The sequence below is a fragment of the Zea mays genome, chromosome 7 (genome assembly GCF_902167145.1).
Source record: "Zea mays cultivar B73 chromosome 7, Zm-B73-REFERENCE-NAM-5.0, whole genome shotgun sequence".
Classification (NCBI taxonomy): domain Eukaryota; kingdom Viridiplantae; phylum Streptophyta; class Magnoliopsida; order Poales; family Poaceae; genus Zea; species Zea mays.
In genome coordinates this window covers 175,788,877-175,858,878 of record NC_050102.1, presented here as the reverse complement: position 1 = coordinate 175,858,878, position 70,002 = coordinate 175,788,877, and the positions used below count along the sequence as shown (strand labels likewise).

The following is a 70,002-nucleotide window of genomic DNA, read 5'->3' as shown; positions in this document are numbered from 1 at the left end:
TTAAGAGGTCGATGGGTTTAGTCAACACTAATGCTCGACCACAAACCCTAATCTACATTCTAAGAGGTCCCCATCACCTAGGTGTGCATAGTGACCAAAAGAGTTGAAATCTTTGGCTTCGATCCCCATGATCTCCCCAATGGGAAGTCAGGAACGAGATCAGAGTCACCTGTAGGTTCTATTGGAGGAGACGATCCACCGCCGACCAGCGACGAGAACCAACCTTCGCGCCTGAACGCGCAGAGAGGCAGAGGAGGAGGCGGGTCTACGGTGCAATACGCCAACACCATCGCTGCCTCCATGAACAACAACGAAGGTATGTTACCTTACACCACTCGGTAGATTAGATCTACTTATCATCGAGGTTTTCCCAGTCATGGATTGGTATTCTAGAGGCTTAAGAATTGATCCTAGACACCACAGAATCTAATAATGGCATCGGAGCCAACCTAAGAACCCATAGATCTCCTAATCCGCACATGACATTGAGATCACAGAAAAGTCTCATGACCAAGTGCTTAACCTCAGTTTTACAACATTGATTAAACACCCTGAGAACAAATAAAAAGTGAAGTAAGACGGAAAAGAATAGGCTCAGGTTAGGGTTTACCTAACCCTAAACAGGTATAAAGAGACACAGTGTCTCAGTCATGTCCCATGAACTCAAAAGTGAACCCACAGTCTAGGGTTAGGGTTTTATTACCTAACCCTAATCTGAAAATCGAGTCAACAGAAAACGCAAGGGCTCGGGATCCTTAGATCCACGACCAAGAACACATTAATAAAGAAGGTAAAGAGCACACATAATGATTTAGGGTTAGGAACCCTAATTCTTCTCATACCCGAGCGGTTAAGTGCTCCATGGGCACTGTACAAAGCACACAGGTACATTTTTGGAACGAAACCATCACAGAAATGCTCTACAGGGACCTAGGATCTACGTCTAGCAACCTCCAAACTCGATCACAAATTTACATCATATACATCTCATACAAGCATTCATCGTGAGTGGGATTCGAGTTATAGAGGCTGGATCGAGGCGTAGAAGAGCACAGAGATGGCCAAGAGGGTATTGGCCCTTAACTTACCTCTCCGACCGGACGCAACGGACCACCGACAGACGCCTGTCGACGGCGGACACTCGTCCACAGTGATGCGCTCGTCGGCAAAATTTATAGAAATGTTTATGGACTATTTTATTTTGCTGCATACTTTTTGATTAATTTTATGTAATTTTCAGTTAATTATGAAACCAACATGGATTAATTACCGTCTAAATTGCATAGAATTCATAGTTTTGTGGTAATCGAATATTGTAACCAACGGTGGATATTGTTACCATATTTTATACAGGTTTTATGTTTTCTAGATCATCCATCGATGGTTTAGAATTTTAGAACCAGAAATTTTATTTATCAAGCATGATTATTATTTGACCAATGTTAAATATTTAATTAATGCAAGTTTTATGCTTCAGTATTTTATTCCAGTTGTTCTAAATGTTTTTTCTGTTTTGATTTTGCAAAGTTGCAAATAATACCATATTGATTGGCCAGACCACAGATTAAACCGCTAGATGGTAGTAATATCTAGGAACGTTGTGCTGCGTTGGCTTCATGTCACGTTGGCCTTGGTTATTTTCTCGCGTGGGCATCTAGGAGGTAACCGTCAATTAGATTAGAAGGAAGTATAAGAGCATTTTTTGTTAAGGGGCGACAACAGAAATCAAATATACTAGTGATTTGTAGGAGTGGAGACCAAAACAATTATATTATATAGGGAAAACTGCATAAACCCACTTGCAAGTTTGGGGTGTTTTCAAATACCCACTTACAACTTTTATTATGCCAAACTCCCCCCTCCAAATTAGGTGGTCTAAATCTATAGCAGACATGCGGCTCCATCTTTGGCTCATCTAAAACTCATTAAGGTTGGCTCCTGGCGGCGCTGGCACCCACGCCCCTCGACGCCGCCACCGTGCAACATCACTGGCGCTCTTTGATAGTCGCCTAGAGGGGGGGTGAATAGGGCGAAACTGAAATTTACAAATATAAACACAACTACAAGACGGGTTAGCGTTAGAAATATAAACGAGTCCGCGAGAGAGGGCGCAAAACAAATCGCGAGCAAATAATGAAGTGTGACACACGGATTTGTTTCACCGAGGTTCGGTTCTCTCAAACCTACTCCCCGTTGAGGAGGCCACAAAGGCCGGGTCTCTTTCAACCCTTCCCTCTCTCAAACGGTCCCTCGGACCGAGTGAGCTTCTCTTCTCAAATCAAAGCCGGGAACAAAACTTCCCCGCAAGGGCCACCACACAATTGGTGCCTCTTGCCTTGATTACAATGGAGTTTTGATCACAAGAACAAGTGAGAAAGAAAAGAAGCAATCCAAGCACAAGAGCTCAAATGAACACGGCAAATCACTCTCACTAGTCGCTAGGGCTTTGTGTGGAATTGGAGAGGATTTGATCTCTTTGGTGTGTCTAGAATTGAATGCTAGAGCTCTTGTAATAGTTGGGAAGTGGAAAACTTGGATGCAATGAATGGTGGGGTGGTTGGGGTATTTATAGCCCCAACCACCAAATGTGGCCGTTGGGAACCTGTCTGTTCGATGGCGCACCGGACAGTCCGGTGCACACCGGACAGTCCGGTGCCCCCTGCCACGTCATCACTGCCGTTGGATTCTGACCGTTGGAGCTTCTGACTTGTGGGCCCGCCTGGGTGTCCGGTGCACACCGGACAGGTACTGTTTGATGTCTGGTGCACCGGTATGGGCGTGCCTGACGTCTGCGCGCGCTGCGCGCGCATTAAATCCACCGCAGGGAGCCGTTGGCGCCGCAGGGAGCCGTTGCTCCGCTGGCACACCGGACAGTCCGGTGCACACCGGACAGTCCGGTGAATTTTAGCGGAGCGGCTGCCGCGCGAACCCGAGGCTGGCGAGTTCCGGAGACCGCGCTTCCTAGGAGCACCGGACATGTCCGGTGCACACCGGACAGTCCGGTGAATTATAGCGCGCCGGCTTCCGAGAATTCCCGAGGGCGAAGAGTTTGAGTTGGTGTCCTCTGGGCGCACCGGACACTGTCCGGTGCACACCGGACAGTCCGGTGCCTCCAGCCAGAGGTGCCCTCGGTTGCCTCATTGCTCCTTTGTTGAATCCAACACTTGGTCTTTTTATTGACTGAATGTGAACCTTTACACCTGTATACTCTATACACTGGGGCAAACTAGTTAGTCCGATTATTTGTGTTGGGCAATTCAACCACCAAAATTATTTGGGAACTAGGTGTAAGCCTAATTCCCTTTCAATCTCCCCCTTTTTGGTGATTGATGCCAACACAAACCAAAGCAAATATAGAAGTGCATAATTGAACTAATTTGCATAATGTAAGTGTAAAGGTTGCTTGGAATTGAGCCAATAAAACTACTTACAAGATATGCATGGAATGTTTCTTTCTTATTTAGCATTTTGGACCACGTTTGCACCACATGTTTTGTTTTTGCAAATCCTTTTGTAAATCCATTTCAAAGATCTTTTGCAAATAGTCAAAGGTAAATGAATAAGAGTTTGCAAAGCATTTTCAAGATTTGAAATTTTCTCCCCTCGTTTTAAATGCTTTTCCTTTGACTTAACAAAACTCCCCCTAAATGAGATACTCCTCTTAGTGTTCAAGAGGGTTTTGATATACCATTTTTGAAATACTGCTTTCTCCCCCTTTTGATATACCAATTGAAAAATACTTTTGGAAAGTACTAAGTTTTTGAAATTTGTGGTGGTGCGGTCCTTTTGCTTTGGGCTCATTTCTCCCCCCTTTTGGCATGAATCGCCAAAAACGGAATCATTAGAGCCCTCGAAGTAATTTCTTCCCCTTTGGTCATAAGTAAATGAGTTAAGATTATACCAAAGACGAAGTCCTTTTCTTGGAGCGATGGCGAAGGATGAGTTACGGAGTGGAAGCCTTTGTCTTCGCCAAAGACTCCAATTTCCTTTCAATACACCTATGACTTGGTTTGAAATACACTTGAAAAACACATTAGTCATAGCATATGAAAGAGATGTGATCAAAGGTATATAAATGAGCTATGTGTGCAAGTTAGCAAAAGAAATTTCTAGAATCAAGAATATTGAGCTCATGCCTAAGTTTGGTAAAAGTTTGTTCATCAAGAGGCTTGGTAAAGATATCGGCTAATTGATCTTTAGTGTTAATATAAGAAATCTCGATATCTCCCTTTTGTTGGTGATCCCTAAGAAAATGATACCGAATGGCTATGTGCTTAGTGCGGCTATGCTCGACGGGATTGTCGGCCATTTTGATTGCACTCTCATTATCACATAGCAAAGGAACTTTGGTTAATTTGTAACCGTAGTCCCGCAGGGTTTGTCTCATCCAAAGCAATTGCGCGCAACAATGACCTGCGGCAATATACTCGGCTTCGGCGGTGGAAAGAGCGACCGAATTTTGCTTCTTTGAAGCCCATGACACCAAGGATCTTCCCAAGAACTGGCAAGTCCCCGATGTGCTCTTCCTATTAATCTTACACCCCGCCCAATCGGCATCCGAATAACCAATCAAATCAAAAGTGGATCCCCGAGGGTACCAAAGCCCAAACTTAGGTGTATAAGCCAAATATCTCAAGATTCGTTTTACGGCCGTAAGGTGGGATTCCTTAGGGTCGGATTGGAATCTTGCACACATGCAAACGGAAAGCATAATGTCCGGTCGAGATGCACATAAATAGAGTAATGATCCTATCATCGACCGGTATACCTTTTGATCCACGGACTTACCTCCCGTGTCGAGGTCGAGATGCCCATTTGTTCCCATGGGTGTTTTGATGGGCTTGGCATCCTTCATTCCAAACTTGCTTAGGATGTCTTGAGTGTACTTCGTTTGGCTGATGAAGGTGCCCTCTTGGAGTTGCTTCACTTGAAATCCTAGAAAATACTTCAACTCCCCCATCATAGACATCTCGAATTTCTTTGTCATGATCCTACTAAATTCTTCACATGTAGATTCGTTAGTAGACCCAAATATAATATCATCAACATAAATTTGGCATACAAACAAATCATTGTCAAGAGTTTTAGTGAATAAAGTAGGATCGGCCTTGCCGACTTTGAAGCCATTAGTAATAAGGAAATCTCTTAGGCATTCATACCATGCTCTTGGGGCTTGCTTGAGCCCATAAAGCGCCTTAGAGAGCCTATAGACATGGTTAGGGTACTCACTGTCTTCAAAGCCGGGAGGTTGCTCAACATAGACCTCTTCCTTGATTGGTCCATTGAGGAAGGCACTTTTCACGTCCATTTGATAAAGCTTAAAGCCATGGTAAGTAGCATAGGCCAATAATATGCGAATTGACTCAAGCCTAGCTACGGGTGCATAGGTTTCACCGAAATCCAAACCTTCGACTTGGGAGTATCCCTTGGCCACAAGTCGTGCTTTGTTCCTTGTCACCACACCATGCTCATCTTGCTTGTTGCGGAAGACCCATTTGGTTCCTACAACATTTTGATTAGGACGTGGAACTAAATGCCATACCTCATTTCTAGTGAAGTTGTTGAGCTCCTCTTGCATCGCCATCACCCAATCCGAATCTTGAAGTGCTTCCTCCACCCTGTGTGGCTCAATAGAGGAAACAAAAGAGTAATGCTCACAAAAATGTGCAACCCGAGATCGAGTAGTTACCCCCTTATGAATGTCGCCGAGGATGGTGTCGACGGGGTGATCTCGTTGGATTGCTTGGTGGACTCTTGGGTGTGGCGGCCTTGGTTCTTCCTCATCCTCCTTATCTTGATCATTTGTATCTCCCCCTTGATCATTGCCATTATCTTGAGGTGGCTCATCTTCTTGATTTTGTCCTTCATCAACTTGAGCTTTATCCTCATTTTGAGTTGGTGGAGATGCTTGCGTGGAGGAGGACGGTTGATCTTGTGCATGTGGAGGCTCTTCGGATTCCTTAGGACACACGTCCCCAATGGACATGTTCCTTAGTGCTATGCATGGAGCCTGTTCTTCACCTATCTCATCAAGATCAACTTGCTCTACTTGAGAGCCGTTAGTTTCATCAAACACAACGTCACATGAGACTTCAACTAGTCCAGTGGACTTGTTAAAGACCCTATATGCCCTTGTGTTTGAGTCATAACCAAGTAAAAAGCCTTCTACAGTTTTAGGAGCAAATTTAGATTTTCTACCTCTTTTAACAAGAATAAAGCATTTGCTACCAAAAACTCTAAAGTATGAAATGTTGGGCTTTTTACCGGTTAGGAGTTCGTAGGATGTCTTCTTGAGGATTCGGTGAAGATATAACCGGTTGATGGCGTAGCAGGCGGTGTTGACCGCTTCGGCCCAAAACCGGTCCGGTGTCTTGTACTCATCAAGCATGGTTCTTGCCATGTCCAATAGAGTTCGATTCTTCCTCTCCACTACACCATTTTGTTGAGGTGTGTAGGGAGAAGAGAACTCATGCTTGATGCCCTCCTCCTCAAGGAAGCCTTCAATTTGAGAGTTCTTGAACTCCGTCCCGTTGTCGCTTCTTATTTTCTTGATCCTTAATCCGAACTCATTTTGAGCCCGTCTCAAGAATCCCTTTAAGGTCTCTTGGGTTTGAGATTTTTCCTGTAAAAAGAATACCCAAGTGAAGCGAGTATAATCATCCACTATTACAAGACAATACTTACTCCCGCCGATGCTTATGTAAGCAATCGGGCCGAATAGATCCATGTGGAGTAGCTCAAGCGGCCTGTCGGTCGTCATGATGTTCTTGTGTGGATGATGGACTCCAACTTGCTTCCCTGCCTGGCATGCGCTACAAATCCTGTCTTTCTCAAAATGAACATTTGTTAATCCTAAAATGTGTTCTCCCTTTAGAAGCTTATGAAGATTCTTCATCCCAACATGGGCTAGTCGGCGGTGCCAGAGCCAACCCAAGTTAGTCTTAGCAATTAAGCATGTGTCGAGTTCAGCTCTATCAAAATCTACCAAGTATAGCTGACCCTCTAACACACCCTTAAATACTATTGAATCATCACTTCTTCTAAAGACAGTGACACCTACGTCAGTAAAAAGACAGTTGTAGCCCATTTGACATAATTGGGAAACAGAAAGCAGGTTGTAATCTAAAGAATCTACAAGAAAAACATTGGAAATAGAATGGTCAGGAGATATAGCAATTTTACCAAGTCCTTTGACCAAACCTTGATTTCCATCCCCGAATGTGATAGCTCGTTGGGGATCTTTGTTTTTCTCATATGAGGAGAACATCCTTTTCTCCCCGGTCATGTGGTTTGTGCACCCGCTGTCGAGTATCCAACTTGAGCCCCCGGATGCATAAACCTACAAAACAAATTTAGTTCTTGACTTTAGGTACCCAAACTGTTTTGGGTCCTTTGGCATTAGAGACAAGAACTTTGGGTACCCAAACACAAGTCTTGGAGCCCTTGTGTTTGCCCCCAACAAACTTGGCAACGACCTTGCCGGATTTGTTAGTAAGCACATAAGAAGCATCAAAAGTTTTAAATGAAACAGCATGATCATTTGATGCATTAGACGTTTTCTTTCTAGGCAACTTGGCACGGGTTGGTTGCTTAGAGCTAGATGTCTCACCCTTATACATAAAAGCATGATTAGGGCCAGAGTGAGACTTCCTAGAATGAATTTTCCTAATTTTGTCCTCGGGATAACCGGCAGGGTACAAAATGTAGCCCTCGTTATCCTGAGGCATGGGAGCCTTGCCCTTAACAAAGTTAGACAAGTTCTTAGGAGGGGCATTAAGTTTGACATTGTCTCCCCTTTGGAAGCCAATGCCATCCTTGATGCCAGGGCGTCTCCCATTATAAAGCATGCTACGAGCAAATTTAAATTTCTCATTTTCTAAGTTGTGCTCGGCAATTTTAGCATCTAGTTTAGCTATATGATCATTTTGTTGCCTAATTAAAATCATGTGATCATGAATAGCATCAATATCAACATTTCTACACCTAGTACAAATAGTGACATGTTCAATGGTAGATGTAGATGGTTTGCAAGAATTAAGTTCAACAATCTTAGCACGAAGTATATCATTCTTATCTCTAAGATCGGCAATTGTAACTTTGCAAACATCAAAATCTTTGGCCTTAGCAATCAAATTTTCATTCTCTAATCTAAGGCTAGCAAGAGAAATGTTCAATTCTTCAATCCTAGCAAGCAAATCATCATTATTGTCTCTAGGAGTGGGAATTGAAACATTACAAACATGAGAATCAACCTTAGCATTTAAACTAGCATTTTCATGTCTAAGGTTATCAATCATCTCACGACAAGTGCTTAGCTCACTAGATAATTTTTCACATTTCTCAATCTCAAGAGCATAAGCCTTTTTAACCTTAACATGTTTCTTGTTTTCTTTAATTAGACAATCCTCTTGAGAATCCAAAAGATCATCCTTTTCATGAATGGCACTGACTAATTCATTTAATTTTTCCTTTTGAGCTATGTTAAGGTTGGCAAAAAGGGAACGCAAACTATCTTCCTCATCACTATTATTATCACTAGAAGATTCATATTTAGTGGAGGAGTTAGATTTAACCTTTTTCTTTTTGCCGTCCTTTGCCATGAGGCACTTGTGGCCGACGTTGGGGAAGAGGAGTCCCTTGGTGACGGCGATGTTGGCGGCGTCCTCGTCATCGGAGGAGTCGCTTGAGCTATCGTCGGAATCCCATTCCCGACAAACATGGGCATCGCCACCCTTCTTCTTGTAGTACTTCTTCTTCTCCTTTCGCCTTCCCTTCTTGTCGTCACCTCGGTCACTGTCACTAGATATAGGACATTTAGCAATAAAATGACCGGGCTTACCACACTTGTAGCAAACCTTCTTGGAGCGGGACTTGTAGTCCTTCCCCCTCCTTTGCTTGAGGATTTGGCGGAAGCTTTTGATGACGAGCGCCATTTCCTCGTTGTCGAGCTTGGAGGCGTCTATTGGTTGTCGACTTGGTGTAGCCTTCTCCTTCTTCTCCTCCGTTGCCTTGAATGCAACGGGTTGAGCTTCAGATGTGGTGGCATCATCAAGCTCGTTGATCTTCCTCGAGCCTTCGATCATGCACTCAAAACTTACAAAATTCCCGATAACTTCCTCGGGGGTCATTTTAGTATATATAGGATTACCACGGATTAATTGAACTTGAGTAGGGTTAAGGAAAATAAGAGATCTTAGAATAACCTTAACCATCTCGTGGTCATCCCATTTTACGCTCCCGAGGTTGCGCACTTGATTCACCAAGGTCTTGAGCCGGTTGTACATGTGTTGTGGCTCCTCCCCTTTGCGAAGCCGGAACCGACCGAGCTCCACCTCGATCGTTTCCCGCTTGGTGATCTTGGTGAGCTCGTCTCCTTCGTGCGCGGTTTTGAGCACATCCCAAATCTCCTTGGCGCTCTTCAACCCTTGTACTTTGTTGTACTCCTCTCTACTTAGAGAGGCGAGGAGTATTGTTGTTGCTTGAGAGTTGAAGTGCTCGATTTGGGCCACCTCATCCTCATCATAGTTTTCATCCCCTACGGATGGTACCTGCGCGCCAAACTCAACAACATCCCATATGCTTTTGTGGAGCGAGGTTAGATGAAATCGCATTAAATCGCTCCACCTAGCGTAATCTTCACCATCAAAAGTTGGTGGTTTGCCTAATGGGACGGAAAGTAAAGGAGTATGTTTGGAAATGCGAGGGTAGCGTAGGGGGATCTTACTATACTTCTTGCGCTCTTGGCGCTTAGAAGTGACGGAGGGCGCGTCGGAGTCGGAGGTTGATGTTGATGAAGTGTCGGTCTCGTAGTAGACCACCTTCCTCATCCTTTTGTGCATGTCCCCTCTCCGATGCGGCTTGTGAGAAGAAGATTTTTCCTTCTTCTCTTTGTGGTGAGAAGAGGAAGACTTTTTCTCCTTCCGTTTGGAGGAGTCCTTCTTCTTCTCCTTTCTCTTGGTGCGGGACTCTTCCGATGAAGTGCTCCCGTGGCTTGTAGTGGGCTTTTCGCCGGTCTCCATCTCCTTCTTGGCGTGATCTCCCGACATCACTTCGAGCGGTTAGGCTCTAATGAAGAACCGGGCTTTGATACCAATTGATAGTCGCCTAGAGGGGGGGTGAATAGGGCGAAACTGAAATTTACAAATATAAACACAACTACAAGACGGGTTAGCGTTAGAAATATAAACGAGTCCGCGAGAGAGGGCGCAAAACAAATCGCGAGCAAATAATGAAGTGTGACACACGGATTTGTTTCACCGAGGTTCGGTTCTCTCAAACCTACTCCCCGTTGAGGAGGCCACAAAGGCCGGGTCTCTTTCAACCCTTCCCTCTCTCAAACGGTCCCTCGGACCGAGTGAGCTTCTCTTCTCAAATCAAAGCCGGGAACAAAACTTCCCCGCAAGGGCCACCACACAATTGGTGCCTCTTGCCTTGATTACAATGGAGTTTTGATCACAAGAACAAGTGAGAAAGAAAAGAAGCAATCCAAGCACAAGAGCTCAAATGAACACGGCAAATCACTCTCACTAGTCGCTAGGGCTTTGTGTGGAATTGGAGAGGATTTGATCTCTTTGGTGTGTCTAGAATTGAATGCTAGAGCTCTTGTAATAGTTGGGAAGTGGAAAACTTGGATGCAATGAATGGTGGGGTGGTTGGGGTATTTATAGCCCCAACCACCAAATGTGGCCGTTGGGAACCTGTCTGTTCGATGGCGCACCGGACAGTCCGGTGCACACCGGACAGTCCGGTGCCCCCTGCCACGTCATCACTGCCGTTGGATTCTGACCGTTGGAGCTTCTGACTTGTGGGCCCGCCTGGGTGTCCGGTGCACACCGGACAGGTACTGTTTGATGTCCGGTGCACCGGTATGGGCGTGCCTGACGTCTGCGCGCGCTGCGCGCGCATTAAATCCACCGCAGGGAGCCGTTGGCGCCGCAGGGAGCCGTTGCTCCGCTGGCACACCGGACAGTCCGGTGCACACCGGACAGTCCGGTGAATTTTAGCGGAGCGGCTGCCGCGCGAACCCGAGGCTGGCGAGTTCCGGAGACCGCGCTTCCTAGGAGCACCGGACATGTCCGGTGCACACCGGACAGTCCGGTGAATTATAGCGCGCCGGCTTCCGAGAATTCCCGAGGGCGAAGAGTTTGAGTTGGTGTCCTCTGGGCGCACCGGACACTGTCCGGTGCACACCGGACAGTCCGGTGCCTCCAGCCAGAGGTGCCCTCGGTTGCCTCATTGCTCCTTTGTTGAATCCAACACTTGGTCTTTTTATTGACTGAATGTGAACCTTTACACCTGTATACTCTATACACTGGGGCAAACTAGTTAGTCCGATTATTTGTGTTGGGCAATTCAACCACCAAAATTATTTGGGAACTAGGTGTAAGCCTAATTCCCTTTCACTCTTGCTAATGGCCCTCGAGGCGGGTTAACGATGATCCCAGCGCGTAGGCGGTCTGCCTGGGCGCGAGCCCCCAACGCCGCGACCCATCAGCGAGGATGATTCCTAGAGCCGGCGAAGCTCCCCCGCGTGGAGGTGTGATCCCGGCGCGAAGGCTTGGTCCCTGTGCTAGCGGATGGCTGCGAGAGCGAGGGCGTGAGCTCCCTGCAATGGAGCTGCGATGCATCAGTGAGGGCACGAGGTCCCTGGAGCCACGACCCATCGGCTCGAACTGGCTCCCTGGAGTCATATTCCTCACCTTGAGCCTGTGTCGATGCATTTTCTTCTACTTTATCCTCTTTAACTCGTTCTCCCCTAACCGTTCACAATGGCGGCTGCTGGATCTGAGGACGACGACAATCTGTCATCACCTAGACCACAGGTATTCCCTTCGTATGGAGCTTCAGTGCTACTGCCCATTCAATTTCGGTACCATCTCGGAACAGAAAACTGAATATTGTTTCCTGCATATTTTTGGGACTACGCAGATCCTTTGTATGGAGTTTCAAGTGCATGTTGGAGTGAAATTTGATGGTAGTGTAGATGGTTATTCTGGTGGAAGGGTTGGTTACATGAGATTTATGGAGCCACAAGGGGTCGATTGGTTTACAATGCAGGAAAATCTTGTGTATCATGGCTACGAAGGAAATGCCACCTTGTACTATTTAAAACCTAGCCATACGGCACCACAAGATCTTGTTTTGATGGATAGTGCAGAACATGTACAACAGTTGATGAAGGACCATGAGGGCCTTAAGGTGTGCAAATTGTTCATTTTGGGAACTGAAGAAGGAGATGGTGATGTATGGGAAGGTGAAGAAAGGGATGTATGGGAAGATGATGAAGAATATGTCGCATGGGAAACTGAAGAAGATGATGGAGATTTATATGTTATCAAGAATAGCAGTGATTTGAAACAAATTCAAAAGGATCATACAGGACAATTGATAAATGAAATTGATAAAAGGGTTTATTTGTCGGATGAGGTTAATGAAGGTGTTCACAGTCCCGTAAATTTTGATGGTGAGGGTATATATGTACATCGATCTCTCGGGGTAGATTATGTGAGGTTTGACAATTCAACCATGAGACACCCAATTATGGATGTTGGAACAGTTTTTACCGATGTGAAGCAATTTAGAGCAGCACTAAAGAATTTGATCATTTGTGAGGGTAGAGAAGTTATGAGACCTAAGAATGATCCTATGCAAGTTTCAGCAAAGTGCAAAATTGTAGACTGTGCTTGGTATATATATGCCTCTAGACTTCCAGATGGTCGTTCCTTCAAGATCAAGAAGTATGTAAAGGAACACACTTGTGGGAAAAGTCACACGGTGAAGCAAATGGATGCTAAATGGATTGGCACAGAGTATGAGCATTTTTTCAGAAGTGAGAAAGATTGGCGAGTTAAGTCCCTTAGGGACACCGTCCTTAGGGACACACAAGTGGGGATATCACTTACCAAAGCCTATAGAGCGAAGAGATACGCAGTGCAGAAGATTGGTGGTGAGTACCATGAACAATACAGGAGGATACAAGATTATGCTCACACAGTGTTATCTGCTAATCCTGGAAGTTGCATAGTGATAAAATGTTTTGTGGATCCAACACAAGCAATAAATCCTAGATTCGAGAGGATGTATGTGTCCTTTGATGCTCAAGTAAAAGGATTCCTAGCTGGTTGTAGACCTTTCTTTGGGTTAGATGGCACCCATGTCAAACTACCAAATGGAGGACAAATTCTAACAGCACAAGGAAGAGATGCAAACAACAATCTTTTTCCTATAGCATTCGCTTTGGTAGGGTCTGAAAATGCTAATTCGTGGACATGGTTTTTGGAGTTGCTGGTGCAGTCCATTGGGCAAGGAGAGCATTGTGGTGGCTGGACTATTATGAGTGATAGACAAAAGGTATTGTTGTTGTGTACTTCACTCTACTTTTTCATTTGGTTTGCTTTATGTGTGATTCTTGCTTTGCTTTATGCAGGGTCTAAAAGATGGTGTTAGGGCCATTTTCCCACATGCAGAGCATAGATATTGTTTGAGGCACTTGTATGCTAACTTTTCAAAGGCTGGGTTCAAGGGTCCCCGACTAAAAGAGCTAATGGATAGGGCTGCCTATGCGTACAAGGAGTTTGATTTCAAACAAGCTATGGATGATATTAAGAAAGAAAACACTAGAGCATGGAAATGGTTGTTTGACATTGATAGTAAGCATTGGTCAAGGCATAGGTTCAGCCCCCATGCTAAAACTGACTTGGTCGTTAATAACATTAGCGAGTCATACAATTCTTGGATTTTGGAGGCAAGAGAAGAACCTGTGTGCACGATGGTGGAGCACATTAGGACTAAGTTGATGGAGTCTATTAATATTAAAAGAGATGGTGCAAAGAAGGACACATGGTTCATAGCTCCAAATTATCAGAAAAAGCTTGAGTTTGAGAAGAAAAATGCTTCATATTGCAGGGCCATCTGTGCTGGGCATGGGATATGGCAAGTCACAAGTGGAGACAGTCAATATGTTGTTGATCTCAACAATCACAAATGTGGATGCTACAAGTGGGATGTTACTGGAGTGCCATGCTCACATGCAGTGGTTGCTATTCATGAGTTCAAACACAAGCCAGAAAACTATATGTCATTATTCTTCACTAGGGAGAAATATGTAGCCACATATGAGGGTATGATTATGCCTGTGCCAGACAAGAGACAATGGTTAAGCACAGACTTGCCTGATGTGGATCCTCCATTTTATCATGCCCAGCCTGGAAGACCAAAGAAGAAGCGAGTGAGAGCGCAAGGAGAACCTCGTGTTGAGTCCAGAGCCTCAAAAAGGGCTGCAGTGAAATGCTCCAATTGCCACACTTATGGTCACAATGTTAAGGGATGTGGGGTGCCACTTAGGGCTGATTGGGAGCCTAGGAAGGGAGCTAAGTACACGAGGGTATGTGACTCACTATTTATTTTGCATTTTCCATGGAAAAGGTATCAACTCACATAGCTATATTTCTACATTTTAGGCCTCAATTGGTGTTCCTACTTCATCTCAACCAAACCCGTCAACATTTGAAGGTTCAAGCCAATACAATTTGGCTCCATTTGAAGGCCAAAACTACATGAACAATGATGAAGGCAATGGAGTCTGTCAGAACATCGAAGGAGGACCTAGAATTAGGCCACAAAAGTTGTTCTCAATAAGGAAAATGAATGATTAACTGTGATATGTGCCTTGTTAATGTAAACTGTGACTATTGTGCCTTGTTACTGCAAAATATGATTCTGAAACGATTTTTATTGGGTCACTACATTATGTGTTGGATGTGTTGGATGGAGCGCTTGGTTTTTTATTTGGTAATTGCATTCTGCAACGATTTTTATTAGCCCTGCTGTATGAGCTGGATAGGGCGCTTGGTTCCCGTGAGCTCATGCGGGTTGTTGGAGCGCCTACTTACAAGTTACAATGAGTTCTGCAGCATAGCTGGTTGCGTATGCACAAGCAGACTAGCCGCGTGCAGCATGCCCTTCACTCCTGTTCCATTTCCACCTGTTGTTGCGCCGTCTTGGCTTTTCAGCAGCCCTGGCATTTGACTGCTAGTGCTAGCTACTAGTTTCTTCACTCGCCTTACAAAGTTACAAGTGATCTCGGCAAAGTGTTACTGGTAGTTTAGTTTATGGAAAAGCTTGTTCTCTTGTTGTTGGATGATTGATGACAATTTGATAAGGCCGTACCTTCTGGCTTCAGATTTTCTTCATGGCATATTGTATGAGCTGGATGGAGCGCTCGGTTTTGGCTAAGCTAACCAAGCCAAGGAGCCAAGCCGATTAGTGTTTTAAGGATGGAGCCAAACGTGTTTGCTATAAGATTAGACCACCTAATTTGGAGGGAGGAGTTTGACAGAATAAAAGTTGTAAGTGGGTATTTGAAAACACCCCAAACTTGCAAGTGGGTTTATGCAGTTTTCCCTATTATATATATAGAGTAAATTATTAGAAAAAAATTAATAGCTCCGTTAAACATTTATGCTTTGTTCGTTAAACATTTATGCTTTGTTCGTTAAATTTTGATTAGCTGAAACGATTTCGGGTACAATACGACACAAACGAACAAGATCTTAATTTTTTTTTTCAAAAAAAACTTTGTAAATTCCTCTTTCTCGTGTGCCAAGTGGCAACCCCTCACCATTTGTGCAATGTTTATCGACGGTTCATCGGTCAACCCCCATAGCGTTTAGGCAGGGGCGTAGACAATGGGTGGTCCGGGTGGGCCACGGCATATCCTAAGCCGGCCCACCGGACCACCAGCACACCAAGATCCATATAAAAAATACTGATATATATTATATTTGCATTCTAATATATACATTTATAGACTTAAATGTTAAATCTACAGTGTTATATTTTGAACTATATACTAAATTGTTATATATTAAATTAAATTATTTATAAAAAAATTTAATGGCATACCTCACGGAAAAATTCTAGCTACGCCACTGCGTTTAGGAGCTTTCTTTGTGTCGAGATCAGCCCGATCGACGTGTCAACAGTTCATTTATGTAGCCACGTAAACACTATTTTATACTGTAGATTACAATATTCGACGTGAATGTATAAGCTGTTGGAAATAGCCTTGTATGTCCCAGATGTGACCACGATGCTCTGCCTGTTTTTGATCGGAGTTAGGAGACGACGAAGCGCTGTGTCGTATGGGTGGCTTCGAGTTGCATGGGATATGGCACTGGGGTTGGAGCTTGGAGTGGCTCACGCTGACCTACAGACACCAGTGATCTAACGAAGATTTGGTGCCTTTGTAGTGGACGAGATGCTCTCCATGGTAAAGAGACAGGGAGAGAGAACAAGAAGCTACGTCCTCCGACTCCCTCAGCGATCAGAATAAAGTTTCGTCCTGCCGGCACTTTCAAAACGTACGATGTTTTTAGACAAACCAAATCAGTCCAAATTGGAACAATGCACCTGTCCTAAACGGTCGAACGTTTTAAAACGGGAGAAATTATAATCGACCGTAGCACGTACCATTCCGTACTTGCATGGCGCGCACAAGAATACAAGGCCTAGAACATTCTTGACTTGTTGTCTGCGCGGAGCCTGGTCCTGCCGCGTGTCCCGTGGCTGACAAAACGAACAGGAGAGGAGGGAGGAGACAGAAACGGCGACCGTTACGGTCCCGCCCGTTCCGTGCGATCCGCCCGGAAGCGTTTCAAGATTTCAAATACTGACACGGCCGCAGCGGGCGTACGGCGTCGCGAACGCGATCGTTACGGCATGTCCCGTCCCGTCCCGTCAGGACGTCACGCGCGGTCAACCCCTCCGCCGCTGGTCCCGCCTGGCAGCGCCTCACGGAGGCCGTCCCGCCGACGCCCGGGCCCGCGTGTCATGGGCCGCGGAGGGTGGGTGGCGTCGCGGCCGGTGGGCCTTCAAAAGAGGGTGGGCCCCGTGAGCACCACACAGCGACCCCTCACCTTCCTTCCGTTCGACTCCACACACCACACTCCATTCCCATCCTCGCCTCGCCTTTTTAGAGAGAGAGAAACCACGGCTGCGCACAGCGAGTTAGATAGAGAGAGAGAGAGAGAGAGACCAAGACCAAGGCCAAGGAGCACCGCTCCCCGTACATCCCCAGCAGGAGAGGGAGAGAGACAGAGAAGGCTGTGCGAAGGGAAGAAGACCCGGCGGGAGAGAAGGGCGACATGGAGAGGCCGGCGCCCGTGAGGAAGTCCCACACGTCGACGGCGGACCTGCTGGTCTGGCCGGAAGGTGCGCCGCAGGAGTTGCCCGCCGGGTCCACGCCGCCATCCAACCGCCGGCCGCACCAGGTGAGCGGGCCTCCCGGTTCCCCACGGGGCGCCCCAGCTCTCCTCTGTCACTGTTAAGGGAGGGAGGAGGGAGGGGGTTCGTCTTGCCTCAAACTTTTCTGTTCTATGTTCGGTGCAGCCGTCGGAGGCGCTCAGGAAGGTGGTGTTCGGCGGGCAGGTGACGGAGGCGGAGGCCGAGAGCCTCAACAAGAGGTGAGCTTCCGGGCGTTTTGCCCCTGCCATGTTCTCTTGCCGGAGTGGTGGGATTTTTTGCTCTGTTTCTTGTTGTGTCGCCTGGCGACGAGCTTCTGGCCTTGGCCACTAGATCTCCAGAGATTTACGGCCCCAACACTGCGGAGGTGTTCTTTTTCTTTTTTTTTTTGCGCGCCGTTGTTGATCTATGCAGCTGCGGGTTGAGAACTTCGTTGGATTTGTTTGAGGTTTGCTGCGATATGCGCCCTAGAGTCTTTTAACTCGGTTCTTGAAGAGTTTCTTTTTTCAGTTCTGGTCTATAGGCTCCGGAAAAGGAATGGCTAGTAGTGTTACCGTAATGTGACTATGGTTTAGCCCTTCATGGAATTGCCATCTCACCAACTATGTTGGAGTACTGCAAACTGACCGTAGCCATCAAAATGCTCCCCGTAAGGTATGCTGACTAACGATGAGCTGTGAAACCAATAGTTCCATTTGAGATCACTTGCACTCTTTAAACGACAACGACTAATCTGGCTTTCGTGCACTATCGATGAACGTCGATCACAGCGCTCCTGGTCTGTGTATGTTTCGGCAAGTTCTGCGTATGTCGTAGTTTCATTGGTTATTTAGATTCCAGAGTACCACCCGAGTGGAAGGAGATGACAAGCTGTTCTTTTCCCCCTTCAGGAAACCATGCTCTGCTCCCAAGTGGAAGGAGATGACAGGAAGCGGTATATTTGCAGCTGGGGGCGAGGGTGAAGAAGATGAATCCGCCAATGTCTCTGCAACTTCCGTCCGGACGGCTCCAAAGAATTATCAGGTACTGCTTTGTGATATTTTAAAGGACCATGTATGTTGATTTCTACTCTGTTTTGTTTAGGTTGCACACTTGGCAACCTTTCTGTGTTGATATTAGGACTTAGGAGTACAGTTTTAATTTCAGATGCTGAATTAATTTGTTGCCACAAGATGGAGTACCTGATCTATTGATTTATGTTCTTGCTCTGCTATAAATTTTAAATGTTGTTGATATAAGCTGCTGGTTGCTGTGATTAAACTTGTTAGACCTAGCCCTATCTCTCCCTAAGGGTCAGAGGTTGTTGGCGTGAACCTTGTGGGAAGGGTTTGGGCAAGCATCATTGGTTTGTCTACACATTGGTTGGTGACCTTTCCTTGTGATAGAATTGGACATTTTGATTGGTAAGTTGAACTAAACTAGAAATATTCTAGAACTTTGATTAATAGACAAATGACACTTAGATACTCATTTAGTCTAGACAGATTCTGTTTCTTGATATGTCAAAAAAAAACAACAAACCTTCAAGAAAGTTTCATATTTTTTCCCCTGTATGAGTAGGTACTGGCACTTGATTTTTCTACAGACTGCTTAGCAACTCTAGTATTTTTGCAGCATACTCACTGTAGCATCAAGTTTCTATTCCATAATCAGCTTGATGTTTGGCTTCAAGAAAGAAAGCATTTTCTTGATGCTGGCTTGCGTAGCTGGAACACTACTGTTACACGGACTAATCCTGCTGCATTTTCACAAACACAGGCAATCAGTACTATAAGCCACATCTCATTTGCCGAGGAAGAAAGCATCTCTCCAAAGAAGCCAACTTCGATATCAGAGGTCGCAAAGCAGCGCGAGCTAAGCGGCACGCTTCTGAGCGAGGACGACAGCAAGATGAAGAGGCAGATATCGGACCTGAAATCCAAGGAGCTCAGCGGCCACGACATCTTTGCCCCTCCGGAGGATCCCAGGCCACGCAACTCGGAGAACGGCTCGACCTCGCAGACTCCGGGCAAAAATGCACACGTCCTGACCTCTGACTCTGAACTCACCCTCATCATAATTACATGAACCAAACCAACCCAGTTACAAAAAAGCTGCAGTGTTGCTTACTGTTGGTTGTCGTGCTCGCAACAGGTAAGCAACTTCAAGTTCGGCGAGGCCGACGAGGACAGCGCGGTGAAGACCGCGAAGAAGATCCCCACCAAGAAGTTCACCGACCTCGCGGGCAATATCTTCAAGGGCGACGACGAGGCACCCGGGACGGCGGAGAAGCACCACCTGAGCACGGCGAAGCTGAAGGAGATGACCGGCAGCGACATCTTCGCGGACGGGGAGGCCCCCTCCCGGGACTACCTGGGCGGAATCCGCAAGCCGCCCGGCGGGGAGAGCAGCATCGCGCTGGTTTAACAGCAGGGACAAACAACCAGATGGACATAGCAGCCCCTCCCCTACATCATTCGTTTCTTCCTCATCGCCGTCGCCGTCGCCATCTTAGGAGTGATCTTTTATTAGGGAGTTTTTTTTTTCGTTCATTGGAGGACTGATCGATTGGAACCCCTGGCTTGCTTTCCTGTTTCCCGTGACTTTCGTCAGGTTTTCGTTGGTAATCCCCTCCGATGGTGGTGTTGTGTGGGTATGACAACAACGATGGTTATCTCTAATTTAACATTGATTTGGCTTGGGCTTACCTGATGCAACAACAACCGCCAGTGGTGCGTTGTCTGATTTCCGTGACTGGATGTCTCAGCTGCTGCAGAGTGCAGAGGGCCGGGGGCGTGACGACGACCACGATGACGATCATCACCTCGCTAGCGCAAATGCTGCCTTTTTCCTAGTCCCTGATCTCTTTCAGTTGCATGAAGCGTCTCTGTTGATACTGGTAGGTCAGGAAAGATATGGTGATGGTCCCTTGATTGCTGCCGGTGGTCAGTGCCACCTAATCCCCATCATCGCCGCTGCGCCATTGGTGGGCGCAAGCCTCAAGGGTTTCTGTTGCATTGCACCCCTCCATGCAGCGTGCTGTTGTAGCAGTCTCGCTCGCAGCCATAGGATTCCCCTGCCTCGCTTCTGAGCTCTGACTTCTGAGCATGGCAACTGCCGGCTGCCCTGGCCGTCCCCGGCACGTTGGTGAGTGACCACTGACCACCGGGAATTATCGCAGCCATGGCAAGCGACTGGATCTCGTACCATGTGTCGTCGAGTCATTCGGCACGAAATGCTGTAGAGTCTTGTACCTGCATGCATCATGCACTGTTGCTCACATTGTGGGAGTAGCAATTCGTAGGCGTTACATGTGCAAGGTCTGCAGTCTCAAGCTGTTATGATAAGAACAGTTGGGGCATAGAGCCAGGACCGTTTGACGTGCCGTGCGTCTCCCGCACCATCTCCCAGGCCATGGGCCACAACAAGCCGGCTGCCGGCGAACAACACTTCCCGCAGCGCCCCCGCTTAGTCCGTTAGGGCGTGTTTGCCGCCGTGCCCCAGCAGCCTGCGTGCCCTCCCCATTTACAGCTCCTGTATTTGTGTTACCTGGCTTGCTCGGAAGCCTAGCTATGCGCGTACAAATTTAGCCCCTTAGCCTGGCTTCACATAAACAAGATCAAAGTTCGTTTTCTGGAAGCCTGGCTGCTCGTGTCGTAAGACTTCCACGTTTAGGTAGTTTTAGCCTTCTAGTCCGACGGTCTACTGTGTGACAAACACCAGCTGAACTGAACCAGACTTATATGATACAAATACACAAACAAAATGAGTTATGGTAGCTGGGACAGGCTAACCTTAGCCTGGACCAATTGAACGGAACGAGCCTGGACTAATTGGACAGATCGAGCCGATCAGGCACAGGGTCGCAAACATGCCCTATTAGTTCCCATGAACCAACACATATATAACTATAGTCATAATATTAATAAATAGAATATATGTATATATACAATATACAATAGTCACTAGTCATAATAATTAACATATATATACGCTAAGTACATATAAGTACATAATAATTTTTAATTTATTCTGAACTAACTCTTTTTATTATATATATATATATATATATAAGGATTTTTTTTCTTTTTCTAGGAGGGCCATGGCTCTGCTAGTCCCTGTCTACGCCACTGTTCTCCGATGACTCATCATTTTTAAAATTATTAAATAGTATTATAATCGTTCTAATTTATAATTAGTTTGATTTTTTAGTGTAAGTTTGATCAAGTTCTCTTATTAAAAAAATATAATTATTATTAATTTTTACTATGATATTGTTTAGTATATAATTTACTTTAAATATGGTTTTGAATTTTTTGTCTTTTATAAAAAAATGAATAAGACGAGTCGGTTAAATTTATTGAAAAATTTAAACAAATTATAAATTAGGACAGAGCTAGTACGAAAGATAAAAGCTTGGCGTAAACTTAGGAGATAGTCTCGTATATTTTACGATACATTTCTCTCTCACAGTACGATATTTGAGATCCCTTCTCTATCATATTTACTAGCTTCGAGCTAGGGCTATCTAGATCGTACATACAGTCAGAGACACCCTCTGTTGACGCATTTTCGGAGCGCCGAATACTCAAGAAGAACCGGCGGCGGTGCCCTCTGCACAGGGCGGACGGTCCGCGCGCAGGGGCCGGACGGTCCGCGGCCTGGTGCGAGGCGCGGTGGTGCTCTCTGCGCAAGGGCGGACTGTCCGCGGCCTGGGGCCGGACGGTCCGCGGCCTGGTGCGCGGCTGGGACTTCTGCCTGACGGCCGGACGGTCCGCGCCCTGGGGCCGGACGGTCCGCAAGTACGCAGGGACGGCGGAAGATCGTCGACGGCGCCTGGATCTCGCTCCTGGGAGGGACCCCGTCGGGGAGTAGAGATCCTAGGTGGTGTCTAGGCTCGGGTAGGCCGACCTAGACTCCTCTAATCGACGTAGAGTCGAGGAGATGCGGAGAATTTGGGGATTGGGAGGCTAAACCTAAACTAGACTAGAACTACTCCTAGGATAAAATGCGAATAAAAGTTGTATTGATTCGATTGTTGATGATTACAAATCGGCCGTAGACCTCTCTTTATATAGAGGAGGGGGGCTGGACCCTTTACACGACTGGATTCCGGGTTAATTCCGCAAATCTAGCCAACAAACATAGCACAAAACTCGGAACCCTAAACTGCTCTGCGCATGCGCGGACCGTCCGGCCCACAGGCGCGGACTGTCCGGACCGCGGACCGTCCGGCCTCAGGGCCGGACCGTCCGGCCTGCTCAATACGACACTCAACATATGCCCCCCTGCCTTTTGGTGGAGCTGAGCAAACCAAAAGCAACTAACTCGATGTGATTACATCGGTTTTCTTAGGCATCCTGCCACATACTAGGATGGTACTGTTTGAGGAAACGCCCATTCAAAGCCTTAGGCAAGTCCTTGCCTTGTAATGTTTGTAGCAAATAGGCGTTGCCAGACATCACCTGTTTTACTTTATAAGGGCCTTCCCAGCTTGGTGACCATTTTCCGAACTTCCGGTCTTTACTCCTTAGAGGCAGAATGGTCTTCCACACCAGGTCCCCTACTTGAAATGATTTTGCTTTGACCTTCTTGTTGTAAGCCCTGGCTACCATGATCTTGTCCTTCTCTATTGCTCCCAAAGCTATCATCCTCTTGTCGGTCACCTCATCAATATTATCCATCATTGAATTATAATAATCAGTAGCATTTAAATCATTTTGTCTGGCGAACCTGACAGCATTCAAACTTATCTCCACAGGCAACACTGCTTCCTGCCCATAGACAAGCTCAAAAGGAGACACTTGAGTAGCTCTATGTTTAGATATCCTATGAGCCCATAAAGCTTCAGATAAAATCTTATGCCAATGTTTAGGATTATCAGATATCTTCTTTTTTATCAAATTAATCAATGTCCTATTACTAGACTCGGCCTGTCCATTGGCCTGAGCATAATATGGAGATGAATTAAGCAGCTTAATTCTGTATAATTCAGCAAATTCACGTACCTCCTTTGACATAAAAGAAGTACCTTGATCTGTAGTTAAGGTCTGGGGAATGCCGAATCTATGAATAATATACTCAGTTATAAACTCAATTACCTCCTTGTGTGTCATGTTCTTTAGAGCAATGGCTTCAGTCCATTTGGTGAAGTAGTCAGTGGCAACTAACACAAACCGATGCCCCTTTGATGATGAAGGATGAATTTCTCCAATAAAGTCTAATCCCCATCCTCTGAACGGCCAAGGCTTGATGATAGGATGTAATTCGGCTGCAGGGACTAACTGTAGGTCGCCGAATTTTTGACACACTTGGCAACCCTTGTAGTACTTGAAACAATCAGCTACCATACTAGGCCAATAAAAACCAGACCTTCGCAACAACCACTTCATCTTTGGAGCTGATTGATGAGTACCACAAATTCCTTCATGTACTTCGGCCATGGCTAATATAGCATCATCTGGGCCCAAGCACTTATGCAGGATATCATTGACTGTTCGGCGGTAAAGTTCATCACTCATCAAAACATACTTGAAAGCTGTTCGCCGAATGTTCTTATCTGTCCTTATATTAGGATTTCGTAGATAATTAAGTATAGGTGTCCTCCAATCACTTGCATCGGCCTCATTGTCGGCCGAATTGATCAAAAGAACATTTCTGGTAACCCCGGACGGTCCGGCGTCATCACGCGGACGGTCCGCGACCTGGGAATTTGGCTTTGCACCGGTTATCAGATTTTCAGTTTTGTGAAACTTTCCTCTCTTTATCCGATAACCTGACGCATCTTGTGCCAAATCGTTAGCTCTATGATTCTCAACTCTAGAGATATGCCGAATATTGAATTCGTCAAAAGAATGAATTATGCTCCAACATTTCTCAAGGTAACTATTTAGAGTACCATCAAAACATTGATATTCTTCTAACACTTGTTGGACAATCAGCTGAGAATCACCAAATACCTTCACATGTTTTACTCCCATACCATTTAAAAGTTCTAAACCGAATAGGAGGGCCTCATATTCAGCTTGATTATTAGTGCAATAAGTTTTCAATCGGCTAGAGAAGTCAAAGGAGACATTACTTGGTGAAACAAACACAATGCCAATTCCTTGCCCTTCATTGCAAACCGATCCATCAAAATATAAAGTCCAAGGAGTAATAGTGAGGTATGACATGTCTAGTTCATGAATATCATTAACCCGATGTTCTACGATGAAATCCGCTATGACTTGGCCTTTCATAGATTTCAATGGTTCATAGGCCAAGTCATATTCTACGAGTGCATAAGCCCACTTACCAATTCTACCACTCATAATTGGGTTATGCAACATGTATTTGATCACATCGGCTTGACCAGAAACAGTACAATGACTAGACAGTAAATAACATCTACATTTGGTGCATGCAAAAAACAAGCATAAGCATAACTTTTCAATAAAAGTGTACCTTGTTTCAGCATCCACCAACCTTCGGCTTAGATATGTCACCACATGCTCCTTCCCCTCGGTTTCTTGTGTCAGAACAGCCCCAATGACCTTATCCTCAGCTGCAATGTATAATCGGAATGGTACTCCTGCTCGTGGTGCTTTTAATACGGGAGCCGAAGACAAGTATTTTTTGATGAGATCAAATGCTTCTTGCTGTTCTGCCCCCCAAGCGAATTCGGCATCATTCTTAAGCCGAAGAATAGGGGTGAACGCATCAATCTTCCCGGCTAGGTTAGAAATAAACCTTCGTAAATAATTCACCTTGCCGAGAAACCTCTGTACCTCGACCTTACAGGTCGGAGGTCCCACATTCCGAATAGACTTGATTCGGTCAGGGTCTATTTCTATACCATGTTCATGTATGACAAATCCTAAAAACTTACCAGCCGACACTCCAAAAGCACATTTACGTGGGTTCATTTTCAAACCATACTGACGCATTTTATCAAAGGCTTTACGCAAATCAGCTATATGAGAACTAAACTCAGCCGATTTGACTACAATATCATCAATGTAAACTTCCACAGTGTTTCCTAACAATTCATGGAAGATCAAATTCATAGCCCTCTGATAAGTAGCACCAGCATTTTTCAGACCAAATGTCATGACAACCCACTCAAATAAACCAATGAAGCCTGGACATATAAAGGCCGTTTTAGACGCATCTTCTTTGGCCATGAAAATCTGATTATATCCGGCATTACCATCAAGGAAGCTAATAATTCTATTTCCTGATGCATTATTGATTAATGTGTCGGCTATGGGCATAGGATATTCGTCTTTAGGAGTTGCTCTATTTAAATTGCGAAAATCAATGCATACTCTAAGTTTACCTGTCTCCTTCTTCTCCACCGGCACAATATTGGAGACCCACTCTGCGTATCTGCAAGGTCTGATAAAATCAGCTTCTAGCAGCCGGTGGATTTCGTCCTTGATGCGTGGGAGAAGATCCGGACGAAATGTTCTAGCTCTTTGCTTGAAAGGTCTGAAACCAGATTTAATAGGCAACCGATGCTCTACGATCTCTCGGCTTAATCCAGGCATCTCAGTATAACTCCAAGCAAAGCAATCTGAATATTCCTTCAATAGACCGATCATCTCATTTCTAGAATCGGTCTCCAGGGTCTTTTTTACAAAAGTCGGCCTTGGAGTTTTACCATCTCCTATGTCAATCTCCTCCAAAGGATCGGCCGATGTAAACCCCTGTCCTAGTTTATCAAGATCTCTGAATTCCTCTATCGTGTCCCCCACAGAGGAATCAGATGATCTTTGTGTGATGGCGGACTTTCCGGTCTCGGGGACCGGATCATCCGTAATACTGTCTTTTCGTTGTGGTAGATGTTCGTTCTTAAAGTCCGAACTCTTTTGTGAAAGACCAGACCATCCGGCCTTGGCGGCCGAACTGTCTGTGACCAAAGACTCATGAACTTTGTGTGTATTCATCATTTTAACTTTATTTAGGATTTAGCCGATTCTCCATCGGCTCTAGCATTACAGGAATGAAACCTTTCTTATCTATACTTATGAATTGATAATCAGAAAAGTCTACTCCTGTGAGACATGTAGCAGTCTCATAAGTCCAGAGTACAGGGGCATCGGCCACAGCGATGCAGGCCGATACATCAGCATGTACTTGTTCTATGTCATCGCCTACCCATTGTATCAACATTTGATGTAATGTAGAAGGTATACATTGATTGGCGTGAATCCAATCTCTGCCTAGGATTAAACTGTAATTTTCTTCTACATCAGCGACGAAGAATGCAGCAGCAAGGGTCTTAGTCCCGATGGTTAATTCAACGGACGTGACTCCCCTGGCTTTGATCGAACTATCAGTTCCAACGCCGCTGAGGGTCATGTTGGTCTTGACAAGTTCGTCATCTTGTTTACCTAATTTTCTGTATAATGAATAAGGCATCAGATTTACAGCCGCCCCTCCATCTACCAACATCTTAGCAATCGGTATCCCATCAATGTGGCCGCGCACGAAGAGCGGCTTTAAATGATTTACCGATTCTTTTGGTTTAGTAAAGGCGGCTTCTTTAGGACCAAAATCAAACTGGGCAACAACAGGTTCATCGTCGCCGATAATAGTACAATCGGCAGAAAATGTAATAATATTTACATCCATACCTGGGCGTTCTGGAGAAGCCTCGTAGTCGACCAGGTCTTCTCCCAGCAGGTCGTCCTCTTCCATTGATGTTGTCGTGTCGTTGGAGGCTTCCTGGTGAACGGCGGACGGTCCGCGTGCGGGGGCCGGACGGTCCGCGCCTGGTGCAGGTCGTCCAGAGACTCCCTGGTGAACGGCGGACGGTCCGTGCGCAGGGGCCGGACGGTCCGCGCCTGGTGCAGATTGACTTTCTATTTCTGTGGCCGTTTGTTTTTTCTCAACGGCCTTCGGTCTCCATTTCTTTTGCGGTGGCGGGTATAGTGGATGTGTGTCATTGAATGTCTTTTCCGCCTCCTTCTCCTGGCTCTCCTTTGCTCTTAGGCGCTATAATTTTCTCTTTTGGGATCGTGTCAATCCCGCTGGGCACCATCGAGGCATGGAGTATTTTGGATCGACTGTTTTGATGGTAGCCGTATCCTTTTCGGTTGTGTTGGCCGATTCGCCGAAAATCATCGGCCCTTTATTATCTTCTTGTATGACAACATCTGCAGTGCCTATTTTGATGATGTCCTTTTTGTTGCAGGCATATGCCCCCCTGCCGGATTGGTCGGCCTAGGAGGCCGAGTAGTCCGGCAATCTTGTTGGGCCTGTGCCTGGTGACCAGATTCAGCAGCGCTCAATCGGTCTTGCACTGGCGGCGCCAACCTATCAAAAACGGATGTTTGGGGTGCCCCCCAGGCGGGGTACTGTGGCATCCCAAATGGATATGGTGGCATGCCCCACATTTGATTTTGGACATATGGTGGAGGTAAGTATGTGTATGGATATGGCATAGATGGATAAGGGGGTGGAGGGGTCCATGTCGGCATGTTAGGTCTCAATTGTATAATAGGACCTTTCATTTCTTCCGATTGGTGAGGTGGTCCAATCGGCCTGACCTGACGTTGCTCATGAATGGGTGAGCGGGGTCGCTTCGGTGGCCGGTCACTGGGGCCGGCCTTCTTTTTCACATATTTAGACAACAATTGATCGAAAGTCGGGCCAGGCTTGATCAGCCGACCAGCTGCTTTAAATGTATTTGTTTTCCACGTACCTATCTCTGGTCGTCGTGGTTTGAAGGTACGTGGTCGCTGCGAGTCCTGAGCATGGCCGGACCGTCCGCCAGAGTCTTCCGGACCGTCCGGAGAAGCGTCGGACCGTCCGCGTCGGGACGGCGGACTGTCGGTTCCCGCAACTGTCTCCCTGTCTGCGCTTGCCCCCCAGTGCTAGGGGCTGTGATGGTCACCTTCAGTGTCTCCCCTCCATCGGGAGTCTTCTCGGCCACCACCTTCCTGCAAGCAACTTTACAATCTCCATCGGCCTTTTTAGCATTACCGATGATTGTTTCCTTGCCTTTGCCTTTATCAGCTGTATTTGGCCGAACCAAAACTTTCTTGCCCTCGAAGTCAATCATGTTCATCGGAAAGGGCTCTGTATCCACCTGCATTTCCTGAAATTTCAATCGTCCTTTGTTGATGGCCGATTGAATCTGTCGCCGAAATACATTACAATCATTAGTGGCATGAGAAAATGAGTTATGCCACTTGCAGTACGCACGACGTTTTAGCTCGTCGGCGGATGGAACAGTGTGATTTATTTTAATATTGCCATTTTTAAGTAACTCATCAAATATTTTATCACATTTACCAACATTAAATGTAAACTTTACCTCCTCTTGCCGTTTCTTTTGAACCGGTGTAAGGAAGCACAAGCCGAAGATTTGGCCTGCTTTGGCCAAACCATTTCAGCAGCGTACACTTCTGCTGATTCGTCATCTGAGCTACTTTGGTCGCATTCTACTGTGTACGTTGTGACGCATTGTTTTAGCAGTTTCTTTGCTCCGGCTTTCGCAAGCCAAAGCTCTCTGGTGTAACTGTGCTAGTGTAAAAAATTGGATGCCTTCTAATCTTTCTTTTAAATAATATCGCAGACCATTAAAGGCTAATCCTACTAGCTGTTTCTCTGCTAAATGAATTTGAAAGCATCGGTTTCTTGTATCTCGGAATCTCCGGATGTAATCATTAACCGATTCATCTTTTGTCTGTCGCAACGACACTAAATCTACCAAATCCAACTCATAGTCACCGGAGAAAAAATGATCATGAAATTTTTGTTCTAGATCCCCCCATGATGAAATGGAATTAGGAGGCAGAGTGGCATACCATGCAAACGCGGTTCCTGTTAAAGATAATGAAAATAAGCGCACGCGAAATGCCTCTGTGTCGGCCAATTCTCCCAATTGTGCTAAGAACTGGCCTATATGTTCACGCGTGTTTTTCCCTTGGTCACCCGAAAATTTTGCGAATTCGGGTATTCTAGTTCCCTGTGGGTATGGGTGGTGATCAAATCGGCTGTCATAAGGTTTCCGATATGATTGCCCCCCAGGGACCATGCTTACTCCGAGCTTATCTCGGAACGCCCCGGCTATTTCTTCCCTCACTATATCAATGGCAGCCGGTGCAAGACCACCGGCTCTCTGGTCAAATATAGGTGGAGTTGGTTGTATATTAGTATGTTGTCGTTCCCCCCATTGGTTTGAGTCACGTGGTGCATTTTCATTTGCCCTATATGGGTCATAGGTTTGATCGTTTCTTTCCAGCCTCCTATGTGGGGCCGGAAAGCTTTCCTGGGCTCTGGATCTTGAATTAATGGGTTGATGCATTGTATAGTGCGATGGGAAGTGCTGCTGGGACGGGTGAGGATTCCGGTAACAATCCTCCTCAAAAAGGTCATGTGCGGACTGTCCGGACATTGGCCCGGACCGTCCGTGGTTATGTGCGGACCGTCCGTTGTTGTACGCGGTCGGTCCGACTGGGTAGTTTAGATTCTGCGTCGTGTGTGGAGGTTCGGGCGCATATCTAGGTAACTCATTAAAAATCGGCCCGACTGTTGTTGGTCCGGACGGTCCGCGCTCACGTGCGGACGGTCCGGGCATGTGCAGATCGGCTGATTTGTTGCCGATTTGCGGTTGCTCAGGGTATGTGTCCATCGGCATCCCATAAAGGGGTTGTGACTGGTCGTGACAACCTGTAGCCGATGTGTTACGCGTGTTACCTCCTAACTCAACCTCGTGCGAAGGAAAATTTGTGATACTAGATTTATCAAATGCACGCACTAGTCTCTTAAGATCGCTTTGCATACCCCCTATGATGTTCTGCATTTGTTCACGCTGATCTTCTACATAATTTCTAAGAGAGTGCAGATCGTTGGTATTACTTACATTGGGGATATCTGGCGTGGGTTGGAGCGAAGCCAGATCCGTCGCCCGATGTCGGACGACCTTGTTGTTCCTGTCCACTTTGAAGTTGGCCAAGAACTTTGCTTTTGCCTCCTGGATCATCCGCTCCTTGTGCTCCTCGAACTGGAGCTTCTCGTCAGCCGGCAAGGTTTCCCAAGTCGGCTCTATGATGTTGCTTGCAGAAATATCAGAGCTTTCCCTTAAACCGGCCATTGAGGGCCGATTTGATGAGCTTAGATGTTTTTTCCTCAGCGGAGTCGCCAAAAAGTATGTTGACGCCTTTTCGGAGCGCCAAACACTCAAGAAGAACCGGCGGCGGTGCCCTCTGCACAGGGGCGGACGGTCCGCGCGCAGGGGCCGGACGGTCCGCGGCCTGGTGCGAGGCGCGGTGGTGCTCTCTGCGCAAGGGCGGACTGTCCGCGGCCTGGGGCCGGACGGTCCGCGGCCTGGTGCGCGGCTGGGACTTCTGCCTGACGGCCGGACGGTCCGCGCCCTGGGGCCGGACGGTCCGCACGTACGCAGGGACGGCGGAAGATCGCTGACGGCGCCTGGATCTCGCTCCCGGGAGGGACCCCGTCGGGGAGTAGAGATCCTAGGTGGTGTCTAGGCTCGGGCAGGCCGACCTAGACTCCTCTAATCGACGTAGAGTCGAGGAGAGGCGGAGAATTTGGGGATTGGGAGACTAAACCTAAACTAGACTAGAACTACTCCTAGGATAAAATGCGAATAAAAGTTGTATTGATTCGATTGTTGATGATTACAAATCGGCCGTAGACCTCTCTTTATATAGAGGAGGGGGGCTGGACCCTTTACACGACTGGATTCCGGGTTAATTCCGCAAATCTAGCCAACAAACATAGCACAAAACTCGAAACCCTAAACTGCTCTGCGCATGCGCGGACCGTCCGGCCCACAGGCGCGGACTGTCCGGACCGCGGACCGTCAGGCCTCAGGGCCGGACCGTCCGGCCTGCTCAATACGACGCTCAACACCCTCCCTCTGCGCCTCGGCCATCACCCGAAACAATCAAATAACCTACCTTGTCGCCGTTGCCGGCGCAGTCAGCAGATGGCCATCACACGGCTGCAGAGAAAAACGAAATGTGTAGTGCAGGTCAGCACGTGTAGTTTCCTTAAATGAAAATGGAAAAAAGCGATTTGCGTTTGGGCCTCAACACCCACGCGCCCGTAGATGTCCTTATTGGGCTTCTCTGTAAGCCCAAACTACCGAAACAGAGCCCAAAGGCTACGCGAGGAGCCGAGGGACTAGAGAGTGAGAGAGAGCAGGAAGCCGGAAGCAGGAAGCAGGGGCTAACCTCCGAGCGGCGAGGATGAGGGGCGGCGGCAGGATGATTGACGATGAAGAGCGGGTGGGCCACGCGGAGATCCCGACCAGCTTCGGCCCCGAGCTGCGCGCCTGCCTCCGATGCCGCCTCGTCAAGACCTACGACTAGGAACCCTTCTCCGCTGGCGCCGCTCCCCTCCCCCCTCCTCACGCCTAGGCCTGCGGTCTAGGTTCACCAGCCTTCCGTTGAAGGGACGGTTCGAGGACTGGGGGTTTCGTTTCTCCTGGTGCGGTCCGTTCTCGGCGGCGGCTAAGGTTTAGCTCGCTGCCCCTCTCGATTCCAACCGGTGCTAGATTTTATTTGTTTTTTTGCGTTGTAGCATTGAATACCTATTGCAAGTTGCATCGTTAATGCCGATGGTGGCCGCCTTCGCGTGCTCACGTGTTTGATTGCTCTTTGGGGGTGCTGTGTGCAGTTCAGGCAGAACGGCTGAACGTCGTCAACTGCACCACCCCCAACTTCACCAGGTAGCTCAGCATCATATTGCTGTCATCTTACTCTTGTTGCATACTGGCATCTTACTCTTGTTTTGCTGTCATCTTACAGTTCTCATTAAAGAGGGAATGAACTTAGTAAAATGAAAATAATATTCTGTGCTTTGACTTATCTCAAATTCTCAATGAAAGAGATGAACGTCACGGAACTACTATGCTCCTCAGGCATTGTATTTTCATCCTTTGTGATTCTGGAGTAGCTCATGATTTTTTTTTCATCCTTCGTGATTATAGAGTAGCTCGTCAAAATGTCTAGCATAATGGATTATGTGTAGTATGTTAATTGAAACAATGAGATGAACAGATGTTGAATGATGTATGATCATCAACAGAAAGCATTGATGTCTCCTATGTTATTTAGGGAATTCACCTGTTGACAAGAGCTAATGAATATGCTTTTATCTTATGCAGAATTATCTCTTTGATGGACCCCAGTAGGAGTTGGGCAGCTCGTTGGTTGAGAATTGGTGACCCTTGTTCTCGTGTATCCTGCAGTTTGTTTGCCTCTTCAATCTAGTGCGTTCATTTTTGTCTTTTTTTTTCTTCACTCGTGCAAGGGTTTAGTATTTTGAACTGTGAGCGAAGTCTCACATCAGGTGCAGTTTATATTAAATGTTGTTTATGTAGTAACTCCCTTGGTTTACATGGTTTTCCAGATTAGAGAGCAACATCTGTAGGAAAGGCACTTTTATTTTCAGTTGTCGTTCATAGCAAAACTGCACAGCTAAGGTTACCTCATGTGGCAGTGTAAAAAGTAAAAGAGATGAAAAATACATGTTTGCATTTTACTTTTGTCATAACTTTTAGGTGGCACCTCTGTTTCTGTGCAATACGAATTAAGAGATGTTATAGTTTCTACATGATCAGCATGTCAGTTCCAAATAAGTGCCTGATGTTTATGTTTGAGCTTGTATTTAGAGCTAAATAAAATCAAGGCCTTGCATCAGTTTGTTTAAAGTTCACTTCTGTTCTTGGTTCATAGTAGAATTTATTTATGGATACGTCTATTCGTTGCGCTGTGGCATTATTAACCGGGATCATGCAAATCTGCAGGTAGGTTCATTCCGGGTTGCTACACACTTGCTGTTTCGGAGGAACTTCAAGAAGAGTATCAGGTGAAAACTACATACCTCCATTTTAGAAACGGCGATGACTAATATACAAGCAGTTATGTGCAAGCGTGCAAGTAGATCTCTTTCCGTTAGATATAGATCTAACCATATGTCATATTTAGCATTTAAATCCTCTCACTACCGCCTTAACTTTATAAAAAAGCTCCTAATAAACCAAAGCTCCTAATAAACCACGATTGCACATACGGTTGGATCTTAGAACGGACAAAGAGGGCTACTTGCACGGCTTGCATATTTGTCACTGCCTTTAGAAACACACTCTACGATTTAATGCACTACTCGAGACACGTCGTTGTTCATCACTGCAGGGGATTTGCCAAGACAACAACGTGTAGTATGTGCCACCCAAGCGATGTCTAGAGCTCCTGAAGCAGTATGAATAATTTAGCTTATATAAAATGGTGCATGTGCTTGTTGCCAAGCGAACTGCCCTGCTTTGTTGTATCTGAGTGCTAATCAGGACCCCTAATTAACCCTTTCGTGCTACGAATGGGTTTTTTAGCCAAGATGGCATAAAACATTAGCACAAATGTCAGACACATGACCAAGACAAGTTCATAGGCCAGCAATTCTGTTCAACAAACACCTCGTCTTCGTCGTACACGGATGTGGATACCAATTTGCAGATTGCGAGCCACGAGCCCATCTACCAGTAGCCTCTCCAGTGTCCATACTGAGAAATTTATCGCACCAGCACCACTGTCACAATACAATGGTACAGGTACTGCACCGTGCACGTGCCCACAAGCTTTCGACATCTGCGTGTCAGCATCGGTTATCATCAATCACCAAGAATGACTGGACCGTGGCGCGCTGGTCCTCTGCGCTGGTCCTCCGGGAGGTCAGATGATACGGGCGTAACTTATCTAAGAACAATCAAATAAATAATTTAATTCGGCTGAGCACAAAGTAACATTTGACCCGATTAATAATCCAACAGTCAATGTTTACCAGTACTTTAAAGAGAAGAACACAGCACTACCAAATGCTGAAGTAATTCACACAAACAGATCAAAAGCTAGTCTTACAAAACCATCGGTAGTTACACAGCTTGATCGGTCGACGGACTCCACAAATGACACGGTACGAAGTCTTTGCGGCAAATCATCAGCATTCAGATCCAGGTCAATCGACCAGTCAGCGATTCTGTTGCTAGAACCTCTCCCACGCCTTCTATTGCTGAAGAAGGGTAACGAGCACCAAAAAATACAAATACTCGCATGCGGCATGCAATCATACCTTTCCTACTCTAGATGCATTAGTGCAGTATTTCATGCAAAACATGAACCATTAACTTGCAAGCCTACGTGGGTATGTTCAAAGAACAGTTGGGGTAGCCAGATAAGGATACCCTTTTATGACCATAAGCATGTCAATAAACTTGAATTGCGTCACAAGTGTGTATACAGCTTTAATACTCACCTGCTTAAGACATGCGCTTATGCATTCTCGATAAGACATGTTTGGCAAACCGCAGAAATGAATTGACAGCACATCCAGTGCATGCAACGATTAATTGTGCACATGCAGACCTTATGATCCAAAAACCCAAAACAGGACTATGATAGATCAGTGCAGACACATCTAAATCCAAATACTATAATGGGGGTTAACACCTATAGCATGTAGATGCATGGGGCGATGCATAAATCATTGGAATCTTACTTGTCAGCATAATAGGTGCAGACAGCAAATGGTGCAGGCAGCTGCAGTGCCATCATCATCAATCATCTCATCAGCCATCATCAACAACGCAAACAGCACAGATAATATCAACTTCAACAGTAAGCTACGTGCATGTTGACCGCATATCAGCCAGCACATCTTCACTGCATCATGTAACTAGAAAGGTGCAAGTCACCATGAATAGTAAGTACTAAATACTGATAAGATGGTGATAACTGATAATAGGATAATGCTAAAACGAAGGTTAAAAGTGGAATGGAACTGGTGTACATAAAGTTTTTGATAAGCAGTTCAGGTGCCAAACAGAAGTAGTATTCCAAGGTTGAAGCAGCAACTGAAAGACGGCACTACACAACTTTAGCTGAGAAGAGGCCACCATCGAGCAAATGCGTACACATAGGATCAGAGCAAGTCCATTCATCCTACAAGACAACAACAAATTTAGATTGACAAATTTTAGAGACAAATGACAGTTCACAAAAATAATGAGAACAATCTAAAGACCTGAGCTACTCAAGATGCTTTGCAAGTGAATTGCGCTTATGTCGATGGGCTCCGAGAGCGTGGAGATCGGTCATTGTTGCGCCTGACGGGAGATCTCTCAGGAGAAGGTGACATCTTGCGAGGTGGGGAGCGACTAGGGCTCTTACTTGCTGGTGATGCACTGCCAACAATTGTAGAAAGAAAGAAAAAATGTTTACAGCAGTCTAGAAAGAAAGAAAATGAAACCTGGTCCTCTATAGTTTGCAAACCTGTCTCTGCCACGCCTCTTGTAATCATCAGGACTGCGGCTACGACGAGGGCTTCTTCGCTCAGGTGACAAACTGCCCATAACCACAGCAGACAATGTGGTGAATAAGTGGAAGCCAGCAAGATGGAACAATTAAAACAAATGATCTATGTATATACCTGTCTCTCCCACGCTTCTTGTAATCATCAGGACTGTAGCTGCGACTCGGGCTACGATGGCGGTAATCCCTATCCCTGTACCTGTCACGGGTGTATCTATCTCTACTCCGGCTACGACTTCGCCTTCTATAATCTCTATCATGGTCATCTCGATAATCATCACGGTACCTTCAAATGGGTCCAGTCACAGCATTAAGAAAACGAACAGAACAAGATTTGAATAGGCTTGATCATAAACAGCAGAAAATCACAAATTCACAGCCCATTTTAGGAATACAGCTTAATTCACCTTCACTGTGGAAATGAGACAAGGGTTAACAAAGCTATACCTAATTCTGAAAATGAAATAATAACTCCGTTCACAAATATATGACACCGTTGACTTTTTCAAAAACTTTGACAAATCGTCTTATTCAAAATATTTATTCAAAATGTAAAATTTTACGTTAAGCACAAACTACCTTAAATGATAAAACAAATCATAAAAAATAAATGATAACTCATTATTTTTTTGAATAAGACGAGTGGTCAAAGTTTTAAAAAAAGTCAATGGTGTCATAAATCTATGAACAGAGGGAGTATGACTTTTGCGCACAGGTGCTGCACGTGACAAGTGCATTCACAGTTGACACTTACCAATCAATGGTACACGCCACCAACACACAAACTACCCAATTTTACAATTTTGGCTATCTCCAATAGATCCCCTATCTCATCCCATATCTTATCCCTTATTTTTTTTTCTCGAAAGCGCAAGAGAGCTGCGCGAAAATATATTAAGAAGGAGATAAAGGTCCAAAAGGACCCCAAGATACATGGTACAAAAAAGGCTGCCCTACGGCGGCCAATAACAAGCATAAATGAAACCATCCATGACAAAAACATGGCTACCAAAACAGCACTACAACTATCTAGCTAACAGGGAGACCTGGGATGGGGGCAGTAAGCAAAGACAGCTTCTTTGCACCAGCCATAACCCAAAGATCAATCTCCAAACCAACACTTTTAATAGCAACAGCAACACTAGGACTCTTATTGTCAAAAACGCAGCCATTGCGATGCTTCCAAAGGGTCCAAACACCAAGAATGACAAGAGAATTAAGACCATTTCTTGCAATCCCAGGAATCTTGGTGCTCAAATCTTGCCATCAATCCATAAAAACCCCTTCACAGGACTGATGGGCCAAGTGTTGTAGATTAACAAGAAGAACCAGCTTGAACCAAAATTCTCTAGCAAAAACGCAGCCCAGCAACATATGATTTAAGGTTTCCTGATCCTGATCACATAATGGACATCTCTCCGGATGATCCATACCTCTTCTTTGCAACCTATCAGCTGTCCACACCCTCTTGTGAGCGACCAGCCACATGAAAAACTTAGATTTCGGAGGAGCCCAAGTCTTCCATATTATATGAAAAGGCTCAAACTCAATTGACCCAATAAAGAAACCCCTATAAGCTTCCTTGGAAGAATATTTTCCATTGGCAGCAAGGCGAAAGAAATGCTTGTCATCCACATGAGGTCTTAGCTGAACCAAATCTAATAAATCCCATAGGAGGAGGTACTCGTTGATAACACCCACTGAAAGACCCCCCTGAATATCCGAAATCCAGCTGTGATTGGAAAGAGCGTCCAATACTGTTCTCCGATTAGCCCTTTGCTTAGAAATAGTTCTAAATAACCGTGGACCCATCTTATCCCTTATTTCAAACTCCACTTTGCAAACAGTGTCATCTACAGTTCTGCGTTCTCTATTTTACCCTATCTACTGGAGACAGTCTTAGTGAAGTTAAAATACAGTGGTGGGTATCACTTTTCTATAAATTTTGAAGAACAGAAAAAACATGTCCATATAACATTCAGAAAATGATGGCGCTGCTATACCTCCGTCTTGGACTGTGACTCCTGGAACGCCCCCCTGGTCTTGGAACTGGCTCCACTATTCTCCCTTTATTACTGTGAAAGATGCAAGGATTCAGTATGGACGATAAAAGCAGAGAAATTAACGCTACAACAGTAGATATTTGAGAAACTCACACTAGGATGCTTTCCTGTGAAAGCAATTAAAGGAAAAGTTGTGGATGCTCGGTGTGTTCCTAAGAGACATCACATATGATGATTTAACTAATTTATTCTGCTCATCATGTGGCCCTAAAAACTTTTTTACATGAAAAAATAGGACATGTCATATTTATCATAGTTATTAAGGCAATAAGGCGAGTTAAGGCAAGCAATCCCCTTTTCACCTTTTAAGCGGAAAGACGTAAGGCGAGGCGAGGTGACGCCTTACTCATATATAAATATAGGAAAATATAGAGTTAAGATGAGGTGTTTGCACTCAAAATTAGGTCCTAAAACACTTTAATGGGTCCCTAACATACAGAACTCAAAGAATCCAGTAATTTTTTTTGAATTATAAACTGTCAAAGGATGTTAGAAAGAAAAAAAAGAAGTGGAAAAGAAAAAGGAAAAAAAGAATGGTATGGACTTTTATTTGGTGACCCATCTAGAAGCCCATTAACTCAGCACAAACCGAGGTTCCACCACAGCCACACAGCAGCCGCCGCCGATGCAGTGCTCTGTGTGTTCTCCATCTTCTGCCCCCTCCCCCACTCACGCTCGGCTGCGGCGCCAGCGGCTCCCCATCCCGCCGCATGCCTGCAACCTCCACCGCCGCACCGCGTCTTACGTCCGCGGGCAAGGCGAGCAGGACGCCTTGCCATCTACGCGCACCTTAACGCTTAAGCGACACTTTAGCGACGCCTTAATAAGTATGATATACTAAAATGAAACCGCAGTTTACTGTGTTCTTGTTAGTGAATTACCAACATAGAAGACAAAATGAAAGAAAAATAAATAAATAAAGATAAACCAAGAAATGCTGTGGCAGCATAAGTGGCTGTAATATTGCACAAGGAACCAACATGACTAAATAAATTGTACGTTATACCTGATTATTAAAATCCAAAACAAGTAAACCCATACAGAGGTTCAAACTAAAACAGCATTTATATATATAGCATTATGAGTGTTATACAAACTAGTGTTGTCTCTTTGCTCTAACACAGTATTGTACTGAGGTACATGGCAAAAGGTCTCACTACTGCCTAACGTACCTATCCAACAAATATACGATAAGAACTGCATTTAGGATTTAAAATGGCAAGTAAGAACTAGAATAGTCATTGAAGATCTCATGAACTAGGTTAATCATTGAAGATCTCAAGAACAAACACAGCACAGAGAACAAAACTGATGTCTTACATCCGTTCAGCATTTGGGCCGTACTTGGCAAACTGCACCATGATCTCCCTCCCGTCTACCAATCTCCCTGCAAATAAAACGCAGCACAGTTGAACAACATACAATCTAAAACCACACATGGAGCACACTGATTTCTACAGAGGCGAGAACCTCAAACTAAACTCACCATCGAGCCTTTCAACTGCCTTCTGTGCCTCGTCCTCGTACTTGTACCTCACGAACGCGAATCCGCGCGAGTCACCAGTCCTACAACCATAACCCTAGATGAGCACTCGCAAATCGGTGTTATCGCACACACGCACACGAGCGTCGATCCCTAATTCCATATTCTACACCAGGTACTCAGCCATCGCACGCAAGCAAAACTCTCGAATCGTAGATAGAAACATCCTTAGCCTGTTCGACTCGCGCTCACCGGCGGTCCCTTGGGATGTAGATGTCGACAATCTCGCCGTACTTGTCGAAGAGAGGGAAGAGGTCATCAGCAGTTGTGCCTGCGAGGCACCCAAACACAGATGAGGCGCCAATTCAAAGCCCGTAGGGTAGCTGGAATCTGGAGAACGGAAACAGAAGCGGGGAAGAGGGGAACTCACGGAAGGTGATGTTGAGGACGAGGAGTGAGTACGTGTCGCGGATCGGCGGCGGCGGGCCGGATCGACCGAAGCGTGACATCTCGCCGGAGCCGGAGGCGGCGCGGGACGGGGGTGCTCGAGGAGCGGCTGGTGGATGAAGGGTGGAAGGCTAGAGAGGGAAGAGGGGATGGGGAAGAGAACGGGGCCGCAAAAGCTGCCGAGTCTTCTAGGCTTGCACGCACGCGGCACGGTGCGACAAGTGGGCCCCTTGCATACGAACTTTTAGCCAGTGGTCAGGCACTCCTGCTTTTTTGTTTGGTTTGGAGCCGAAATTGCCTGGCCGAGGCATAGATTATAGGTCTGTTTGGTTTGATGCCTAAGTTGTCACACTTTGCCTAACTTTTGTGTCTAAGGTTAGTTCTTCAATTCGAACGACTAACCTTAGACAAAGTGTGGCACATTTAGGCACGAACCAAACAGCCCCATGCATTAATACATTATGCATTGGATATTTGGATTTTGAGTAGAGCTATGATTCCTTGTATGGTAGTCAAGTGTCTGGGAGGTCCTAACCAAACAGGCTCATTTGTTTCACATCAAATTGGCCTGACTCTGACTCTCTTTGGAGAGTGAAGTATTTTGTTGTTTCTTGTTTTTCCGTATAATTATACTTTGCAATGATAATATTATAATTTTGGTCAGCTTTTCAAATACCATGGTTTCAAAAATATAGTTTTCATAAATGTAACCAAACACCTTATAACATAAAAAACCATAATATTCACTAAAAAGTAAAAAAAATACTTCACTTCCAAATAGGCCCTTGTACTCAAACATCTACTATACAATTCAGGGTGTATTGGTAGCAAAGTTTTTAGATACTACAATTTTGAAATACTATGGTTTACATTTGTTCATGACAAAAGTACTGCGGTTTTCAAAACCACACTAAAATCACGGTTTTCAAAAATTTTGAGGATTGTTTAGTATTTGCTCCCTAGCACGTGCTGATATAACAGTGCGGTATGGGGTGGACACGAGACATGTGTGGAGTTTCCAAAACTATAAAATACTATAGTTTTAGGTAGATCATGGTAATTGAAATTATGTTTTACTAGTAAAATCAAACATATTTTAGCTTCCAATACCATAGTATCATTCAATATCATATTATTGCCTTAAAAATGTAAAGATACTAAGCTTTCAAACATGGCCTCACTAATTTTTGGTATTGGCCAATGAAGAAAGCTTTCAAAAAGGAATAAAATGGAGAGTACGATTGCTAAGGACGTAGACGTAGGGGCGATGGTGGAGGAAGGACCAAGATAAAGACCATAAGGTTGTCAGGCAAGGTTAGCAATTTTGGCTGAAATTTAGCAGATTTTGTAGTTTTTTCGTTTTTAGTGCTATACAAAATTGAAATTTCGGTTCGAAAAATTATATATTTCAGTTCCAAATTCAAAAAATATATAAAAGTCAAATTTTGGTCAAAATAGAAATTTTGAACAGTAAAAATGAAATTGTAAACCATATCGTCAGGGCATCGGGCGAGGTGGATGTGGCCAAGGGAGGCGGGATGTTGAGCACAAATGCAGCCATGCGGAGAAACAAAGAAGATAGTCACATAGGAGGACCTACAGATCCTACTTGACAGTTTCCTGACGGATCTCCGCACTTTCCATCCCTCGCGCCAAACATAAATTAAGAACATCTCTATCCCCTCAACTAAAAATTGACATGGAAGGGTCTCCTCCTAGAAAATTGGAATAGGTCTACCGCGTCCCTCCTTGTTTCCAAATCAAAAAGCCTAAAAGGGAAATGTGTCCTTAGACAATTTTTAGTTGCTTTGGTGATTAAATGTCTAACACACCACTTTAAACTAATTCTCTTTATATAAGCATGAGCACAGGAGTAGCAAAAGCAAATTGAAGACAAGACCGACTCGCACCGTACCCGCGTCAACAAACGTTAGTCGGCTCGCGGCTGTGAATGTGGGCAGGGGCAGCAGGTTGGGGAGGAAGAACAGGGCGAAGACCGGGAAGACGAACAGGACGTCCGACGACAGCGAAAACGATGGTGTGGGCGTGTTGTGAAACGTCCTCATGGACGTGCAATAGCCACTGCGCGGGTCGGTGTCAAGGCTGGTGTCAGATGAATATGGGGAGGAGGCACCTGCTCTCACGCCCTGTGTCGAGAATGGGGTGGCGCGGAGGCGGAGGCGGAGGCATGAGGGGAGAGGGAAAAGAAATAGGACGACGAACAAGGTGGCGGCAACTGAGGCGGGGACCATCATTATCGTGCGGAGGTATAGATGGCTAAATGGGCCATGTCTAGTGGGTCGGCCCGAGGCACGACCCATTTAATAGTGTCTGGGCCAGCCCGACACGAGCGTCGTGTCGTGCTTGGGTCGTAGCCTCGGCCCGTAGTGCTGGCTCGGCCCGCACGATTATATTTTTATTTTACAAAAAAATCATATATACATATGTATAATTTATATTCAATATTAACCACACATAAGCATGTTGTTATATTTGTTAGACGACTTCACCCAGTGTCTTCTGCCCTTCTTCTATCAGGATGTAGGTTCGAACCCTACCTCCTGCACCGTATTTTAACATTTTACGCTAATTTAACCAAATGGTCCGACGGGCTAACGGGTCAGCCCGACATGGTCAGCAGGCTGGCGTGCCATGCCTGGGCCAGAGCTGTAGCCCGCAGGCGTCGAGACCGTGCAGGGTTGCACGGAGGGGACGAACGTGTAGCGGGTTAATTTGAAATAGATGTCAGGGGTTAATTGTAAAAATATGACGCGGACCGACCGTTGAAACTGGTGCCTTAATATAGCAGAGATAGAGATAGAGAAGATATCTTAAAGACAACAATCAAGTGAAGAGTCTAATTTTTGGCTTCGTCTCATTCGAAGTTGATTTTAATTTACACCAATACCTTTTATAAACCAAGTTTGCGTTGTTTGAAGTTTTGTAGGATCACCTATTCAACCCCCTTTATGTGCTCTCCATTGGTTTCAGAGACGATCTCTTCCATTGGGTATAACAACCCGAAGAGATGGCCGACGATGCTAAAGGGAAGGACAAGGTGACTGAAAGTCGCCAAAAGGGAGGTGAATAGGCGGAAACTGAAATTCACAAACTTTAAGCACAATTACAAGCCGGAGTTAGCGTTAAAAATAAATTCGTGTCCAAAAGAGAGGGCGAAAACAAATCACAAGCAAATGAAGCGGATGACACGGTGATTTGTTTTACCGAGGTTCGGTTCTTGCAAACCTAGTCCCCGTTGAGGTGGTCACAAAGACCGGGTCTCTTTCAACCCTTTCCCTCTCTCAAACGGTCACCTAGACCGAGTGAGCTTTCTCCTTAATCAAACGGGTCACTTAGACCCCTCACAAGGACCACCACAACTTGGTGTCTCTTGCTTTGATTACAAGTGTCTTGAGAACAAGAAAGAGTAAGAAGAAAGCGATCCAAGAACAAGAGCTCAAAGAACACGAGCAAAACTCTCTCTCTAGTCACTATTTGTTTGGAGTGGATTTGGGACTTGGAGAGGCTTTGATTCTATTGAATTGTGTCTTGTATTGATTGCACTAGCTCTTGTATTGAATGAGATGTCTGAAAAACTTGGATGCTTGAAGTGGTGGTGGTTGGGGGTATTTATAGCCCCAACCACCAAACCAACCGTTGGGGAAGGCTGTTGTCGATGTGCGCACCGGACAGTCCGGTGCGCCAGCCACGTCACCCAACCGTTAGGGTTCTGACGGTTTCGACCGTTGGAGCTCTGACAACTTGGGGCACCGGACAAGCACTGTTCACTGTTCGGTGCGCCTTCTAGCGTTGCTCTGACTCTGCGCGAACTGTCCGCGCACTGTTCACTTTTGCAGGCGACCGTTGGAGTAGACCGTTGCGCTTCTTAGTCGTTGCTCCACTGGCACACCGGACAGTCCGGTGGCCCACCGGACAGTCCGGTGAATTATAGCGGAGCGGCTCTCTAGAAACTCAAAGGTGAAGAGTTCATCCTGTACGATCCCTGGTGCACCGCCAGACCAGGGTTCTCTTCGGTTTCTTTTGCTCCTTTCTTTTGAACCCTAACTTTAATCTTTTCATTGGTTTGTGTTAAACCTTTAGCACATGTAGAACATATAATCTAGAGCAAACTAGTTAGTCCAATTATTTGTGTTGGGCATTTCGACCACCAAAATCATTTAGGAAAAAGTTTGACCCTATTTCCCTTTCAGTGACCAACGAGAAGGAGACTCTCAACAATGAGCTGAAGGGAGAAAAGTCCATCGACTCGGGATACAGGAAGAAGAAAGATAGAAAGAACAAGAAGCGCATCAAGAAGATCGTCTACTCACAGTGACACTACTTCATCTTCTCCAAAGGATGACGACAACTCATTTTCTTCAAAACAAAAGACGGTTAAACAAAACTACTCTAAGACGTCTTTTAGTTATTCGTATATTCCTTACAATGTCAATGTTCATTTTTTGTCTGTTCCTCTTGGCAAACCTCCTCACTTTTATGGAGAGGACTATTCTTGGTGGAGTCATAAGATGAGCAATCATTTATTTTCTCTTCATTCTAGCATTTGGGACGTAGTAGAAAATGGAATGCATGTTGTACATAGTGATGATGAGAATTCACATGCAAGACATGATTCATAAAAATACCCAAGCCACTATTATGCTTCTAGCTTATCTATTCAGGAATGAATACAACGCCAAGGAGATTTGGGACACCCTCAAGATCTCTCATGAGGGAAACGACATCACCATGATCACCAAGATGGAGTTGGTGGATGGCGAGCTGGTGAGATTCTCCATGAAGAGAGAGGAAGAGCCAACTGAAACGTACAACAGGTTCAAGACCTACAGGAGTACAAGATGGACGGATCACGACATCTTGCGACTAATGCTAAGGTCATTTACCATCATCGATCCTAATCTTGTAAACCTTATCCATGAGAACCCCAGATACACCAAAATGTTGTCCAAAAATATCTTGAAAAATTATGAGCGGACGCATGATGGCGAAGGAGGCAAGGTACGTCGACGACATCGCTAATGGACCACTTCCTCAACACTACGAGCCGCAACCTGCTGCTCTCAAAGCGACGACCAACAAGGATGCGCTCCTCGACAAGGTGGCACAAATTGAGGCGGTCGGCCTTAATGAGGTTGAGATGACACTTGTGATCAAGCGCTTCAAAATCGCAAAGGGACGCAATGAGTACCCCCAACAAGAACAGATCAAGGGGAAAGCGTGCGTGCTTCGAGTGTGGTATGTCCGGTCATTTTATTGCTCAATCTCCCGATAATGAGAATGACCAAGATCAAGACAAGAAAGGGAAGGAGAAAAAATTCTATAAGAAGAAGAAGGGCAAGGCGCACGTTGGAAAGAAGTGGGACTCAGACTGCTCTTCATCCGACTCCGATGACGAAGGACTCACCGCCTCCGCCTTCAACAAGTCCTCCCTCTTCCCCAATGAGCGACATATGTGCATCATGGCTATGAAGAAGAAGGTACAAACACGTGACACACCTAAGTACACTTCTTCTAGTGATGAGAATTCTAATGATGATTTAGACTATAGCAATCTTTTAAGGGATTAGATAGATCCAAGGTAGATAAATTAATTGATTGATTGATTTCTTGAATGAAAAATATAAATTACTAGAAAAGAAAGAGGATTTTCTTTATGAAGAACATGATAAGGTTGCAGAAGTAGAAAAATCCCTTGCTCTAGAAGTTAAAAAGAATGAAATATTTTCTTGTGAGTTATCTGCATGCCATTCTTCCATGTCTATTCTTAAGAGTGCAAATGATGATTTAAATGATAGAATAGAAAAAAATGAATGTTGCTAGTTCATCTTTGGAGCATGCATCAATTTGTACTAGATATAAAGATCATGATATTTATGCTTGTGTTAATCATGCTTCTACTATTTCAAAGTTGAATAATGGTATTGCTAAACTCCATGATCAACTTAAAACTTGCAAAGATGAATGTGAAAATATAAAATTTGCTAGGGATGCCTACACCATTGGCAGACATCCCTCCACAAATGATAGACTTGGCTTTCATGGGGGAGCTAATGACACAAAGAGCCATAAGGCCCTCAACTTCATTAAGGAGAAGGGGAAGGCGCCTATGTCTTATAATTCACATTCTTCACATGATAGAAAGAACCATGCTTTTATCAATGCTCATGTTAAGAATGCTTCTTATAATATTCATCATGATGCTTGTGTTGATCATGATATGCCTGCTATGTGTCATGATGATGTTTATTCTTCATATGACATGACTGCATCTTCTAGTTCTTCACATGCTCATGGTAGACCTAGGCGCCATAATCATGCTCACATGCCTAAGGATAGGAATGCATCTCAGGGTCCTTCTATGTTATTTTGTACAATTGATGCTTCCTATGTGATTTATCACAAGAATGATAGAGTTTTTGCTTCACATGTGGGACCTAAATGCAATAAGGGTAAGACTTGCATTTGCGTTCCAAAAGCTTATGTAACAAACCTGACAGGACCCAACACTAGTTGGAGACATAAACCCAAGCCTAAATTACTTGCAGATTTATGCATCCAGGGGCTCAAGCTAGATTAGTGGATGCACAAACCACTTGATGGGGGAGAAGAAGTTGTTCTCTTCCTACGTCAAGAATAAGGATTCCCATAACACGATCATCTTTGGAGATGGAAACCAAGGCAAGATAAAAGGGTTACGTAAGATAGCAATTACTATCAAGCATTCGATTTCAAATGTCTTTCTGGTAGAATCGCTTGGTTATAATTTGCTATCCATTAGCCAATCATGTCATATGGGTTATAATTGATTCTTTACAAATGTTGATGTAACTGTTTAAAAGAAGTGATGGTTCATTAGCATTTAAATATGTATTAGTCGGCAAGCTTTATTTGGTTGATTTCACTAAAGAGAATGTCGTTCTAGATGTGTGTTTACTTGCTAAGACTAACATGGGCTAGTTGTGGCGTCGCCATCTAGCACATGTTGGGATGAAGAACCTTCACAAGCTTTTAAAGGGAGAACATATGTTAGGACTAATCGATGTTTGTTTTGAGAAAGACAAACCTTGTGCACCATGTTAGGCAGGGAATCAAGTGGGAACAACTCATCCAAACAAGAACATAATGACGACGTCAAGACCATTAGAGCTACTTCATATGAATCTCTTCGGACCCGTTGCTTATCTTAGCACAAGAGGAAGTATGATCTTGTTATTATTGATGACTATTCCCGCTTCATTTGGGTATTCTTTTTGTAGGATAAATGAAATCCAAGGTACACTAAAGTGCTTACAAAAGCGAGCTCAAAATGAGCTCGAATTAAAGATAAAGAAGATCAGGAGCGAAAACAGTTATGAGTTTAAGAACCTTCAAGTGGAGGAGTACCTCAAGGAGGAAGGCATCAAGCATGAGTTCTATGCTCCCTACAATCCACAGCAAAATGGTGTGGTGGAGAGGAAGGACATGACACTCATCGACATGGCGAGAACAATGCTGGGAGAATACAAGATGCCTGAGCGGTTTTGGTCGGAAGCCGTGAACATGGCTTGCCAAACCATAAACCAGCTCTATCTCCACCGCCTCCTCAAGAAGACGATATATGAGCTTTTAACCGGTAACAAACTCAATGTTTCTTATTTTAGTGTATCTGGGAGCAAATGCTACATTTTGGTTAGTTGGGGTAGGCATTCAAAGTTTGCTCCCAAAGTCATTGAAGGAGTTTTACTTGGTTATGATTCAGATACAAAATCATATAGAGTCTTCAACAAATCTTCTGGACTTGTTGAAGTCACTAGTGATGTTGTATTTGATGAGACTAATGGCTCTCCAAGAAAGCAAGTTGATCTTAATGATATAGATGAGAACGAGGTTCCGACGGCCGCAATGAGGACTACGACGATAGGTGACGTGCGACCACAGGAACAACAAAAGAAATAAGATCAACCTTCTTCCTCAATGATGGTGGAACCTCCAAGTCAAAGTAAGGAACAAATACTTCAAGACGATGTCATGGATCAAGGGGGTGCATGAACAAGAAGAGGAGGAGGAGGAAATAGCATAGACACCTCCAGCACCAATCCGCGCCACCATACAAACGGGCACTTGGACCTCAGCACAAGAGTAAGTCGGTGGACCAAATCCTAGGTGACATAAGCAAGGGAGTAACTACTCGTTCACGTATTGCTAATTTTTCTAAGCACTACTATGTTTCTTTTATTGAACCTTTCAGGGTAGAAGAAGCCTTGTAGGATCCGAATTGGGTGATGGCCGTGCAGGAAGAGCTCAACAACTTCAAGATAAATGAAGTCTAGAGCTTGGTGCCACATCCAAAGAAAAATGTTGTGGGAATCAAGTGGGTGTTCCACAACAAGCAAGATGAGTATGGAGTGATGACAAGAAACAAGGCTATACTTGTGGCAAAAGGTATGCCCAAGTCACATGTTTGGATTTTGATGAGACTTTTTCTCCTATAGCTAGGTTTGGATCTATTCACATTTTATTAGCCTATGTTGCTCACCATTCCTTTAAGTTGTTTCAAATGGACGTGAAGAGCGCTTTCCTCAATGGGCCTATCAAGGAGGAGGTGTACGAGCAATCCCTTGGCTTCGAGGACGACATGTAACCCGACCATGTTTACAGGCTCTCTAAGGTGCTCTATGGGCTTAAGTGAAAGGGAAATAGGGTCAAACCTTTTCCTAAATGATTTTGGTGGTTGAAATGCCCAACACAAACAATTGGACTAACTAGTTTGCTCTAGATTATATGTTCTACAGGTGCTAAGGTTCAACACAAACCAATAAAAAGATCTAAGTTAGGGTTCAAAAGAAACCGAAGAGAACCCTGGTCTGGCGCACAGGACTATCCGGTGTGCCACCGGACAGTGTTCGGTGTCCCAGGGTCCGTACAAGCTGAACTCTTCACCTTCAGGTTTCTGGAGAGCTGCTCCATTATAATTCACCGGACTGTCCGGTGTGCCAGCGGAGCAACGGCTCCATCGCAACGGTCGACTCCAACGGACACCTGCAAAAGCGCTACAGTGCGCGGACAGTTCGCGCAGAGTCAGAGCAGCGCCAGAAGGCGCATCGGACAGTGAACAGTACCTGTCTGGTGCGGCACCAGACTGTCCGGTGCCCCAAGCTGTCAGAGGTTCAACGGTCGAAACCGTCAGAACCCTAACGGTTGGGTGACGTGGCTGGCGCACCGGACAGTGTCCGGTGGTGCACCGTACTGTCCGGTGCGCCCATCGACAGACAGCATCCCTAACGGTTGGTTTGGTGGTTGGGGCTATAAATACCCCCCAACCACCACCACTTCAAGCATCCAAGTTTTTCAGACTTCACATTCAATACAAGAGCTAGTGCAATCAATACAAGACATAATTCAATAGAATCAAAGCCTCTCCAAGTCCCAAATCCACTTTGACCAAATAGTGACTAGAGAGAGTTTTGCTCGTGTTCTTTGAGCTCTTGTTCTTGGATCACTTTCTTATTCCCCATTCTTATTCTTCAAACACTTGTAATCAAAGCAAGAGACACCAAGTTGTGGTGGTCCTCGTGAGGGGTCTAAGTGACCCGTTTGATTAAGGAGAAAGCTCACTCGGTCTAGATGACCGTTTGAGAGAGGGAAAGGGTTGAAAGAGACCCGGTCTTTGTGACCACCTCAACGGGGACTAGGTTCTTTGGAACCGAACCTCGGTAAAACAAATCACTGTGTCATCCGCTCTATTTCTTTGGTTGATTTGTTTTCGCCCTCTCTTTTGGACTCGGTTTTATTTCTAACGCTAACCCCACCTTGTAGTTGTGCTTAAAGTTTGTAAATTTCAGTTTCTGCCTATTCACCCCCCTCTAGGCGACTTTCATTAAGCGAGTACCAAGAGTATGGTATGAATGCCTTAAAGATTTTCTTATTTCTAATGCTTTCAAGATTGAGAAAGTTGATCCTACTCTTTTAACTAAGACATGTGATGGTGATTTGTTTATATGCCAAATATATGTCGATGACATAATATTTGGTTCTACTAATCAAAAGTCTTATGAGGAGGTTAGCAGGGTGATGATGCAAAAGTTTGGAATGTCAATGATGGGCGAGCTAACATACTTTATAGGATTCCAAGTAAAACAACTCAAGGATGGAACATTCATCTCCCAAATGAACATGCAAGATCTTCTTAAGAAATTTGGGACGAAGGACGCAAAGCCCATCAAGACGCCGATGGGAACAAACGAGCACTTGGACCTCAACACGAGAGTAAGTCCATAGATCAAAAGGTATACCGGTCTATGATAGGATCATTGATTTATTTATGTGCAAGTAGACCAGACATCATGCTTTCCGTTTGCATGTGTGATAGATTTCAATCCAACCCCAAGGAATGCCACCTTGTGGACACGAAGCGGATTTTAAGATATTTAGTTCATACGCCTCCCTTCAAGCTCTGGTATGTTAAGGGGTCTACCTTTGACTTAATTGGATATATATAAACTATGACTGTGTCAGGTGCAAGGTTGGTAGGAAGAGCACATCAGGGACTTGTAAGTCTTTAGAAAGGTCCCTGATGTCTTGGAGCTCAAAGAAACAAAATTCCATTGCCCTATCCACCGCCGAGGCTGAGTATGTTCCCGCAGGCTAGTGTTGCACGCATCTATTTTGGATGAGACAAACCCTCAGAGACTTTGGCTACAATCCGAGCAAAGTCTCGCTCCTATGTGATAATGAGAGTGTGATCTGCTTGGCGGACAATCGCATTGAACACAGTTGCACAAAGCACATAGACACTCGGCATCACTTCTTGAGAGACCACCAACAAAAAGGAGACATCGATATTTGCCATGTTAGCACCGATCACCAGCTAGCCGATATCTTTACCAAGCCTTTAGATGAAAGAAGGTTTTGTGAGCTGCATAGTGAGCTTAATGTCTTAGATTCGTGAAACTTTGATTAATTTATAACATACATGTGTTTATATGCCTTTGATCATGTTCTATTGAGTTTTATTGCTTATTTTGGTGCTCAAGATGTGCATTGTCTTCCCCGTACCTCACAAATCCTTATGCAAGTGATGCATATGTTGAGGGGGAGGATATGCTACAACTTAACCCTTTGAGACTAATGTGTTTGCATAAGTGATGTTGATATAGTCTCAGAGGTGGATTGAAAGGGGAAAGTGAATTGGACAAAGAAGAAGGCTTCCACTGGGGAATGATATCATTGTACTTTGTCCTTAAATTCACTTGGTTCTTCACTTCCCCTTGGTTTTCATTCGAATTTTTGTGAGCCAATGAGGTTACAGGCCACTAGTTTTCCTGTTTTGGTGCTTAGTGCAAAAGGGGAGAAAATTAAGGCCAAAGCAACTGGATCAACCACCACTTGTGAATTTGAAAATGTTTTTGAGTTTTAAGCTTGTCTTTTTAACAATACCCCCTTAACAGCAAAGAGGAGCCCTCTGATTACAAAACTATTCTCTTATGGGGGAGAAATCTTTCTCATGGAAAGTAGAGGGAGTTTTTGGTATTTGATCATGACTAGTCTCTAAAAATGGTTTGAGTTGCAAATCTAAAGAGTTTTGACTTAAAAGTGAGAAAATTGAGTTTGATTGCAAAATTCAAAATGAGTGGTGGCTAAATGATCCAAATATGTCAAATCCTATGTGATTAGTTTGAACTTCAATTCGCATTTGATGGCTCATATTTTGTTAAGTTAATATTTTTGAGTTGATTTAGGTGTGTTGGCATAAATCACCAAAAAGGGGAGATTGAAAGGAAAATGTGTCATTGGACCATTTCTAGTTGTTTTGTTGATTAAATTCCTAACACATCACTTTGAATTAACTCTCTTTATATGAGCATGCGCACAGGAGTAGCAAAAGTGAATTGAAGACAAGAAGTCCAAATGAGTGGAATTAGAAGGCCAAAAGTGCAACTTTGGGTAAAGCTACAAAAACATGAGGTTTAAGTATTTGAACAAGTTGTTGCACATACGTAATACTATGTTTCTTGCATGGTTGCTTGGCTGGTAACTCTTTTGTGCAAGAAAATTGACATCTGGTTTTAGTTGTGGACACATTGTAAATCCTGGAGAAAAGGTATGAAAGAGGTATGATCCCAACACTTAGTAAATTGTTTTAGTTGCTAACTATGTTTGTCTAAGTGCTAGGGAACCTCTCAAGAAGAGCCAAAAGAAGATAGAGAAGTTTGGCTCAAAAGGACAAGTCTGGGACCCACCGGACTGCCAAGTGAAACTTATGACCGAAGACACGGCTCAAAGACATAGAGCTTGTTCGGCTGCGATGAATGGAGCACTGTTGCAGCTGCAAAATACTGTTGCAGCTGCAATCCCTAGAGATAAAATACTGTAGAAGCCGCAGCCGCAGTCGGATTAAAGCCGCAGCGAACAAGCCAATAGCTCATATTGACTGTGGGATATCACAATTGAGGTCAATTATAGTGCCTAGGAGAAGCCTCAGGCGGTCAGGCCTTCGTGCGCTTTGGCCTTAGGCAACGTGTGCGTTCATGGTCGTGTTAATTTTAGCTCCATAGATCTTTATCTGTATAGGTGTTATTAGCCTCCATGAGTTTGTTTGTGGAAGCTTAGGATCCACCGGGACCTTTATTTTCTTCTTAATTTTCATAAGCTTTCGAGAAAAAAAGAACTCTCCATTGGTGTAGTCTACATTAATGGTTCTCTTCAATCAAATTGGGTTGATCAGACTCCTTTTAAAGTATGGACCGAGAGCGCTTCATTAGCTGTAAATTGGAACTTCCTAAAACAAACCGTTGAACATTAAAATGGAAAATACGAATCGGAAGACAACTCATGACAATTTGAGCTTGACCAAACTATTTTGAGGTTGATCCAGCTAATTTGATATTATAGATAATAGTGATTGGTATCACATGATACATTATAAAAAAATGCATATATGTTGTTACGTTTTTATAAAGTTGGTTAAGCTTAAGACAATCTGACTCATAGTGAGTTTAAAAAATCGATTTATTTTGAGTTATAGAGGTAGTATCACTTTATATCTTCGAAGCAACGGGAAGACCGGATTTAACAATAGCCCAGCCGCAAACTCCTTCCTCGCAACAGTGGCCTACACCTACAATTTTAGGACATCATCCTATTCGAAACAATCTAGCTAAAGATCATGTGAAAGGTAGGTATGTAGTATTATGCCACCAGACAAGCACCGAGACTAATCCTACAACTGCAATCCATAGAGACAAAATATTTAACATATATCCTGGTATAAATTGACCATTAAGGTGACATCTGATCTGAACTTCAATATCGGTTCGGCTTCACCTTACTCTGAAAGAGAAACAGGTATAGTTAGCTCACTGGCTCACGGCAGGCTCAAGAGTTGAACTATGATTTCAAAATACTGAGGAAGTGGTACAGTCAATATCCGGACAAAACCTGCCTCAACTATTCGTTGTTTACAACTATGCCTCAGACATCCTCAACATCATATACAGAATAAAAATCAGTTTTGCGTATTTTCAAGAGCAATTTGCATTGTTGATTTAAGTAAGCGGTACTCATCATTTTATGACCAAATGCTGATTCCATTTAGATCCATCTTGTACACTAAACCAAATCCAGCAAAAAAACACACACATCTTTATCTCTTCTCGTGAAAAAAAAAACATCTGGATCCGGAGCTAGACGTTTTCTCATGGCAGTTTCCACTTTATAGTCAACTTTAATAACTGTATCATCGTTTGCACATAGCTGAAAGATTGAAGAGCACATGAACTTTGTCACATTTTCCTATCTTAATATAATGAGTCAGTAGTTTTCTTGTACGTTCGAGAGAAAAAAAACTTTATCACATTTTCTCTTTCTACGGCTGTAATGATCACTTTCTTGTAGCGTTACCTTTGGCTTCTAGCATGTAACTTCACGTGATCGTTCGTTGATCATCTGAAGGTTGAGAAAAATAAATGCATCCATTAGGCTATCTCCAGTAGCTCCCCTATTCCATTCTTTATCTCATTCTCTATTTCAAACTTCATTCTACAAATAGTGTAAAACAGTGTTATCTATAGTTTTGCGTGCCCGGTCTAACCTTGTAGGCGAGACTCAAATCCGCAAGTGCCAAGGTGCTTAGCAAGCTTCTCTCCATACTGCTTCTGCCAACCTTGTGTCCCCTTGGCCTCATCTGTTGTCCACACGACTGCGCTTGCTTCCTTAAAATCAACGGTAGCAGAAGTAACCTCGGGCTGCAAAAGCGTCCATTTATAAGTGAAAGCAAATTAAAAGTAACACTAAAAGAAATGAAAAAAAACCTTGACTTATTTAATCAGATCAGTACAGACCGATGTGGATGCAAATATAGGAAACAATCCATGAATAGATAAATAAAAAGTTCTCCTATATGAGCACCACAAAAGTTTTGTATCATCTTCAACTGTATCGTGCATACTAAGCAAAACAAATACATGCAACATGGTATGTCTCTGTCTTGTTTAGAACAACTCCAACAACCTCGCTAAACTAATAAGAATCGGTAAAAAATAGAAAAGCATGTTAAAATCGTATCCAACAGGCTCGCTTTCTATATATCTTCTCTATCCAGCTCGTCGTCTGCTCCCCTTTGCTAGGTATCTTTGACGAGGGAGTACGGCTCGCCATTTCCCTTCATCGCGTCCAACTGCCCTCCCGTCGTCGCCCGCGCGCACTCCCGCTCCCGTCGGTGTTGCTAGTTTTCTGCTGTGTCATGAGGGAGGTCTTCCCTGCTGCATGTCGGTTCCATTAAAAAAAATGCAGGCACATGTTTATAGACCAGTCAGGTTTTACCATGCGTTTAATTTGCGAAAACTGGCAGACAGAACACTTATCTGCAGATGGTGCTCGATTTTTCAACCAAAGCAGATTTTGAACCAGAAGGCATATGTGGACCAGAACACTTAAGTATAGATTGAAGTGGATTTTGAAAGACAAATCTCTCTGCTTGCTTCTGTTGAAGTGCAGATTGAAGTGCATATGTGGCCCAGAATACTTATATGCTCGTATTCCTCACAGTCATCTAGTTTCTAAGGTTATGGTAATCTAACTCTAAACGTTACTGCGGAGAATGTTGGAAAGATCTAAAAACAGCATGTTTTCCTTAATCCGACACTGTACCTTGCTCTGAACTTTTTTCCTTCTTTGTTTTCTTATTGTTGCAGGGAGGCAATCCTTTGGATTTCAAACTTGGCCATGTAGCTTCGCTTAGTGTACAGTCCGTTCTGTGACAGAACAGATAGCTGAACAAAATGTGTACAGTCCTTACAATTTTTTCTCGAAATCGCAGGAGAACTGCGCGATATTACATTAAAGAAGAAAGACAGATACAGAAAAACAAACTGGGGTCCCTACGGCGGCCAATAACAGGCATACAGAAACCCATCCATGACTAAAGAAAAAACTAACAAAAACTACCACAATGCTAACTAACTAGCAGGGAGGCCCGGAATGGGGGCGGTGAGCAAAGACAACTTCTTTGCACCAGCGTACAGTCCTTACAATGGTGCAGCACCTTACCGTGCTCTCAAAAGTGCTAGTTTGAATTAAAATATAGTCTCGATCCAATCCATGCATATGCTGCCAAGGCTATTACTAAGCATCTAGACCAAAATGAGAACCTTGTATGAGTGAATGTCGATGCTTTTCTGTAGGAGTTGCAGATTTTTTTTTAAAGTTCAGCCGAAATAGGATGTTGTGCCGAAACATTGAATTAGCAGTATTCAATAAACACTACTATTACAGTATTACTAGCAGTATTCAGTAAACACTGTTGTTTTCAGCTTCTGCAAGTATTCAGTAAACACTGCTAGGTGGTCGGCACAGCTGTTGTAGTTGTGTTGCAGATGCAGCTGTGGCTGTTATTCTCTTAGGCAAACACTGAACGAGGTTGCTGATGTCGCGACGACACTGTCCAAGGCGTCGAAGTCACGGCTACAGCAGCTTCCAAGCGTCCAACTCCGCGGCACGGTGCTACGCCTGGCGATCAAGTCACGGCGGTTAGGTGCTGCGCCTAGCGCGCGGCGGGTCGTGACGATCAAGATGCGCCGCTTGAGGCCTTGTTCGGTTATTCCTATCCCATGTGGATTGAATGAAATTGAAAAAAGTATGAAAGATTTTGACTTATTTAGGAATTAAATCCACTTAATCCCACCTAATCCACATGAATTGAGAGCAAAATGGACAAGCCCTGATATGGATTTGAAGCCTTAGTTGCAGGGATCAGCTTCCAGGAGTTGGGTTCGTGTAGCAGTCGGCAACGTTCAGGAAGTTGGGTTCGTTAAAGGGATTAGCTACCAGGAGTCTAAATCTAGAGAGTCTCTTGGTAACCCACCCTTGAGGAAGTTCTGTATTTTAAAGAGCCCTCTCCAAAACACTAAAATTAGCTAGGATTTATAGTTAGGCTGTTGCTCTTACATTCATAACCTACAAACTTGCAAGTTGCAACTGGAAACCGGTTCATAAAGGTGCGTGAATGGTGCTAGCGCCTGACAGCAAGAGAAACAGTAACACTTGTCTGAGCTACATTTCGTAGTTAGCTACTTAGCCTTCACCAATTATTATCTGTTTTTAATCTGTCACACACTAGAACGTAAAGCAACAATCATGCTGCAGTCTCATCTCAAAGTCTCAGACAGGAACGAACAACGATAATCATACTTGGCTCTCCAGGATCCGCTTCACGCTCGCGGCGCACCCGTCGCACATCATCCCCTGCAATCATCATAGAGGATCCAGGCCTGGTTAACCAACCATCGAAATCGAACAATCGATTCGAGAAGAGGACGCGACGGGGAGAGGAGTTTCGAATTGGACTAGCGATTCGATCGATAGAGGGACGCGTACCTGGACGCTGAGCAGGATGGACTCGGATCCGGCGTCCGCCGTATCCCCAGGATCCGCCGCGGCGGAGACCAAGGAACCAACGCCAGCATAGTCGCGGCTCCGGCGCGACAGCAGGACGACGCTGCCGCTGCCGGAGAAGGGGGCGGAGGCGAGACGGCAAGCCGCCCTGGTGAAGGAAGCAAAGGGGAGGGGTTTGGAACGGGAGCCAGAGGTCAGCAGTGGTAGTCTCGCGGTCATTAGCGCGGTAGACTCCATTGCTGACTCCAAGGATCTCTCGTTTTCCCTGCTCAAGAGTTGAGACTCTAGTCTAGTACTCGAGTCTCTCTCTGCCTCTCTGGAGGGAAGAAGGGCTTATCCGATGCGAGGGGGGGTGGACGGCCACGTCATCAATTGCTTTCTTGTCCCACTTGTCAGTGAACTAAGGTGGGCCTGGTATCTCTTTTATTAAGGGGTGTTTGATTTCTAGTGACTACATTTTATTCTATTTTAGTCCCTAAATTGTTATATTCAAAAACTAAAATAGAGATTTAGTGTTTGATAGCGTAGAGACATCTTACTATACTCCTTGCGCTCTTGGCGCTTCGAAGTGGCAGACTCTGTGCCGAAGGTGTAAGGTGATGAAGAGTCGCTCTCGTGGTAGACCACCTTCTTCATTTTCTTTTTCTTCTTGTCACCCTTCCGATGTGACTTCATGGAGGAAATGGATTCCTCCTTGTGTTTGTTGTCAGCCTCCTATGAGTCTGTTCCTCGTTCTTCATTTCCGAGGCTTCGGGCTTATCGTCGGTGACCATCTCCCTCTTGGTGTGTTCTCCCGACATCAATAAGTTGTTAGACTCTAATGAAGCATCGGGCTTTGATACCAATTGAAAGTCGTCTAGAGGGGGTGAATAGGCGAAACCTAAAAATTATAAACTTTGAACACACATTATGTCCGCGGTTAGTGTTAGAAATAATTCGGAGTGCGAATGAAGCGCCTCAATCCTCTGGGACTCAAATGTGATATAATTACTAGTCCCAGGAGGCTAGTAAACACATTTACACATCAGATGATTCCAGATCTGCTTAAACGAGACAAACCTATAAAGGTGACGATCAACTTTAAGAGTTGGTCCACAACTTGAGACATATCATTAGAGTGGGGCTGAAGCAGCCCGATATACGCAGCGAAGCAAATTAGCGGTCCAACAACCACAGGCAAGGTTGGGAACATGTGTAACTCTTACCCGATCAACGATCTTGAAAGGGAAATAAGCTTACACCTTTTTCTAAATTGATTTTGGTGGTTGAATTGTCCAACACAAATAATTGGACTAACTAGTTTGCTCTAGTGTAGGATCTAGGACACCGGCTAGAGGGGGGGGGGGGGGGTGAATAGACGGTTTTGACTAAAATCAACAATACTAAATAAATTTAATCAATACAACAAGAGGAATAAATTCTCTAGTGTCAATAAGTAAACAATGTATGAAAAACAACTACGGAGATTGAATATTTGAAGAACAATAAGCAAATCACTAATCAAATGCAAGGCAATAAGTAATGCTAGAAGGAATAGACACCGAAATTTATCCCGTGGTATCGGTGATTTGCCGATCACCCCTAATCCACGTTGAGGTGGACTTCAAGCTCTCACTTGCTCCTCTATCAAGACACGACTTGATCTTTGAGCCAAGTAGACAAGAAATCACTCAATACCTCGATTCCACTAATGTCACCTTTGCCGCTCCGGCGAGGTAGGCGCGAACCCCTCACAATCAACACTGCGGCTTCTCCACAATCTTCTTGGAGAGCTCGACGGAGACAATCACCCGAGCCGTCTAGGAGGCGGCAACCTCCAAGAGTAACAAGCCAACGACGCTTGCTCAGTGTACCACCTAGTGCCTCAAGAATCACCAAATGATGCAAATGCACTAGGAACCCTCAATCTCTCACTAGAATGCAATCTCAAGCAAAGAGTGTGAGAGAGTGAGTTGGAGGATCACAAATGAGCTCAATGTGTGCAAGGAATGGCCAAGAGAGCTCTCTCACACGAGCTACCCTTCTATTTATAGTCCCCCATCTAAAAACAACCGTTATGTGCAAAAGGGGGCAGTTCTGCGCACACGCGGACCGTCCGCGCCCTAGGGCCGGACGGTCCGCCGTACATATAATGGCTATAATGACCGTTTGAAACATGTCAGAGCTGACTCAAAAGGTGGGTCCGGACAGTCCGCCCTTCAAGGCCGGACCGTCCGCGACCTGGCAGAATGAAACACCCGAGCCTCGGATCAAAAGAAGTTAACACACGCGGACCGTCCGGCTATAAATCCCGGACGGTCCGAGACCTGAGACAGTACTGTCCGGACTGGTCCCCCGGATAGTCCGTAGTACAAATCTATAAAAACACACAGTCCCTGTCCAAAAACGAGTTTGACACTTGCGGACCGTCCGCCTATAATTCAGGGACTGGCCCGAAGCCACCCTCCTCTGGTCATGACTGCGGACGGTCCGACCCTAAGGCCCGGACGGTCCGCAGTGCAATAGAACAAAGTGTCCACACAAATGGTCAGACTTCGGACCCCTCTGGAGGATCGCGGACGGTCCGCCTTCGAGGCCCAGACAGTCCGCGCGACCATGACTTCGCAATTTTCAAACATGCTTTTGAAAGAACTTTTAACTCACGAAATGTGAAGCGCTGTTAGTCCTCATGCAAATGCAACTACTTGATGCTCTATGAGGCACTAAGTTTTACACAGATCTAAGCCATTGACCCCTCTTAATAGTATGACTATCTAGCCTACTAATCCGGTCAGGTATCTTCTCTAAACACCTCAAGACCGGCAAAAATGAAACCTATATTATACCTTTCCCTTCATCTGATCCACAACCAATGCGTATGATTCTTCAACATTTCCTGTTCTATGTGGTCCAACCCTGCATTCTTATTTCTCCAAGAATCGTTAGTCCACAAGCAGTTGTCATTAATTACCAAAACATTACCAAAGGGGCCTAGATGATTCACAATCTCCCCCTTTTTGGTAATTGATGACAACACTACACAATATATTAAAGAGAAGTTTAGTTTATCCAAATCTCCCTCATACCTAAGGTATAAGATAGATCTTGGAGATGAGTTTCATAGGACTTATCTTGATTTGAAGTTCTGTCCGAGAGATAGATAAATCCTAATAAAAAACTCAGTATGTAAGAAAGGCCCCCCCTAAGTGTGTGCAGGATTATTTGAAGCTGAAGATATAACACACATAATATATTGGAGTTTGATGGAGACTTTCCTACAATCATGGTTATCGAGGCACACAAGAGATGATTCATAGAGTGAGCGCAACAATTATCATCACTCCTCGATTAACCACACATAGAGTAATTTGAACTAAAACATAGTTCATCCCACAGAATATTACAGATAATAGTCCACAGACATACGACATAGAGTTAACAGTTCAAACCAGTTCCAAATGCGTAAGACATAAACTAATGCAAGCGGCATAAAAAGGTAAAATGCATATGCATGGTCTTAATGTCCACATAGAACCACCAACTCCCCCTGAAGGAGACGCCAGAAGGAGACGCCAGACAACTTCTCATCACTTCTCTCCCCCTTTGGCATCAATTGCCACAAAGGAGAGGCCTCACTGATCACTAGGCGGAGGATGCATGTTGTAGTAGTGAGTGCTGAAGGTGTCAAACAGGGAGGAGAACTGGCCAAAATCCTGCTGGAGCTGCTGCTGCCTCTGACTTATATCATGCATGTTGTCATTTGTAGAAAGATTGTCAAATTGACTGGAGAGAGCACCCATGTTATCTTGAAAACTCTGTTGCATATTATTCAGCCTGGACATGATGGGATCAGTGACATTAGTGTGAATTTGATCACGAAACTCAGAAAACTCAGAGTTGAGCGCATCCCAGTTACTGTCAAAACGAGACTGCATGTCATCGAGGCGGTGATCCACATGTGTCATCAAGCCCTCAAAGCGAGTATCAATATGAGTCTCAAGCCCCTGCTGCATATTGTGAAAATAAGGATCAAAGTATCCTGGACCAGGCTCCCAATATTGCTGAGGCTGAGGAGGAGGTGGAGGAGGAGGCATCTGTGCGCCCTCAACATTAGGAGCTGCTCCACCCTCATAGCCAGGGTCTTCCTCATCATCTGGGAAGGGAGTGAGTGGCCTGGTGAGAAACCCTATCTCATTCTTAAAAGGTCTGAATGGTGTGTGAACAATCTCGCATGGGCCCTCAAATCTTGTCTTGGATTTGATGAGAGCCATAATGTAAGGAGCATATGCTAAATTTTGATTCTTGTCCATTTTCAAATCATTAAGCTGCCTCATCATGAAAAGAACAATATTCATGACTTCACCATTCATGATATGCTGGATGATGTTCCAGAACTTATCTCGTATTTTACTCTTATCACCACTCTTGGGAAGAATGGTGACTCTGGCAATCTTGTTGATTACAGCAGGATGATGTCTGAGTCCTGCTGTCTCGCCAAACCTCCTGGGTATTCCGAGCCTGGCTGGCTCATAAAATTGCACAAAATCCTCAAAATTATCTTCAGTATAAAGATCCAGCCCAGCAGAAATGGTGCCATAATCTAGACTGTTGGCAGTGGCAAAGTCAGCAAAAGAAGCAGAATAGCGCTTGAAGCCAGTCATCCAGGTGATAGATTCTTCTTCAATATCAATCTCCGAGGTAGCCAGGAATTGCTTAACAGCCATTTCATTGAAATCGGTGCGTTGCCCCATAAACTGATATAATCCACATGTTTCAAACTTAGGGATCAGACCCTCCATGACTGATTGACTTAGCAAGAAGGACCAATCAATCACCTGATGCTTATGAAAATTTGTATCCACCAGGGTGCCCCAAAAGACATCAAACTGCAGCTGAGTGTGGAAAAACTGGATATTTGTATCAGATGGCAGAGTGTACTGGTTCACAGTCCGTCTAGAGCAGTACTCAGCCATAGAAAATCTCCGCTTTGGATATGTCCATCCTTGGGTATCAATGGGATAATCAGGATGAACATGAGGAAAATCTTCAGCATCCATGGATTCAGTGCCCCCAGCTGAGGATTGGGCCTCTGAATCAGTGGTTGGTGTATAGTCATCATCATTTCCACGAGGGCGCTTGGATTTAAAGCGACCTGCAAGTTTCTTGCGGAGACCACCAAAACCACTGCAACAATGTGACAGACATCCATAGATAAATAATTGATACCAATCACCACTATAAAAAGGAATGGAACTGTAATGCTCTGCCAGGGTTCAGACGGTCCACGCTAGGGGGCCGGACTGTCCGCGCCAGAGGCCCAGACGGTCCGCGACCGACCAGGGGCGACTCCAAAGAACCCTAGCCGCCACAAATGTTGAATTTGATGATTTTGCAGAGAATACTCATCCAAACGAGTTCAAAATTTTGCATAGCATTCACATTGAGGAGAACTAACAATCCCACCAATCAGATTTTGAAAACTACTGCTCAATTTCAGATCAGAGAGGAAATCCAAATAATCTCAAAATTGAAGAGATTTGATGAAATCCACAAGATTTGAAGATACCGTGATGAAGACATGTTGATGGAATGTTGCCACAAGCTGTCGGACTGTCCGCGCGCAACTTCACTTCACCGTCCGCGCACACTCGACACAGGAGAGTATTTGGCGAGTGGAGAGCAAGAGAGAAAGAGCGAATGAGCACAAATGACAAGTCTGCGGCCACTGCCCGATTTTACTGCCCTGTCGCGGACGGTCCGCGCTGGGGCGGCGGACGGTCCGCGCCCTGATGAGTTCAGACGGTCTGCGAGGCTGATCGGACTGTCCAGTTCCTGATGCTGCGGACGGTCCGCGGTCCATGGGCGGACGGTCCGCGGTCCATGGGCGGACGGTCCGCGGCCTGATACTCATTTTTCCAATTGCTGTCCACTTTCTGATTTTGAATTTCGAATCCGAATTGGTGCTTATATATGGACATTTCGACCAATCCAAGAGTTAGTATGCATGCATATACATATTATGTAATTGAGTAGTGCAAATTTTTTGAATTAAACTATCTAGAGCAATTTGGAATGAAAAATGCACCAATAATAATACCAAATAAATAGCATAAAGAGCATATTTAGACCCGAGATGCAATACGACACATGTGTGATCAACTTCAAGCCACATTTGAGAGATCGATCACATTCATTTCACTTCTTAGAGAACAAAATCTTGTTTCATCCAAAGGCTTTGTAAAAATGTCTGCTAATTGATCATCCGTGCCAATGGAATAAATAGAGATATCTCCCTTGCCAACATGATCCCTTAAGAAGTGATGCCGTATATCAATATGCTTAGTTCTTGAGTGTTGGACCTGATTGGTAGCCAATTTTACCGCACTCTCATTATCACACATGAGAGGCACATTCTTGAAAATAATTCCATAATCCAATAAGGTTTGTTTCATCCATAATAGTTGAGCACAACAATTTCCGGCCGATATATATTCCGCCTCGGCGGTAGATAGAGCAACCGAATTTTGTTTCTTAGAAGACCATGAAACAAGAGATCTACCAAGAAATTGACAACAACCGAAGGTGCTTTTTCTATCAACTTTGCACCCCGCATAGTCTGAATCCGAATATCCAATTAATTCAAAGTGAGCACCTTTGGGATACCATAGACCAATATTGGGAGTATACTTCAAATATCTTAGAATTCTTTTAGCGGCCTTCAAGTGAATCTCTCTAGGTGAAGCTTGAAATCGAGCACACATGCATACACTAAACATAACATCGGGCCTAGATGCGGTAATATAAAGCAAACTACCAATTATTGAACGATAAAGTTTTTGATCAACAATAGTACCTCCTTCATCTAAGTCTAGATGACCATTTGTTGCCATTGGAGTCTTGATAGGCTTAGCATTTTCTAAACCAAACTTCTTGAGCATGTCCTTCAAATATTTTGATTGACTTATAAAAATTCCATCTTTCAATTGTTTGATTTGAAGGCCAAGAAAGAAGCTCAATTCTCCTATCATAGACATTTCATATTCTTTTGACATCATTTTTCCGAACTCCTCACAAAATAATTCATTAGTAGATCCAAAAATAATATCATCAACGTAGATTTGACAAACAAATAAGTCTTTGCCAATTCTTTTAGTGAATAGAGTAGTGTCAACCTTCCCAATTTTGAAGTCTTTGGAAAGCAAGAAATCCCTAAGCCTTTCATACCAAGCGCGTGGAGCTTGCTTAAGCCCATAGAGAGCTTTAGAAAGCTTGAACACATGGTTAGGTCTTTTGGGGTCCTCAAAACCGGGAGGTTGTTCAACATACACTAGTTCACTAATCTTACCATTTAGGAAGGCACTCTTTACATCCATTTGGTAGAGCTTGATATTATGTGCACAAGCATAAGCAAGTAGAATCGAGATTGCTTCTAATCTTGCTACGGGAGCAAATGTCTCCCCAAAATCCAATCCTTCAATTTGAGTATATCCTTGTGCAACTAATCTTGCCTTGTTTCTTACTACCACACCATCTTCATTGTGCTTGTTGTGAAACACCCATTTTGTACCAATAACATTGTGGTTCTTTGGTCTCTCAACAAGCTCCCAAACTTCATTTCGAGCGAAGTTATTTAATTCTTCATGCATTGCATTCACCCAATCAACATCAAGTAGAGATTCATCTACACGGTTAGGTTCCATACAAGATACAAAAAAGAAATGTTCGCAAAACGAAGCTATGCGAGAGCGAGTTTGAACACCCTTACTAATATCACCCACAATTTGATCAACCGGGTGATCCTTCACAATGGAATGATGAATTCTTGATACCGTTTGATAATTGCTTGTTGAAGCATTAGGAGGAACCGAAGGTCTTGAAGTACCTTGATCATGAGTATCCATGGTTTCATTGAGTTGTTGGTGAAAGGGAATTAGACTTACACCTATTTCCTAATTGATTTTGGTGGTTGAATTGCACAACACAAATAATTGGACTAACTAGTTTGCTCTAGATTATATGTTCTACAGGTGCCAAAGGTTCATCTATAACTATACAAAATCGACTGTCCGGAATACCGTAGATTATTCCGAACAGGAGAAGCTTTTTGGAAAAACAGGCCAAGCGCGGACCGTCCGGCCCCTTGTGGCGGACCGTCCGCGACACAAGAATGACCCTCGGACAGAACCAATGCAAAAACACAAGTTTCCACTACGGACTGTCCAAAGGAAAAGCAAAGACCGTCCGAGCCCTCGCGCGGACCGTCCGGCCTCAGGCGCGGACCGTCCGGTCGGTAAGAAACCGAAAAACCCGAAGGTAACGGGTTCGGAGAAATGAATTATAGGGGGCCTCGCGGACCGTCCGGGGTGCACGACCGGACCGTCCGCGACTGGCTCTGTCTGACATCTGACGACGCATTAAATGCAATATAGCCGTTGATATAGCCGTTACTGCTGACCGTTGCATTTTCAGCCGTTGATCTACAGGGGCGGACCGTCCGGACCTGGCTCGCGGACCGTCCGCGCTCAGCAGAATGGCCCAACGGCTAGGAAGTGGTTGATGGCTATAAATACCACCCCAACCACCTCCATTCATGACATCCAAGCATTCCAACCTTCAACATTCAATACAAGAGCTAGCAATCCATTCCAAGACACATTCAAAGCCTCCATCTCTCCAAGTTTCACAATTGAGAAAAGAGATCATTAGTGATTAGTGACTTGAGAGAGAAAGTGATCCGTGTGTTATTTGTCGCTCTTGTCGCTTGGCTTTTTCAATCGTGCTTTCTTGATTCTTTCATTGCGATCAAACTCACTTGTAATTAAGGCAAGAGACACCAATCTTGTGGTGATCCTTGTAGGAACTTTGTGTTCCAAGTGATTGAGAAGAGAAAGCTCACTCGATCCAAGGGATCGTTTGAGAGAGGGAAGGGTTGAAAGAGACCCGGCCTTTGTGGCCTCCTCAACGGGGAGTAGGTTTGCGAGAACCGAACCTCGGTAAAACAAATCCGCGTGTCACACTTCTTATTTGCTTGCGATTTGTTTTCCACCCTCTCTCGTGGACTCAATTATATTTCTAACGCTAACCTGGCTTGTAGTTGTGATTAATTTTGTAAATTTCAGTTTCGCCCTATTCACCCCCCCTCTAGGCGACTATCAATTGGTATCAGAACCCGGTGCTTCATTAGAGCCTAATCGCTCGAAGTGATGTCGGGAGATCACGCCAAGAAGGAGATGGAGACCGGCGAAAAGCCCACTACAAGCCACGGGAGCACTTCATCGGAAGAATCCCGCACCAAGAGGAGGGAGAAGAAGAAGAGCTCCTCCAACAAAGGAAAGGAGAAGAAATCTTCTTCTCACCACAAAGAGAAGAAGGAAAAATCTTCTTCCCACAAGCCGCATCGGAGTGGGGACAAGCAAAAAAGGATGAGGAAAGTAGTCTACTACAAGACCGACACTTCATCAACATCGACCTCCGACTCCGATGCGCCCTCCGTAACTTCTAAACGCCAAGAGCGTAAGAAGTTTAGTAAGATCCCCCTACACTATTCTCGCATTTCTAAACATGCACCTCTACTTTCCGTCCCATTAGGCAAACCACCAACTTTTGATGGTGAAGATTATGCTAGGTGGAGTGATTTAATGCGATTTCATCTAACCTCACTCCACAAAAGTATATGGGATGTTGTTGAGTTTGGTGCACAGGTACCATCGGTAGGGGATAAAGACTATGATGAGGATGAGGTGGCCCAAATCGAGCACTTCAACTCTCAAGCAACAACAATACTCCTCGCCTCACTAAGTAGAGAGGAGTATAACAAAGTACAAGGGTTGAAGAGTGCCAAGGAGGTTTGGGATGTGCTCAAAACCGCGCACGAGGGAGATGAGCTCACCAAGATCACCAAGCGGGAAACGGTCGAGGGGGAGCTCGGTCGGTTCCGGCTTCGCAAAGGGGAGGAGCCACAACACATGTACAACCGGCTCAAGACCTTGGTGAACCAAGTGCGCAACCTCGGGAGCGTAAAGTGGGATGACCATGAAGTGGTTAAGGTCATTCTAAGATCTCTCATTTTCCTTAACCCTACTCAAGTTCAATTAATTCGTGGTAATCCAAGATATACTAAAATGACCCCCGAGGAAGTTATCGGGCATTTTGTAAGTTTTGAGTGCATGATCGAAGGCTCGAGGAAGATCAACGAGCTTGATGATCCATCTACATCCGAAGCTCAACCCGTCGCATTCAAGGCGACGAAAGAAAAGAAGGAGGAGTCTACACCAAGTAGACAACCAATCGACGCCTCCAAGCTTGACAATGAGGAGATGGCACTCGTCATCAAGAGCTTCCGCCAAATCCTCAAACAAAGGAGGGGGAAAGACTACAAGTCCCGCTCCAAGAAGGTTTGCTACAAATGTGGTAAGCCCGGTCATTTTATTGCTAAATGTCCCATATCTAGTGACAGTGACCGAGGCGACGACAAGAAGGGGAGAAGAAAGGAGAAGAAGAGGTACTACAAGAAGAAGGGCGGCGATGCCCATGTTTGTCGGGAGTGGGACTCCGACGAAAGCTCAAGCGACTCCTCCGACGACGAGGACGCCGCCAACATCGCCGTCACCAAGGGACTCCTCTTCCCCAACGTCGGCCACAAATGCCTTATGGCAAAGGACGACAAAAAGAAGGTAAAATCAAGATCCTCCACTAAATATGAAACCTCTAGTGATGAGGATAATGCTAGTGATGAGGAAGATAATTTGCGTACCCTTTTTGCCAACCTCAACATGCAACAAAAAGAAAAACTTAATGAATTGATTAGTGCCATCCATGAAAAGGATGATCTCTTGGACACCCAAGAGGACTTCCTTATTAAAGAAAATAAGAAGCATGTTAAGGTTAAAAATGCTTATGCTCTAGAAATTGAGAAATGTCAAAAATTATCTAGTGAGCTAAGCACTTGCCATGAAACAATAGACAACCTTAGAAATGAAAATGCTAATTTGTTAGCTAAGGTTGATTCTCATGATTGCAATGTTTCAATTTCCAACCCTAGAGATGATAATGATGATTTGCTTGCTAGGATTGAAGAATTGAACATTTCTCTTGCTAGCCTTAGAATTGAGAATGAAAAATTGCTTGCTAAGGCTAAAGATTTTGATGTTTGCAAAGTTACAATTTCCGATCTTAGAGATAAAAATGATATTCTACATGCTAAGATTGTTGAACTTAATTCTTGCAAACCATCTACATCTACCATCGAGCATGTCACTATTTGTACTAGATGTAGAGATGTTGATATCAATGCTATTCATGATCACATGGCTTTAATCAAACAACAAAATGATCATATAACAATATTAGATGCTAAAATTGCCGAGCATAACTTAGAAATTTGCTAGAAGTATGCTCTATAATGGGAGACGCCCGGGCATCAAGGATGGCATTGGCTTCCAAAGGGGAGACAATGACAAAATTAGTGCCCCTCCTAAAAGATTGTCCAATTTTGTTAAGGGCAAGGCTCCCATGCCTCAGGATAACGAGGGTTACATTTTATACCCTGCCGGTTATCCCGAGGACAAAATTAGGAAAATTCATTCTAGGAAGTCTCACTCTGGTTCTAACCATGCTTTTATGTATAAGAGTGAGACGTCTAGCTCTAGGCAACCAACCCGTGCTAAGTTGCCTAAGAAGAAAATTCCTAGTGCATCAAATGAACAAAGCATTTCATTTAAAACCTTTGATGCATCTTATGTGTTGACTAACAAATCCGGCAAAGTAGTTGCCAAATATGTTGGGGGCAAGCACAAGGGTTCAAAGACTTGTGTTTGGGTACCCAAAGTTCTTGTGTCTAATGCCAAAGGACCCAAAACCATTTGGGTACCTAAAGTCAAGAACTAAACTTGTTTTGTAGGTTTATGCATCCGGGGGCTCAAGTTGGATACTCGACAGCGGGTGCACAAACCACATGACAGGGGAGAAGAAGATGTTCTCCTCCTACGAGAAAAACCAAGATCCCCAACGAACTATCACATTCGGGGATGGAAATCAAGGTTTGGTCAAAGGTCTTGGTAAAATTGCTATTTCTCCTGACCATTCTATTTCCAATGTTTTTCTTGTAGATTCTCTAGATTACAATTTGCTTTCTGTTTCCCAATTATGTCAAATGGGCTACAACTGTCTATTCACTGATATAGGTGTCACTGTCTTTAGAAGAAGTGATGATTCAATAGCATTTAAGGGAGTGTTAGAGGGTCAGCTATACTTGGTAGATTTTGATAAAGCTGAACTCGACACTTGCTTAATTGCTAAGACTAACATGGGTTGGCTCTGGCACCGCCGACTAGCTCATGTTGGGATGAAGAATCTTCATAAGCTTCTAAAGGGAGAACACATTTTAGGACTAACAAATGTTCATTTTGAGAAAGACAGGATTTGTAGCGCATGCCAAGCAGGAAAGCAAGTTGGCACTCATCATCCACACAAGAACATCATGACGACCGACAGGCCACTGGAACTCCTACACATGGACCTATTCGGCCCGATTGCTTACATAAGCATCGGCGGCAGTAAGTACTGTCTAGTTATTGTGGATGATTATTCTCGCTTCACTTGGGTATTCTTTTTATAGGAAAAATCTCAAACCCAAGAGACCTTAAAGGGATTCTTGAGACGGGCTCAAAATGAGTTCGGCTTAAGGATCAAGAAAATTAGAAGCGACAACGGGACGGAGTTCAAGAATTCTCAAATTGAAGGCTTCCTTGAGGAGGAGGGCATCAAGCATGAGTTCTCTTCTCCCTACACGCCACAACAAAATGGTGTAGTGGAGAGGAAGAATCGAACTCTATTGGACATGGCAAGAACCATGCTTGATGAATACAAGACTTCAGATCGGTTTTGGGCGGAGGCGGTCAACACCGCGTGCTACGCCATCAACCGGTTGTATCTACACCGAATCCTCAAGAAGACATCATATGAACTCCTAACCGGTAAAAAGCCCAACATTTCATATTTTAGAGTTTTTGGTAGCAAATGCTTTATTCTTGTTAAAAGAGGTAGAAAATCTAAATTTGCTCCTAAAACTGTAGAAGGCTTTTTACTTGGTTATGACTCAAACACAAGGGCATATAGGGTCTTTAACAAGTCCACCGGACTAGTTGAAGTCTCATGTGACGTTGTGTTTGATGAAACTAACGGCTCTCAAGTAGAGCAAGTTGATCTTGATGAGATAGGTGATGAAGAGGCTCCATGCATCGCTCTAAGGAACATGTCCATTGGGAATGTGTGTCCTAAGGAATCCGAAGAGCCTCCCAAAGCACAAGATCAACCATCCTCCTCCACGCAAGCATCTCCACCAACTCAAAATGAGGATGAAGCTCAAGTTGATGAAGAAGAAGATCAATCAAATGAGCCACCTCAAGATGACGGCATTAATCAAGGGGGAGATGCAAATAAGGAAGACAAGGAGGATGAAGAACCAAGGCCGCCACACCCAAGAGTCCACCAAGCAATCCAACGAGATCACCCCGTCGACACCATCCTCGGCGACATTCATAAGGGGGTAACTACTAGATCTCGTGTTGCACATTTTTGTGAGCATTACTCTTTTGTT

General features: G+C 44.7%; 4 protein-coding genes across 30 annotated transcripts; 2 read left to right on the top strand and 2 right to left on the bottom strand.

Moving 5' to 3' along the window:
- Window positions 1–16,945: 16,945 nt before the first annotated feature.
- Window positions 16,946–19,932, top strand: LOC100276089 (uncharacterized). Of its 5 annotated transcripts, NM_001404101.1 has the most exons (7): window positions 16,946–17,270; window positions 17,389–17,462; window positions 17,752–17,895; window positions 18,012–18,046; window positions 18,132–18,264; window positions 19,000–19,263; window positions 19,375–19,927. In NM_001404101.1, the coding sequence occupies exons 5-7, from the start codon at window positions 18,163–18,165 to the stop codon at window positions 19,645–19,647; spliced, it is 639 nt and encodes a 212-aa protein (NP_001391030.1). In that variant the 5' UTR covers window positions 16,946–17,270; window positions 17,389–17,462; window positions 17,752–17,895; window positions 18,012–18,046; window positions 18,132–18,162; the 3' UTR covers window positions 19,648–19,927. The 5 variants fall into 5 exon arrangements, 4 of the variants coding, with proteins under 4 accessions (NP_001391030.1, NP_001143437.2, XP_008651188.1 ...); XM_008652966.4 differs by lacking the exon at window positions 18,012–18,046 and having other exon boundaries at window positions 16,980–17,270; window positions 19,375–19,928; NM_001149965.2 differs by lacking the exons at window positions 17,752–17,895; window positions 18,012–18,046 and having other exon boundaries at window positions 19,375–19,932.
- Window positions 19,933–31,328: 11,396 nt separating this feature from the next.
- Window positions 31,329–44,410, top strand: LOC103633439 (uncharacterized). 15 transcript variants are annotated; one of them, XM_023300589.2, is made up of 5 exons: window positions 31,345–31,693; window positions 31,860–31,906; window positions 32,345–32,400; window positions 32,987–33,048; window positions 43,748–44,410. In XM_023300589.2, exons 1-5 carry the CDS (start codon window positions 31,520–31,522, stop codon window positions 43,748–43,750), a joined length of 342 nt encoding a protein of 113 aa, XP_023156357.1. In that variant the 5' UTR covers window positions 31,345–31,519; the 3' UTR covers window positions 43,751–44,410. The 15 variants fall into 15 exon arrangements, 3 of the variants coding, with proteins under 3 accessions (XP_023156357.1, XP_023156356.1, XP_023156355.1); XM_023300588.2 differs by lacking the exon at window positions 43,748–44,410 and adding an exon at window positions 33,375–33,605 and having other exon boundaries at window positions 31,347–31,693; XR_004851616.1 differs by lacking the exon at window positions 43,748–44,410 and adding an exon at window positions 33,375–33,605 and having other exon boundaries at window positions 31,350–31,693; window positions 31,855–31,906.
- LOC100383636 (Serine/arginine-rich splicing factor SC35) lies at window positions 33,439–39,848 on the bottom strand. Of its 3 annotated transcripts, XR_004851265.1 has the most exons (11): window positions 39,520–39,848; window positions 39,342–39,420; window positions 39,093–39,172; window positions 38,927–38,993; window positions 37,547–37,618; window positions 35,662–35,829; window positions 35,505–35,576; window positions 35,257–35,416; window positions 35,023–35,174; window positions 34,732–34,908; window positions 33,439–33,932 (listed from the first exon to the last, which is right to left on the bottom strand). XR_004851265.1 is itself a non-coding variant. In NM_001176284.1 (9 exons), exons 1-8 carry the CDS (start codon window positions 39,596–39,598, stop codon window positions 35,293–35,295), a joined length of 741 nt encoding a protein of 246 aa, NP_001169755.1. In that variant the 5' UTR covers window positions 39,599–39,659; the 3' UTR covers window positions 33,483–35,174; window positions 35,257–35,292. The 3 variants fall into 3 exon arrangements, 1 of the variants encoding a protein (NP_001169755.1); XR_555510.3 differs by lacking the exon at window positions 33,439–33,932 and having other exon boundaries at window positions 33,948–34,908; NM_001176284.1 differs by having other exon boundaries at window positions 33,483–35,174; window positions 39,520–39,659.
- Window positions 44,411–52,526: 8,116 nt separating the features above from the next.
- LOC100304350 (Copper-transporting atpase paa1) lies at window positions 52,527–56,820 on the bottom strand. Of its 7 annotated transcripts, none has more exons than XM_008653384.3 (5): window positions 56,409–56,791; window positions 56,223–56,276; window positions 53,626–53,779; window positions 53,436–53,480; window positions 52,527–52,865 (listed from the first exon to the last, which is right to left on the bottom strand). In XM_008653384.3, the coding sequence occupies exons 1-4, from the start codon at window positions 56,661–56,663 to the stop codon at window positions 53,458–53,460; spliced, it is 486 nt and encodes a 161-aa protein (XP_008651606.1). In that variant the 5' UTR covers window positions 56,664–56,791; the 3' UTR covers window positions 52,527–52,865; window positions 53,436–53,457. The 7 variants fall into 7 exon arrangements, 6 of the variants coding, with proteins under 6 accessions (XP_008651606.1, XP_008651608.1, NP_001159260.1 ...); XM_008653385.3 differs by lacking the exon at window positions 52,527–52,865 and adding an exon at window positions 52,929–53,288; XM_008653386.3 differs by lacking the exon at window positions 53,436–53,480 and having other exon boundaries at window positions 56,409–56,820.
- Window positions 56,821–70,002: the final 13,182 nt, after the last annotated feature.

What these genes read in the sequence shown, in the direction of transcription:
- LOC103633439 (XM_023300587.2), top strand. Translation starts at nt 31,520, where the DNA reads ATGCCGCCTCGTCAAGACCTACGACTAGGAACCCTTCTCCGCTGGCGC. An exon ending in CGTTCTCGGCGGCGGCTAAG is followed by an intron (nt 31,694 to 31,859) that starts GTTTAGCTCGCT and finishes TGTGCAGTTCAG; the next exon opens with GCAGAACGGCTGAACGTCGT. An exon ending in ACCACCCCCAACTTCACCAG is followed by an intron (nt 31,907 to 32,344) that starts GTAGCTCAGCAT and finishes TATCTTATGCAG; the next exon opens with AATTATCTCTTTGATGGACC.
- LOC100383636 (NM_001176284.1), bottom strand. Translation starts at nt 39,598, where the DNA reads ATGTCACGCTTCGGTCGATCCGGCCCGCCGCCGCCGATCCGCGACACG. An exon ending in GGCAGTTGAAAGGCTCGATG is followed by an intron (nt 38,994 to 39,092) that starts GTGAGTTTAGTT and finishes TTTTATTTGCAG; the next exon opens with GGAGATTGGTAGACGGGAGG. An exon ending in GGCCCAAATGCTGAACGGAT is followed by an intron (nt 37,619 to 38,926) that starts GTAAGACATCAG and finishes CATCTTTCACAG; the next exon opens with TAATAAAGGGAGAATAGTGG.
- LOC100304350 (XM_008653384.3), bottom strand. Translation starts at nt 56,663, where the DNA reads ATGGAGTCTACCGCGCTAATGACCGCGAGACTACCACTGCTGACCTCT. An exon ending in AGCGGATCCTGGAGAGCCAA is followed by an intron (nt 53,780 to 56,222) that starts GTATGATTATCG and finishes ACGCTTTTGCAG; the next exon opens with CCCGAGGTTACTTCTGCTAC. An exon ending in ATTTGAGTCTCGCCTACAAG is followed by an intron (nt 53,481 to 53,625) that starts GTTAGACCGGGC and finishes CTCAACCTTCAG; the next exon opens with ATGATCAACGAACGATCACG.
- LOC100276089 (NM_001149965.2), top strand. Translation starts at nt 17,145, where the DNA reads ATGGAGAGGCCGGCGCCCGTGAGGAAGTCCCACACGTCGACGGCGGAC. An exon ending in CCAACCGCCGGCCGCACCAG is followed by an intron (nt 17,271 to 17,388) that starts GTGAGCGGGCCT and finishes TGTTCGGTGCAG; the next exon opens with CCGTCGGAGGCGCTCAGGAA. An exon ending in CGGCTCCAAAGAATTATCAG is followed by an intron (nt 18,265 to 18,999) that starts GTACTGCTTTGT and finishes TCACAAACACAG; the next exon opens with GCAATCAGTACTATAAGCCA.